Source organism: Bidens hawaiensis, unplaced genomic scaffold (genome assembly GCF_021521415.1).
Source record: "Bidens hawaiensis isolate Kalapana, Puna unplaced genomic scaffold, B.hawaiensis_p1.1 tig00006734_1, whole genome shotgun sequence".
NCBI lineage: Eukaryota > Viridiplantae > Streptophyta > Magnoliopsida > Asterales > Asteraceae > Bidens > Bidens hawaiensis.
Window position 1 is genome coordinate 440279 of NW_027491459.1, and position 72089 is coordinate 512367.

Here is a 72089-nt window from a genome sequence, read left to right on the forward strand (position 1 = left end):
GGGGCTTCTATCTTCTTTCACAAAGGACAATAGTACTCAAGCAACAACGGTTCTTTTAGGATGTTCAACGAATAGAAAGATGACGTATTTGTCGTGAATTCACCACTTTATTTTTCACCGTAAAAATACTTGGAGCGAAAACTTTTTGTGGAATATTTCTTCAACTCAAATACGTTCAATTTGGACGTTCAAAATCCGTTGATAATATTTAAGATCTAACAGTCATTACAATTCAAAATCTCTCCTGTTTGTGAATGATGTGAGGTTTGATTTGTATGGTGTCACAACCACCTACTTGAGGACTCATCACCCCTAATAAGGTTTCCCACTAAATATGTAATTATTATTGTAGCATCTCACTTATCATACCAATTAAACTTGTTGGCTTTACAGTCTCCTTAGCGTAGGTGTTTTATCAAAAGTTAAAAGGCAAGCTTTTGATGGAATCTGTATCATGTATAAGAATGTGTGATAATTTAACTAAAAATTATCATTCCTTAAAGTTATTTCCCTTTCATTTAATAAAAACTTCATGTCCCATTCCTCACCTTTATCTCCATATTGTTTTCTATTACTTCTATAATTTTACTAACATGGTTATGTGTAATCATTTAGTTGGTTTCTGATGATGAACAGTGAATCCTCAAATGTAGAGATCTAAAATTACTAAGAAAGCTTCAAAATGTTGTTCACGAGAAGTGACGCCGCTTGTGATTTGGCGATTTGCAACTTGCAAGTGACTGAAGAAGCCTCGAACAATCGGGATTTCAAAATAGAAAATTAAAAGCGTCATTTTTCTCTTGAGAACGGAACTGAATATCTTGATTTTCACCTAATTGGTTAGATTATTATAATTATTCACAAATGGCGATTATGGCCTAGTTTGTCTTTTACAAAATTCAAAGAACTTGTTGGGGATTTATTATCTGTTAAAACAGAAGCCCAAGAATAATATATGAATTATTATTTTTTTAGAGAAAGTTGCTAAATGAGTCCCTGTGGTCTTTCTACGGAGTCACAATTAGTCCCTGTTAAGAATTATGAACTTTGTACGTCCCCATGGTTTACAAACTTGAACTATGTGAGTCCCTCCGTCTAACATCTGTTAATTTATCCATCCAAATAAGGGTAGTTATGTAACCTTGCCCTAAAATATTTACCCTAAAACAATTTTACCCTGGACAATCAATATTACATCTTACTTCATAGCCGTTCAATAGTACAGACCATCCAAAAAATTCCGGTGGCCCTTAACAGAATCCGGCGACCTTCAAATTCCGGCGGCCCTTAACAGCCCCGACGACCTTCAATAAAGGCGGCGTTGATGGATTTTGCAGCCCCCGTCATTGATGTGACGGATTTTCCGGGTGTCGTTCAAAGGTGTGACGGAAATTATAGTCGGTGAGTGTGGAGGCTGCGCCTTACCGATGAGGATTTTGATATAGAAAGTTACAGTAAGTTCTTATTAGTTTTTTTTTTTTAGTTTTAAAAGATTGATTAATGTTTTTTTTTTTGAAAATCAAAGTTAGGTTTTATTCAATGTCCATGGTCGATATCACAGTTAGGTTTTTTTCAATTCAAAACCATTATAAAAGATTGATTCTTTCTTTTTTTTTAATTACAGATGATAATAACTTATTTACATTTAATATTTTCCATGGTGGTGAGTTTTCTCAATTTCCCGGTAGAGCATATGGGGGAGGACGGTCGGTTTTCATTGACAATGTCGAGGTTGGAAAAATTGGTAAGGATGATTTGGTGGATATGGCAAGAAATCTAGGATATCCTCCTAACGATGTACTTTACTTTCATTTTAGAGAACCAAATAAGTGTATGGATTGGGGTATGCATCCACTGTGTGACAATCTTGATTTTAAGAAAATATTTGATATTGTAAGAGATGGGATTAAGGTGATTGAGATATATGTTGAACATGGGCATTCACGTTTGATAAACAATTTATCGTCCTCTTCCCATTTTCACTTTGCAAATGAAGTAGATGAAGTTGATGTTGATATAGAATACACATCGAATAGGTTAAATGAGGAAGATTGTGATGAAACCGATTCACATGAATCAGATTCATATGAAATAGAGGATGATCCAGATTACGATGTTGAAGAAAATGGTTCTGATTATTTGGAAGATGTAGAAGTTGACATGAGTGTCTTCAAGTATAATGTTGATGCCGATGTGGTTGAAGTTTATAACACCACAGATAATGCCCTGGATGATTATGAAGGTGATGAACAGGAGGAGAGTATTGACGTTGACATTGTTTACAGTGATGAAGATAATTCCACTGTGTTGAATACGATTAAGCAGAGGATAAGAAGGAAAGCAATTTGTCCTGGGCCTGGGAGTGATGCATGCCCATTCTATGTCGGTCAGTTAATTGAAAATAAGGATACGTTGAATGAGATGGTTAAAACTTATGCAGTGGCATCAAGAAGAGATATTTACATTAAGAAAAATGACAATATAAGATATAGAGTTGTATGTTTGGGTAAAAATCCTACTTTGATTAGTGGTGAGGGATCAAACTTGCTAACTAGGGAAAACCCTAGGGCTCAAAGTGTCAAAAAAAGGAACACTAAACCCACTTGCCCTTGGGCAATTCAGATCTCAAGACCATCCATTTTAGATCAATGGTGTGTAAAGACAATCTCCCCCAAACATCAATGTCTCCAAACTAGGGTTGTTAGTCTACACATTATGGGCACCATAGCGCGGGAGATCGAGCCAGAAATTGAAACCAATCCTACAATCCCCGTGAAACCTCTTCAAGACCAAATCCAAAAGAAGCACCAAATCCACGTTTCCGAATTGAAAGTTAGAAGAGCAAAGAAGTTTGCTAATGATAAAGAGGATGGTGATTTTATACAACAATACGGTATGCTAAGAGCGTACCTTGAACAACTAGTAAAAGCCAACCCCGGTACCCATGTCAAGGTAGATGTTGAACCATGTCTTGACCCTAACAGTCGTACTAGGCAATTTAGGAGGGTTTATATATGTTATGGTGCTACAAAGAAAGGTTTTCAAATGTTGGGAAGAGAATTTTTGGGGCTAGATGGATGTTTTATGAAAGGCCCATTTCCAGGTCAAATCTTGACTTCAGTAAGTCTAGATGCTAGCATGTGTATTTATCCAGTTGCTTTTGCACTGGTGGAAGCTGAAACTCTACACTCGTGGACATGGTTCTTAGAGTGCCTTAAAGATACCTTTGATTTGCCCACCGATGCTAACTTCACTTTTATTAGTGACCGTCAAAAGGTAATTCGATGTTGTTAATGCTATTTTTATGCTCTTTTTATGCTGTAAATGATGTTTTTTATGCTGCAAATGGTGTTTTTTTGTGCTTATTTGTTGCTGTTAATGCTGTATTTGTTGCTGTTAATGCTGTAAATGTTGTATTTGTTGCTGTTAATGCTGTTAATGCTATATTTGTTGTTGTTAATGCTGTATTTGTTGCTGTTAACGCCGTAAATGCTGTTTTTAATGTTGTTAATGCTATATTTGTTGCTGTTTTTAATGCTGTAGGGCCTAATTCCAGCATTACAAAACGTGTTCCCTAGGGATGAGCATCGATTTTGCGTTAGACACATCCTTGAGAACATGAGAAAGCAATGGCGTGGAGATTTGTTCAAAAATATATTCTTAAAAGCGGCCGGTGCCACTTCCATTCCTTACTATTTGAAAGCCATGGAGGAAATAAAAGAAGCAGATGCTACATTATATGATTGGCTTAATCAGATTTCAGCTAAATCATGGTCAAAAGCACATTATTCAGGTTGGGCAAAGTGTGATATGCAGTTGAACAATATGTGTGAGAGCTTTAACAAGCAATTAGTTGGAGCAAGGGACAAACCTGTGATCACATGCTTGGAGTATATCAGAGAATACATGACAAGGCGGATTATCAATGTGAGAAAGATGGTTTCAAAGGCTGCTGGCCCGTTAACGCCAAATGCTACAAAAACATTTGAAGAAATCAAGACCGAGGCTTCACAATTGACTGTTCTTATGGTGGATGCTTATAATTACCAGGTACAATACTATACATGCCATTCGTTATTCTTAATTTTTTATTCTAAAGTTGCTTTTTTTATTGATAGGTGAACAGTATAAGGTCTCAATGCGTGGTGAACGTGAAATACAAAACATGCACTTGTAGGAAGTGGGATTTGACAGGGATGCCGTGTAAACATGCAGCGGCGGCTATAAATGACATGGCTATCAATACTATGAATGTTGGCATACCCGAGCAATGGGTGTCTGAGGCTTACTGGTTAAATACTTGAAAAAAGGTTTATGACAACCGAATAATGCCAATCCCAAGTCAAGATTATTGGATGCCTTCACGGTGTCCAACAACACTGATTCCATCAAAACATCATAAACAGGTAACAATCCAAATGTTTTTAAGTCTTTTGCATATATTGGAAAAGTATTAATTCTACATGTTATTACGTTTTTTGCATAGATTGGTAGGCCAAAGAAGAAGAGAAACAAGTCACGGGATGAGAGGACAAATAGAGTTGCTGAGGAGAAGAGAACAAAAAGAGTTAATGAGGTTGAGAAAGTGTTTTCTAATTTTGGGATGGTTATGTGATATTGACTTATTTTGGATTTGGTTATATGTTATGGTATTGACTTTGTTTTGGACTTGGTTATGTGTAATGGTATTGACTTTGTTTTAGACTTGGTTATGTGTAATGGTATTGACCATGTTTTGATGGTATTGGCTTTGTATGAATGCTATAAAACAATGTGTTATTGTTAGTTTGTAACAATACAAACTATAAATCTAGTTCACTTCATACAAACTCTTATTCAAATGAGACTGTAAATCTGGTCTACTTTATAAACAATTACCATTAACATAGAGTGAACATAAACAACTAACATTAAAATTCAACCATTAAATGTTTACGGAGTACAAATAAAAACGACACAAGAATCAAAACGTACAAACGTAAACAAGGAAAAACATCCAACTAATTCCTAAAACAATCTTCAACTTGGTGACTTCCTTGGCTTTGGTTCTTGCATACTCGTCTTTCTTGTTTATACTCTTCACCAATGCAGGGATCATTTCACACCCGGGACAAGTAGGCGTATCCGCCCACCTTAGCCATCCACAAGAACCCTTCTGTAATGAGCAACCACAATCAACCATCCAATATAATCAACTAATTTCATTCAAAATTAAGTTAAAAATCAGTTGAATACATTCACAGCACTTACACAACACAAAAAGCGTCGGCTAGGGTTAGCATCCGTCCGGGATATACGATAGCACGTACCCGCACCACATGAACAAAACAAATCTGATGCACCGACACCTTGTGTAACATCACGGGAATTTTGGGCAAAAAATGACAACTCTCCAACGTTAAGAGACTAATCCTGCCAAATTCAAACTCCAAAGTTAAAAATGAAAAATCTGTTTTCTTGTCCTATCGCGCTACGCGATGGGGACAAGGGACAAGCCATCGCGTATCGCGATGGGGCTTGGTCAAACATTCTAGAAAGGTCAACAGCGATACGCGATCGCTGGTTGAACCTACGTCATCGCGTATCGCGATGACGTGTCCCGACACCTCTGGCACAAGACTGCCACGCGTCCACACGTGGCACACCTCTCGCCACGTGTCCCGACACGTGGCAACACGTGGCACATCGTCCGCCACGTGTTAACATGTGGCACACCGTCTGCCACGTAGCAACACGTGGTAAACCTACGTGGTGACGATGCAAAGCTACATCGCGCTACGCGATGGGTGACTAGGAGCCTATCGCGTATCGCGATAGGATCCAAGATTTTGCCTATAATAGCAGGTCTGGGGTCTTCATAAACCACATCCAAAATCAGTTCTCAATCATCTCTCTACTCTCTCACTACACCTCGAAATTCGTGCCAACGATCCACCTCGAAAACCGTGCCCCGATTCCTCGATAAACGTGCCATAACTCGATATTCGTACCACTCCCCGACGACGTTCCGAGCAAGAAGGTGGTGTCGTTATTACAACCCAACGATCACCTCGAAGTGCGTGCCGAGAAGAAAGTTGGTGTCTCGAGAAGCGTGTCGAAGTGAAGTGGCAATCAAAGCGAGTTTTGAAAAGACTAAGCGGCGTAGAAGTGCTGCTCGAGTATCTAGGAAATATTAAGCCGAGGAAAGGTAAGGCTTACTACCCGACTAAAATAATAATAAAATATTCTAAAAGACTTAATGCCCAAAGTCGGAATTATACTCGATGTTTATAATAAGAAATTATATAACAAAGAAAAGAAAAGAAAAAGGAAATTTAAAAATGTAAGTATATATATGTGTGTGTATGATTATATATATACATAGTTCTTTTTTATAATTATTATTTAAGTATAATGTGTATTCTTAAATAATAAAGAAATGAATACGTTTCTTAAAGAAGAAGAAACGTCGGGTTTTTATAATAAACTAAAGGTTTATAAATATTTCTTTTAAAACTAAAGGTTTTAAAGTAAAAGAAATGAACTAAAGGTTCATCGAGATAATAAGACTAAAGGTCTTAAGCCGGGTTGTATATCTGACTAATAAAATTTATACTCGTACTATAGGTGCGAGATATCAAGAAAGATTACGCAAGGACGGTGTTGGAAACCGATCCCGATCAAAGGTGAATAAGCCCTACTTTTACAAACTTGTTTTCAAATAAACAAACGTGTTATGTGTAAAACTTTACATGAGACTAAGTGTCTTTAAAAACATTATTAATATGAGTAAAAGCCTAGCCCTCAGGCTGTAGTATACGTTTGTCTGGATCCTTACATATGTGGAAAAATGCGGTGGGCACATCGCACCACGCCTGGTCACGACCTCCAGCCACGATGGGCCGAACCAAAGTATGTTCGAGTGAGAATGACCTTGTGTATATTTATGGTACCTAAGTACGTCGGGACGCTGCGATGTCTTGCTGGGGTGACCTAGGTAGAGGCTCGGGTTTATAATGATGTTGTTTTAACTTTGTTATTCCTAAGCCAAGATGGGCCGAGGCACGCCTAACCCTCGAGGGGTAACAAAGTAAAAAGGAAATGTTTTCGCGTCAGCATATTCACCAGCATTCGTTGCTGACGTGTTTTTATAACATTTTGCAGGTAACCAAGATTAGAGCTAAAGGACGAAGGCTCAAGAATCCGATGGCTTGGATAATTTTTGTTAAACGTTAATATAACTAAAATGGTGGTTTTGTAAACTTAAAACAAGTAAACGCAAATGGAACTTGTTTCCATCTTATGTAATGTAAATATTTTATAACTTTGATCCTTATATTTTATAAGTCTTCCGCTAATAATCGTAACTCTGATTTATTTACAAATATAGTACCAACTATCGAGTCACGCGCCTAGGCCTAGTTTGGGGGTGTGACAGGTTGGTATTAGAGCCATCGATCTTAGCGAATTGTGTATCATTAAACAATACCCAAGCTTCGATCCAAGCATAGGAAAATATTTACTTGGTTATTTGAATAGGGATAAGATTGGTTGGTAACCTTCTCTTTCCCTCTCTACATTCTAAACCACCCAAAGATGTCATATGAAAAATTAATGGAGCATTATGATCGTGAAGCAAGAAGAGCAAGAAAATACTACAAGTTCCCAAAAGACGTCATGGATGAAGATTACTTTGAGTCCTTATTTAGCCAAGACCAATATGTTGAACGTCCCAAACCGGTGTACTTACCCGGGACTGAACAATGCCCAATCAAACTACCCGATAGTCCGCCACCACAAAGAATCGAACCCTCAAGACACTCGAGCTATCATCCACCCTCAATGCCTATGTATCAACCAGCATACCCCTTGGAAATTCCCACCTACCAACCACCACAAGTACCACAATACTACCCAACCGGATATTTTCCAAATGCACACCCATCCTATACCTTCCTTTCAAACCGACCCATAAAGGAAGAACCAAAATCCCCATCCTCCGATTGGATGCAGTGCCACTCCGACCAGCGAAGGTGGCATACTGGAAGCTCTACCGCTCATGAAGTCAACTCATAACCCAACAATGGCGAAGGATCATCCTGTAAACCAAGAATGAGGGTGACGATGCCTTACGAGAGTTTCAAGATGCCTGCGATAATCAACGAACCCGCTCAGTATATGGAAGAGGAGGAAGATCCTATGGAGGAAGAAGAGGAGGATTCCGAAGAGGAGGATCCTATGAAAGAAACCGAACCGGAAGAAGAGCATCCCGACAACCCTAATGATATATCAACATCCATTGATGGATCACTCACTTCCAACAATCCAAGTTACGGTTCTGTCGATCCGTATGTGCAGTACCTTGAGCAGTTAAGGAACCAAGCTTCATCAAGATTCCCGCCATTTCAAGGAAGGATCCCTTCAATTCTAGAACAAGCTGATGAGATTCGCGAGCAAAATCAAGCCGCCGAGACATACCTCTACCTTGCAGCTGATCAGACTTACATCCCGTATCCTGAACCGAGAAACCACTTCGAGATGGTGACGTTGGGTTACCGTGACCCACCGCCACAATACGGATACCCGACGTCATTCCACAATCGTACGAGGAACACCTTGATCGCGCATTGCACGAGACGGATGACTGGAAAAAGAAGATGGATGAGGAAGGGAAAAAGAAGAAGAAGATAGGAGAGAAGCTTCTTCACAAATGCAACAAACTGACAAGGATTGTCAAGAAATTTCTGAAGGACTGAAATGATGGTGGTAATGGTGTGTTTCAAGAGAAGAAGCGTGTGTGTGCTCAAATATATGTGTGTAATGTAGTTTGTTTGTAATGTGTTGTATGGATAAGAAAATATATATACATCGGATATGAATGTATATATATAAGTGTGTGTTGTAATAATCCTTGTATATATCGTGTATCGTATATACAAATTATGAAATAAATGTGTGTTTAATAAAGAAATTCTATAAATTTCAGATATAAAAGAATAGAAAAAAAAAGATAAATGTCTCAACAAAGTAATAACGTTGAGGTTTCCAGAAAAGAATCCGAGAAACAAAAAGAAAAAGGAAAAGGACCTAAAAAAGAACAAGAAAATCCAATTCCCGAAAAATTTATGGAACGAATCCAAAAGATGATAAAAGATGCTGTTAGGGAAGAATCAATGGCTAGGTCCCAATCTCGACAAACGAAACATTCTCACTCTCACTCGGTTAATCCGTCCCGAAAATCTGTTTCCAAAGCCCGTTCTAGACCCTCGCACGTAGATGAGAGTGTACACGAATCAAACACCGATGGAGGCGTTCGTCAAGAATTTAAGAAGCTTAAGATTGGTGGATGTACGTTCAAAGACTTCAAGTATTGTGGGCCGAAAAAATTCCACGGGCGATAAGGGAGCCATCGCGACTGTAAGGTGGCTTGAAGAAATGGAGACGATTGTAATCACAAGCAAGTGTTCGAAAGAAGAGAAGATTCAGTACTCGGCTATGATGTTGAAAGGCGAGGCCTTAGAATGGTGGAACACGTTATTGTTAAGTAGGGGAAGGGAGGTTATGTATAGGTTGTCATGGAGCGAGTTTAAGGAACTGTTAATGTCGAAATTTTGTCCGATGCATGAAACGGACCAAATCCAAACCAAGTTCCTAGCTCACAAGGTTGTCGGAACGAACCTTCGTGAGTATAATACCAAATTCCATGAATACTGTCGCTTGGTGCCCCAGCTGGTTACCCCGGAATCCAGCAAAGTTACGCGATACATACGGGGACTGCCACGAGAGATTCGTGATATGGTGAGGTCGCATTTACCTCAAACTGCCGACTCCGCGATGGAGTTGGCTGGGTACCTGATGGGCGGAATGATCCGCAACAAAGAGGAAGATAAGAAGGTCGTGTCAACGCAAGATACGAGGAATGATGGAAATACCCGTTTCAAGGGTAAGAGAGTCGACCAACGAAGGTCGAGCTTCAACTCCGGCATCCCACAATGTAAAACTTGCAAGAAATACCATAGGGGTCGATGCCATCTAACTCCCCGTCCTTGTGAGTCATGTCACAAATTTGGCCACGCCACAAATTTGGCCACGCCACGACCGATTGCTGGAAGAAGAAGATGACTTGCTACAATTGCAAGGAGATGGGACACCTTAGCTTCGAGTGCCCCAAGAATAAGCCCGCGACTGGTGGTGCGGGTGGTAGCAGTCAGAAGAATGAGCCCAAGAAGGGCAATGCAAGAGTGTTCGTCCTTGATACGAAGAAAGCGGCCGACACACCGGAAACCATTACCGGTACGTTTCTTGTTAACAATATCTATGCTAGAGCCTTGTTTGAATCAGGAGCCAATTTAAGTTTTATAGATTATAAGTTTTGTAGTCTATTAAACGAACCCTTAATCAAACTTAATGAAACTCTAAACGTCGAGATCGCTAGTGGTGAAATTGTTAAAATCTCCGAAGCTTTAGAAAACGGAAAAATCTTATTAGCCGGTTACGTTTTACCTGTTCAATTGCTACCTATGACTCTTGCTGGTTTTGATGTTGTGTTGGGTATGGATTGGTTATCCGACAACCATGCCCGTATCCTTTGCAATAGCAAGACTGTTGAACTTCGAGCCCCTGACAAACGTACGATACGAATCGAAGGGGATAAGGACGCGGGCCAAGTTAGCCTAATCTCCATAATAAGGGCTAACAAATGTTTAAATCAAGGATGCTTATCATTCATGGCCTACGTCACCGAAGAATCTAAACCCAAAGAAATCAAATATGTTCCTGTAGTTTCTGATTTTGCCGATGTCTTTCCCGAAAAACTCCCCGGCATCCCCCTCGATCGCGAGGTAGAATTTAGAATCGATCTCATTCCCGGAACTGCTCCGATCGCCAAAGCTCCATATCGCCTCGCACCAACCGAGATGAAAGAACTGAAGAAACAACTTGATGAGCTCCGTGAGAAAGGATTTATACGACCAAGTTCATCGCATGGGAGCGCCGATACTATACGCCAAAAAGAAGGATGGATCCATGCGGACGTGTATTGACTACCGAGCCCTCAACAATGTTACGATCAAAAACCGATACCCACTCCCCCGAATCGACAATTTGTTTGATCAACTCCAAAGTGCTAGCTTCTTTTCCAAGATCGATCTCTGCTCCGGCTATCACCAACTTAAGGTTCAATCCGAAGATATTCCAAAGACCGTGTTTCGAACAAGGTACGGCCATTATGAGTTCACCGTTATGCCATTTGGACTTACTAATGCACCGGCTGCGTTCATGGACATGATGAATCGTATATGTAAGCCTTACTTAGATAAGTTTGTGATCGTGTTCATCGACGACATATTAATTTATTCTAAGTCTAGGGCCGATCATGAGAATCACCTTCGAACGTTACTTGAAACTCTTAGGGCCGAGAAACTGTACGCCAAGTTCTCGAAATGCGAGCTCTGGTTGCACGAGGTGCAATTTCTTGGTCACATCATCAACGTTAATGGTATTCAAGTAGACCCCGCTAAGATTGAAGCTATCTCGAAGTAGAAGATCCCAAAGTCGCCAACCGAGATTCGAAGTTTCTTGGGATTGGCCGGCTATTATCGAAGGTTCATCGAGAACTTTTCTCGAATCGTTGTTCCCCTAACCTCCTTGACTCGAAAGAACGTCAAATATGAATGGGGAACAAAGCAATAAGAGGCGTTCGATATACTCAAACAAAAGCTTACCCAAGCTCCCATACTGGCCTTGACAGAAGGTATTGAAGACTTCGTTGTCTTTTGCGATGCGTCCCATTCCGGCTTGGGATGTGTATTGATGCAACGAAGGAAAGTAATCGCTTACGCCTCTCGTCAATTGAAAGTGCACGAGAAGAATTACACGACTCACGATCTAGAGTTAGGCGCCATAATCTTCGCACTTAAGATATGGAGGCACTATCTCTATGGAGTAAGATTTACCGTGTACACTGATCATAAGAGCTTAAAGCATATCTTTGATCAAAAGGAGCTCAACATGCGCCAACGACGCTGGATGGAGACTCTTAACGACTATGACTGTGAAATAGTTTATCATGAAGGTAAAGCCAACGTTGTGGCTGATGCCTTAAGTCGTAAAGAGCACGAAAAGCCAAAAAGAGTCCGAGCGTTAAGGCTAGAACTTCAAATCGATCTTGTTGACCAAATCAAATCCGCCCAAACTCAAGCAATCAACGAGAATCAAATCTCTGATGAAAAACGTAATGGCACCATTGACTCGCTAGTCAAAGGTGACGATGATATCCTTAGACTTGGCAACAGGATTTGGGTACCAACTGTGGGAGGATTGCGTGAGAAGATCTTAAACGAAGCCCATAGGTCTAAGTACATGATGCATCCCGGGAGTGACAAAATGTACCATAACCTCAAGGAGAACTATTGGTGGAATGGAATGAAAAGAGACGTCGCTTCGCATGTTGCGAAATGCTTAACATGTTTGAAATTCAAGGCTGAACACCAAAAGCCTTCGGGATTGCTTCAGCAACCCGAACTTCCCGTATGGAAGTGGGAGTTGATTACCATGGATTTCATTACCAAACTCCCTAAAACGACTCGACAACATAATGCAATCTGGGTAATTGTGGATCGATTAACAAAGTCCGCACACTTTATACCCATCAATGAGTCTTACTCAATGGACAAATTAGCTCGTATCTATGTTAACAATATTGTGGCCCTACATGGGGTATCACTGTCTATTATTTCTGATCGAGACAACCGTTTCACGTCTCACTTCTGGAAAAGCTTCCAACAAGCGCTAGGTACGAAGTTAAACCTTAGCACTGCCTATCATCCACAAACTGATGGGCAAAGCGAAAGGACAATTCAAACGTAGGAAGATATGCCCGAGCTTGCGTCATAGACTTAGGTGGAAGTTGGGATGACCACTTACCCCTAATGGAATTTTCGTATAACAATAGTTATCATGCAAGTATTCAAGCCGCACCGTTTGAGGCGTTGTATGGTCGAAAATGTAGAACGCCCATGTGTTGGTTGAAACTGGAGATAATCAATTATCTGGACCCGAGATAGTCCAAGAAACTACCGAAAAATTCCTGCATATCCGCAAACGACTTAAGACGGCACGTGATCGCCAAAAGAGTTACGCCGATGTTCGTCGTAAGCCGTTAGAATTCAATTTCGGTGATAAAGTTTTTTTGAAAGTCTCGCCATGGAAAGGCGTAGTCCGCTTCGGCAAGAAAGGAAAGTTAAGTCCTCGATTCGTTGGACCCTTTGAGGTACTTGAACGAATTGGTACCGTCGCATACCGATTGCGACTGCCCTAGAAAATGCAAAGGATACACGATGTATTCTATATCTCGGATCTGCGTAAATGTTTAGCCGATGAATCTCTCTCGATGCCGTTAAAAGATGTTGAAATTAATGAGAACTTAAAATTTGTTGAGCGCCCAATTCAAATTTTGCCTATAAATAGCCTATCGTGTATTAACGATGCAAAGCTACATCGCGCTACGCGATGGGTGACTAGGAGCCTATCGTGTATTGTGATAGGATCCAAGATTTTGCCTATAAATACCAGGTCCAGGGTCTTCATAAACCACATCCAAAATCAGTTCTCAATCATCTCTCTACTCTCTCACTACACCTCGAAATCCGTGCCAACGATCCACCTCGAAAACTGTACCCCGATTCCTTGATAAACGTGCTATACCTCGATATTCGTAACACTCCCCGAAGACGTTACGAGCAAGAAGGTGGTGTCGTTATTACAACCCAATGATCACCTCGAAGTGCGTGCCGAGAAGAAAGTTGGTGTCTCGAGAAGCGTGCCAAAGTGAAGTGGCGATCAAAGCGAGTTTTGAAAAGATTAAGCGGCGTAGAAGTGCTGCTCGAGTATCTAGGAAATATTAAGCCGAGGAAAGGTAAGGCTTACTACCCGACTAAAATAATAATAAAATATTCTAAAAGACTTAATGCCCAAAGTCGGAATTATACTCGATGTTTATAATAAGAAATTATATAACAAAGAAAAGAAAAGAAAAAGGAAATTTAAAAATGTAAGTATATATATGTGTGTGTATGATTATATATATACATAGTTCTTTGTTATAATTATTATTTAAGTATAATGTGTATTCTTAAATAATAAAGAAATGAATACGTTTCTTAAAGAAGAAGAAACGTCGGGTTTTTATAATAAACTAAAGGTTTATAAGTATTTCTTTTAAAACTAAAGGTTCATCGAGATAATAAGACTAAAGGTCTTAAGCCGGGTTGTATATCTGACTAATAAAATTTATACTCGTACTATTGGTGCGAGATAGCAAGAAAGATTACGCAAGGACGGTGTTGGAAACCGATCCCGATCAAAGGTGAATACGCCCTACTTTTACAAACTTGTTTTCAAATAAACAAACGTGTTATGTGTAAAACTTTACATGAGACTAAGTGTCTTTAAAAACATTATTAATAGGAGTAAAAGCCTAGCCCTCAGGCTGTAGTATACGTTTGTCTGGATCCTTACATATGTGGAAAAATGCGGTGGGCACATCGCACCACGCCTGGTCACGACCTCCAGCCACGATGGGCCGAACCAAAGTATGTTCGAGTGAGAATGATCTTGTGTATATTTATGGTACCTAAGTACGTCGGGACGCTGCGGTGTCTTGCTGGGGTGACCTAGGTAGAGGCTCGGGTTTATAATGATGTTGTTTTAACTTTGTTATTCCTAAGCCAAGATGGGCCGAGGCACGCCTAACCCTCGAGGGGTAACAAAGTAAAAAGGAAATGTTTTCGCGTCAGCATATTCACCAGCATTCGTTGCTGACGTGTTTTTATAACATTTTGCAGGTAACCAAGATTAGAGCTAAAGGACGAAGGCTCAAGAATCCGATGGCTTGGATAATTTTTGTTAAACGTTAATATAACTAAAATGGTGGTTTTGTAAACTTAAAACAAGTAAACGCAAATGGAACTTGTTTCCATCTTATGTAATGTAAATATTTTATAACTTTGATCCTTATATTTTATAAGTCTTCCGCTAATAATCGTAACTCTGATTTATTTACAAATATGGTACCAACTATCGAGTTACACACCTAGGCCTAGTTTGGGGGTGTGACACCTTGTGACCTCGATTTCGCTGACGAAGATGAAGAGAATTGTGACATTTTCGCAAAAAAATTGACCGTGGTACCTTGTGATATACTCCTGATGAATCAATAAAAAGCAATCAAAATATCAAACTAAGAAAAAAAATTGAAAATCGAAATTAATTGAAATTAAGAAAAAAATTGATGAACTGATTATGCGAAAAAAAAATTGAAATTTATAGAGACCTGATCGTGGCTGTAAGGGATGAACTGATTATGTAAGTAAACATACACAAAAATTGAAAAAAATTGTGAAAAAAAAAAGAAAAATTGAAATTAATTCTCGAACCAGAAGTAAACATACATAAGCGATGAACTGATTATGTAAAAAGTTGAGGGGTTACCTGAAATCGATAGAGACCTGATCGTGGCTGTAAGAGTTTGAGGGTAAGAGAAGAAGAATTAGGGTACTGCTTGATTGTGGCTGTAGAGATTTGCTTAATTGTGGCTGCAGAGATTTAAATTGCTGGAGTGAATCGTGGAAGAAAAGGGGCAAGAAGAATTAGGGTTCCATAATTGAACCAGCAGATTGATCGTGAACAAGAAAATGGGCATAATTTATTTGTTTTAATCAATCAAGGGTAGGAAAGTAATTTCATGCTTACTTGGATGGATAAATTAACGGATGTTAGACGGAGGGACTCACATAGTTCAAGTTTGTAAGCCATGGGGACGTACAAAGTTCATAATTCTTAACAGGGACTAATTGTGACTCCGTAGAAAGACCACAGGGACTCATTTAGCAATTTTCTCTATTTTTTAAGCGGAGGCTCTAAGTCTTTATGGCCCATAGAATGTGAAAAACTGGGCCGGACCCGATTAATACATTGCATACAATTATACAAGTATACAACTGCTTATTTAGTTCTTGTGAATTGTGATATTTAGTTCTTGTGATCTACTACTCTAATAAAATAATACTATTTTGTGTCAGTTGTCACTCTCTTAGCCATCCTCACATTTTTAAACCCATATATTTTGTTATTGGATCCCATGTGGGTCAACCAAACCCAAAATAGTCTTACCTCTTATGTATATATATAAAGCAAGTGTGTTATTGTTTATTTATTTACTAGGTTATGTACCCGTGTAGAATACGGGTTAAAATAAATGAATTTATATAAATAATAACACAATCTGAAATATAAAAAAATATGTTCAACATATAAAAAAATATGTTCAATATGGTTGAATAAACTACACAATACACAATATGGAAATAAAAAGTTGAAAATTCGTAAATCTCTAAATATTTTTTTGTATACAATATTTATAATTTAATTTATAACTTTATCCTTCATATTAAAATTAGTAATTTCACTTTGCTTTTAGTTTCAAGTCTAAATATGAAACACATAGTTGATCATGTGTTAAAAGTTAAAACGGGCTTCTCAAAAACAAATAAACCATCTAAATTGATTAACCTTAGCTTTTATTAATATTTATTGCAAAATAAACCTAAAGTGAAATTTTCTTTCTTTAAAATTTAAATTAATTATTTTATCTAAATTAACATGAAAATCCATTACATATAAAAGCTAAATATTATTAACTAATACCAAATATTTATATAAAACTAAATAATATATTTATGCTGGTATTAAATTTCTTAAACCAGGGAATATTTATTAAAAAATAAATTAATAGATTAAGAAGAAAAAAGAATTAAATATAAAACTATTAATAAGGAAAAGAAATATATATTTAATATAAGAGAGAGGTGGTAAAATTCTGTAAGGATCACTCATGTGTAATAACAAATAGCATTAGACTCGTGTATATAATAAAAATCATTATTATATACCTTGCTAATTAAATAATATCCCTCAAATTTTAAGTATTAACATTTTAATTGTTATGCATCGATAAAATCTCATATCAAATCAACTCATTGATTATATCATCTACTTAACAGATCATCGTATAGATTATTTCATTTAAATTTCGACTTATCCTTAAGTCATGATTAACGCTAGCACAACTCATGTCGAATTTAATTTTTTCCCCCTTAATAACTAATAAGAAATTTACACAACTTATTATTTATACTCATTTAATCTCAATTTACATAAACAATATAGATTATATATTCTCTACACCCGCTTTATGACCGCAAGTACAGTTAAGGAGATAGCTCCTACAATCTCTAGGGTATAAATCCTAACTCAAAACACTAATACAATCAATTTAATCTCGTTCACTAACTTCTTTCAGAGAAATTTCAATTCATTTACCCTTACTCACCCTCATAACAACGATAATAGCAAGCGCAAGCTTAATAATCGAGTTTAGGTCATTAAGTAAACCAAATTATCAATCTCAACGAAATCATAGTGTCCCAAACAAGAAACCTTACACCGGAATACGCTCGTTACGTCTTATTTTTTATTTTCTTCATCCGACTCAATCTTTGTGTCATTCTTACACTCACTATAACCGTTATGGTTATCCCGTTAACACTTTCTGTACGCTGCCTACGACACAAGACATCCCACAACGTTCTATGCCGTCGACTTAGCTTTATACACCTGCTACACGTGCCTTCTACAATTATGGAGACCCTAATCACCTACACAACACATTGCTCTTTACCCACTCACGCCGAGATTAAATTATACTGGCACCATACCATACTACCCATGCTCATTTAACTTAAACCTACCAACTCTATGCCTTTCAGGCTTTTCTTCATGTAACAAGGTCGTTCTCGCTTATTCGATTCTAGACCCGCAAGACTTAATTTCATCAAGCTTGCCTGAGTCAAACCTCGTTTTCACAAACCTATTTGAGGTGCCACAAATCATTCGATATCAATCATTTAAGTTTTCATAAGCTCAATTAACAAAGGTGTTTTGAATCAAACTAATCGTAGTTAAGTTTTCACAAAGAAGATTTTTATCGTCTTCATCATTTTTCGTCTAAACGCATTTTGTATTCAATTATACCTTAAACGATTATTTGTCTAAATTAGTTATTTTGGAACAAACCCAACTTGGAAAATCCATCATTTTAAGTATCTTTTTCGCATACAGTCAAATTTTCTTATCTTTCCAAAGGTCAATATCGTTAGTTGCCGTACTTATCTATACGTTTGGTTTTACTTAATCAAAATTATAGGATTTGGTTCATTAACATTTCGTCAACTAATCAAAATATTTTAGTTCAATCAACTTTAATTATTCAAATTTTTATTACACTATTTAATCAAGTTATTCATAAATAGTTTATTAAAGAATGTGTTTTTGTCACTTTTATAACAAATCGCATATTATAACAAATCTTTATTCAATTTTTGGATAAATTTTTTTTTCCATTCAGGTAATTTATTAATTTTAAGCAAATATGTGCATACAATAAAAAATCTATCTTTTCAAATGACTACCGCCAAGAACACCGTACTCCTAATTTATCTCTTGTTCTCATTTATTCTAGCTCGTTTCACTCTCAACCCTAAGGAATCATTTCCTTTTCAAACTTTCAAAATTTATATCAAAAGACATTTTAGAAACTTTAATATTTTATTAAATCAACTCAAGGATTCAATTCGTTTTTATCAATATTTTACACAATGACTATAGCCTATTTATAACCAAAATATATTAAAATTCTTGTTTTCACTAAATATCATGTCTTTCAAATGTTTTGTAGCCCACATGATGGGACGAGTTATGTGAACCATCCGACGATCTAAGTAATTATGGAGGCCTACATAATTACCAAAGTCCTCGCATGGAAATCATAATGCGTGCAATTGTGTGTCGTAATCTAGAATCGAAAGTAGTTGAGATAACGGTACAAATGTAGAGATGATAAGGACATGGTGGATACGCCGCCGGTACATTCTATATATAAGTGTCCTTATCGGATTTCATTTGGAGTGTTGTTTTAACTATTCAAAATTCTGTGTTGCGATAATTTTTAAAAGTTATATATGCAAAATTTTCTCTTTCTTAGAATTTAATAGTGTTATTATAGTAGTCTTTAATTTAGGGACGAAATTCCCTAAAGTAGGGGAGACTGTAATAACTCGGTTTTTTCAATCTAAATACCCGACCCGTTTTCTATTTTTTAATAAATCAATCAATAAAATATATACACTTTGGATTAAATACAATTCACACCCCAAACTCAAGTTTTAACCCTCTATGTTTCCATCTTAAAACCCCAGGGACCAAACTGCAACCTTTATCAAAGATTATAATATCATACTATAATCCAATCCCAAGAACCAAACCGTGACCCGTATTTGTTTATATTTGACCCGATTAATTGCCTTGGACCATAATCTTCGCGTTTTGTTTGGAATTGATTTATAATCTTTGTACACCTTACCATAACGACTCCACCGACTCATTTAATTAAGAAACCACAATCACTTTACGATCCTAATGCTTAATTAACGAAACCGTCTTTACTCATATGCTAATACACCATTTAGATTCGTTCATAACTCAATTAAACTTGTCAATACCATTCACTTAACCTGTCTATCTCAATCCCTAAACGAATTGGATTAATATCGTCTCAATCCTGGTGCTCTTGATCGCGTTTGGCCGCTACATTATGTTCGTCGTTCATCACTAATCAAACGCCGTTACAGGTAATTTCATATGTGGTTATGGTCGTGTTCCAATGTAGATCAAAAGCCCTAATCTAAATTGATATAATCATTTAACGGTTTAATCAATTGTAATTCTTAGGGTTCTTTAACAATTTGGGAAAAATCGAATTATGTATATAAATGTTCGTTTGCATTTGATTAACACCAAACAAGCTAGCTCAGTTGGTCGTTTGCGTGTGTGTTCTGTTTCTTCGTGTCGTCCAGGTCTCGGGTTCGAGACCCTGGACGTGCCTTTTTGATATTTTTGTTTCCTTTTCATTGTTTTTATTAAGTTAAATCTTTCATAAATCATTATAGTTAACATCTCATATAATATAAAACATTATTCAATCTAACCGGCGCCATTAAGTTCTCGTTTCAAGCTTTTCGTATATATATATATATGTATGTATGTATGTATGTATGTATGAATTATTCATATATATTAGTAATAACAAACATTAACTTATTTAAACCCGACATCACCTTCGGTGATTCTTGTCGTTGGATGTCTTTTATAAACTTATAGTTATTATATATATATATATATATATATATATATATATATCATATAAATACTAAACGTATTATATAGATTTTCATTAAAATACTTATTTTAAATCTTAATGCATATTATCTTTACTTATTTATATTTAACTAATTATTTATTCGTTCGGATGATTATAAGTATGTTTCAAGTTGTATTTATCGAATTATTTTACTTTTTTAATTGTATATTTATTTAGTTATTATTATTTTAAGCATATCGTATGTCTTAATTATTTAAAGTTATTTAAGTAAATGAATTTTATATTTTATCAAGAATAACCAATAGTATTTTATAAATGATAATGATTAATCATCTTTTAAATGTATGATAAACAATAATATTAATTATTATAATAATACTTATTGAAGAAATCCATCTATCAATTAATAAACATTCTAATCACAATACTTAACTCGAATCACATCGAAATCTTAATTCATTAAATCGTATTATATCTCTTATAATTAATTTATATTATATTTAACTAGGAATCCTAGAAGGTATATCCCGAAAGACTTACCTCTCTCTCTCGCATCATCGTCATCATCATTTATATTTCGTTCATCCGATCAGGTGAGTACCCCTTTTACTTATTTTTAACCTTTTGGGGGACATATGCGTATCGTATCATATTTATCTATTATCTAGTATTCAAAATCGCAACTGTTTAATCATTGTGTGTATATCAGTTTTATGCCTAACTTGCTATTTGCTTACTTGCTTACTTGAATCGCATTCGGAGAGGTCCAATATAATCTCATTATAGTATGATCATACGACCGTCGTAGTGGTCGGAGCCCGATCGCATTGGCAGTGGTTTCACCGACACCTCATTTTTGGTAACCAATGCTGTAACATCCCGAAATATCTAAGAATAAATAACTAATACATTATTTATTTAAGATGGAAAAGTTTACTTAAGTTAGTAGAGAAATAAAATAATAAAGATGGAAGGATAAGTAGGCGAATTAGATGGAATTAATTATGGACCAAAAAAGAAAGATGAGCCTAAGGTCCATGGGCTTAAGGGAGTATAAATACCCCTTAAAACCCTAATACTTTCCATTTCCATACATCTCCACACCATAGCCTACACCATCAAAACACACACTTAACCCAATTCCCGTTTTTGAGAAAAAAACCCACAAAGACACAAAGATTCCCGGAGATCTAGCCGTCGGATCGGTCTCAAATTTTAACCAAGTATTACTGACATATATATGAAGTTTTCTACCGAAAATATCTTCAATCAGAGGTCGGGAAGTCCGATTTTTATCAGTGAAACCACAGCAGCTCAAAAGTGAAGATTCCGGCGACTGTAGCGGCGGTTTCCGGCGAAGGTGAGCTGATGGGTTTGTAGATCGAGACGAGTCGGTTCCGTGTCCACTTGAATCACTCAAATAGGAGTTCGTTTGATATGGTTTTGAGCATCTCGAGTGATTTCATACAAAAACCTCAAAGGTACGTTTTTGTTAAAAAGACTTACTTTTCATGAATGGATTTACATGAAAATTGGTAGGATTGATAAAGTAATGAACTTGATAATAAACGAGTTAGTTGGTTCGTTTCGGGTAAAACGAGTAGTGTTCGGTTTGTGAAAAGGACGGGTAAACGAAGTCGGTTTTGCATGAAACTTAGTAGGATAGTAAATCGAGTATAGCTATACCATAAAGTTGCCAACTTGAAGATTAAAATGGACTTAACGAACTCATGGTTATGAACGGCTCGTTTAAATAAACCCTAGATCTAGTTTTGAACGTTTTAGCCATAAAGGATCAAGCTTTATGCTAGAAACGGGATAAATCTTGATAATGGGTTGATAACAGATGTAAAAGGTTAAGGAGAATGGGAAATACGCGATTAGAAACGTAATTTTGGACCGTTAACCGTTATGTGAGCTTATAATGGATTTTAAGATAGTAAAATAGGAGCTGAAAGCAGCAAACAGGGTTCTCGGTGACCTGAACATCCACCTTGAGTTCTCGGTCAACGCGAGAACCCGGTCAACGAGAGTTCTAGGTGACCTAAGTTCTCAGTCACCAAGAGTTTTCGGCCACCTTAAGAGTTTTCGGTTAAATCAGTGTTTTCGGTCACAAGATCTCGGCTGAGTTCTCTGCCTTAGAGTTCTCGGCCAGTTGGTGTTATGTTGTGGGCCTGGCCCAACTAGGCCCACAAGCCAAAATGAACAGTGGCCTGAGTTAACTAGTTGGACCATCTATATAAGTTAAACAAATGAGCCCAACTTAGAAAGTGTGTTGGTTAATTAGAATACCAACTTAAACAATTATACGGTTAATTAATATGTATATATTTAACAGTTAGCCGGGCAAAGGTAAAGAAGGGATTAACCATTAACGGCGAGCGTAACAGGATCCAGGTGAGTTTCTAGCCCCACTTCCTTGTTATGTTTTCGGGGCTGTGTGCATACTCGATGTGATAGTTAATACACTTACCTTAAGTGGTAAGTGTATGCCCTGTATGAATTATGTATGATGATTGCTTGACGGTGCATGAACGATCTTCGGATATTGCATGGACCGTCAGGTGGTAGTTAATGATATGATTGATATATATGATGTATGAATGTTGTATGTATGAATATATATGATGTATAAATGATGTATGAATGATTAAGTATGATGTAAGTATGATATGTTGCTGGTACATGAACGCTCTTCGGAGATTGCACATATTGTCAAGGAAAGTACGTAAAGGATAGGTATGTTATAGTAGTACGAAACAAAGGGAGACCGGACCCTAATAATATCCGAGGATGGAGGGTGACCGGACCCTAATAATATCCGTGGATGGAGGGTGACCGGACCCTAATAATATCCGAGGATGGAGGGTGACCGGAACCTAATAATATCCGAGGATGGAGGGTGACCGAACCCTAATAATATCTGAGGTATGTAGGGTGAAATGCTCTTTATAATGTAAGGTTAGTTGCGTGTGTATTGTGTATGTTAAAGAAAGAAAGTACGAAAGAATGAAAGTATGTGTATGGAAGAACGATGAATAGGTTAAGTATATAATATGTATCTTCGGATACGTATATAAGTAAGTATGTGAATGTATTATATGTTGCCTGATTAACTAGAACTCACTCAGCGTAGCTGACTTTTAGTATGCACGCAGGCATATATGTTTATTGAGCTGGCATGAGAATGGCACATGGCATAGATTGATCGGCTGGCATCTAAAGATGGAAGAAATGATGTTTTGAATACGATGTTTTATGTTATGGTTTTAAGGAAATGATTAAATGTTTTGTAACGAATGATCGAAGTTAACGTTTCCGCGAATGTTTTAAATAACTCTGAAATTAGAACTATGTTTATGAGTAAATCCAACGTCCAAATGTGAGGCACCGGTAACGGGGCTTTACAAATGCCCATTCGCATGGCAATGGTTTAGCCCTTTCTTTATGTTTGCTTGTTTGTGTATGTGTTATGGTTTAACTGTTTATCTCACAGGAACAGTTTGCATCTTTCTTTATATATTATATATATACTATCACTGTTGTGTCTGAAACTGGCGTTTTACTCACTCAACATGTGTTGTTGACAAAAATATATTTTATACGCATTTGCAGGTTATTAGCTTGGTTGTTTAGCAAGATGGAGATCATGTAGAGATGCCTTTTAGAATACAAATAATTAATCATTGTCGTAGTTTCTTTATATTTGATATACTTAACTGTAATTGTTCTATTTGAAATTATTTAATAGATATTGACACTTTTAATATTGCATATAGTAACCTTTGAAAAGCTGTGAGCAATCGGTTCGCCCCGACATTTCCGCCGTAGGTTGGGGCGTGACATAGAACACGGGTTAGAATAACTACATTTATTTAAATAGTAACACAATGTGAAATACAAAAAATATGTTCAAAAGATATAAATATATAATATATGGTAAAATAAATTACACATTACACAAATGGAAATAAAAAGTTGTTGAAAATTCATAAATTTTTAAATTCTTTTTTTTTTGTATATATTATTTGTAACTTTATCCTTCATATTAAAATTAGTAGTTTCACTTTGTTGTTTGTTTCAACTATATATAATGAAACACATAACCGATCACGTGTTAAAACATGTTGTCTCAAAAACAAACAAATTATCTAAAGCAATTGGCTTTAATTTTATTAATCTTCATTGCAAAACAAACATAAAGTGAAAATTTCTTTCTTGAGATTTAAAATTAATTATTTTATCTAAATCAATGTGAAAATTCTTTACTTATAAAAACTTAATATTAATATTAATACAATATATTTATATAAACTAAATAATATATTTGTGTTGGTATTAATTTTTTTAAACCGGGAAATTGTTATTAAAAAATAATAATAGATTAAAAATAAAAGATAAAACATAAAACTATTAATAAGAAAAAAAATATATTTAACATGAGAGAAATGGAAAAATTTTGTAAGGATTACTCATGTGTAATGGCATATGGCATTAACACCCGTGTAGAACACTGTTATAATAAATAAATTTGTTTAGATAATAACACAATGTGAAAAAAAAAGATATGTTCAAATGATATAAAGATATAATGTATGGTAGAATAAATTACCTATTGCACAATATGGAAATAAAAAGTTGTTGAAAATTCATAAATTTTTAAATATTTTTTTGTATACAATCTTTGTAATTTTAACCTACATATCAAAATTAGTAGTTTCGTGTTGTTTTGTTATTTCAACTTTAGATAATGAAACACATAACTTACTATGCGATAAAACATGTTGTCTCAAATACAAATCAAACCATCTATAGTGATTTAGTTTTTATTAATCTTCATTGCAAAACAAACATAAAATTAAAAAAATTTTATTTGAAATTAATTATTTTATATAAAGTAACGTGAAAAATCGTTACTCATAAAAGCTTAATACTAATAACTAACACAACATATTTATAAAAAGCTAAATAATATATTCATGTTTGCATTAAATTTTTAAATTAAGTAATATTTATTAAAAAGAGAAAATAATTGATTGAAAATGACAAAAAAATTCAATAATTGAGAGAATATTGTAAGAAGCTACCTTGTGTGATGCCAAGTGGCATTGAAAATCCTTTTATTTATTATACGGTATAGATTTTTTTTTCTTTTTATATTTTAACGTCATGTTTATCCTTAAGTAATAAAATGAAATAATTTAGCTATAGAAAAAGAGCATGCCAAATGGGATTGAAGTGGTTGGAACATTGCTTTATTATTATTTTTTTAGTATCTTCAGGTATATACAATAAAAGTCAATTAATATACTTTATTCCTTAAAAATTTTCATTATATACATTGACATGTTCTCATAAATTTGTTTATCGACATACTAACCATTTAAATTTATTCTTTTGGTTTATTTTGGAAAGTTAGAATCATGAAATTCTTTTCTTAGCCATCATATATATATATATATAGCTAGCTTTTATTTTCTGTAATACGAGGTTATTTTATATTATTTGTTTCTAATTTTAATATATTTTTTTGGATTTTAATTTTATTTATTGTAAGGAAGTTATTAATATACTTAGAATTTGATGATTAAAGAGTTTCACAAATAAATGAGATGTTATAACCCGATTTAGAGGCTATATGGATTTGGTAAGACCCATGACTCGCTTTTTTTATTTTTACTATAAAACTGTTTTTTAATTATAAATAATATCTTATAAAAACCGGATACTAATATTTAGTATATCCCTATTTTATAGTATTTTCATATAAAATATTTGATAAGATTAATTTTTAATATAATGAGATGTTATAACCCGTTTAAAAGGCTATCTGAGTTTGGTGAGACCCATACTCGTGAATTCGGTTTAAATGATTAGAAATCTTTATTTACAAATAAAGCAATCTGGTGGCTTGAGAGGATCTAAAGAGGTTTCGTTTATATATATTTAAGATTAAGATTTTAATAAATAATTTTGTTTTATTATTTATGGTTGGCTTGTACTTGAAAGACCTCGTGTTTTCACACGGACATCTATACGTCGCTTTGTCAAGATTTACAAGCAGACATTGACAAAAAAAATTGATTATTAGGTATATTGATAAACACAACCGCAAACGTAGTGTACAAGGAAATTTTTTCTTATAAGTAAATATTTGCGTAATGTTACTTTAGTAATTCCTATAATTTTAATATAAATTGTAATTTTATTAACAATATATAATAATTGTGTTGTCGATTATATTTTGATTAATGTTAATTTTAAAATTTTCATCAATTCCCCGTATAATACACGGGGCTCAAACTAGTTCTCAATATAATTATTGCTTTAAAAAGAATGTACCCTTGTATTGTGACCCGTTAAATTATTTTTTTAAACAACAAAAAATTTTCCAACTTAAAATCCCTCAACCCTTTGCATTTGCAATGATTTGTATCTACCACCTCATTTTTTTTTCTGAGCAATAAAGAATAAGCGAGTAACCGCAACAAGAATCTCTCTTTTATTTAAACCTGAAACTTATTTAAAAAAAAAGCAATTACCAATAATGTCTGCTTGATGAACTTATGTTTAACACCTAGGGTTGGCAGGCGTTGGGTTGATGGGTTAAAGTGATGAACCTAAACAAGAGCATATATTTATTAATGCCAACGGCATCAACCCTAATCGGACACACTTATAAATTGTGCGCACTTGACCCATGTAGCATGTTCATCTAAACAAGTCAACCGGTTTGACGAGTTGTATATGAGTTGACTTATTGTAATCAAGTTGTAAATGGGTTAAAGGGGGCGTACAACGGGTTAATTTCTGGCTTATAAAATATATTTTTCAACTTTAGTTTTTTAATTAACCTTCCATGTTCAAAGTTATATGACATGCATCATGCAACTTAGAGGTGCATAAAAACCCCAAACCTGGAACCGGACCTGAACAAAATAAATGGAACCGGTTTTGCAATACTCAGGTTTTTAATACTCGAACTCGTACCTGACCAAAAATATAACATCCTAAATATTCTAATAATAAATAAAGAAAGTTGCTTTAAATTGTCGTGCGTTTAATAATATTAACTAACATCTAATATGGAAAAGATCATGGACTTGGATTTAATTAAGATGGGTTAAGGATAATGGGCCTTAGGTCCATGGGCCTTGGGGAATATAAATATCCTCCTAAACCACCATAAAACCCTAAACCTCATTTCATTCCATCTTAATCTCTACACACTCCAAACACACACACCATACGCGGCCGAGCGAGAGAGAGGTGAAATCCGAGCAAGAAAACGTGGTTCAAGATTTATACAAGATCCAAAGTTCATAAGCTAGCTAACCGAGACCAAAACGAAAACATAAAGGTATGATTTCGATCTTAAAGTTCATGTTTTAATAGACGGTTAGCCATGAAACTTGAAACTATAATAGATCGGGTCTAAACGAAACGTAAAGTAACGAACTTGATGCTTGGACGAATCCAATGAACCCATAAACATATACGGTTCGTATAGGATAAACCGTAAATCTTTTATTAAGCGTTTTTGAACTTAAAGGTCCAAACTTTACGTGTTTTCGGGTCAAACCTTATCCAAAAACGACCATAGGAATGATCGCGGGTTAGTCAAATACCATACCCATGGATTTCTCGGTAAAACGATGATGATTTTGGGGATTTAGGATGAACAGTGGCGGCTGCTGCACAACTTCGCCTGCAAGCGAACTTCGCCTGCAAGCAAGTTCGTCTAACTAATTAACTTCGCCTGAGTTAAGTTCGCTCAATGCTAACTTCGCCTGAGTTAAGTACGCTCAATGCTAACTTCGCCTGAGTTAAGTTCGCTGAATGCTTAACTTCGCCTAATGTTAAGTTCGTTTAATGTTAAGTTCGCTTATTGTTAAGTTCGCTTAATGATAAGTTCGATGGAGTTAGCAAATTAGAAAATAAATTAAAAACCTAATGAAAAATGTGCTAAGACAGTTAATGTAAATAAAATTTTTCCAAGCTGACCTGGCAGCTCAACCCAGCCAGGGGCTCTGCCCCTTGGACCTTGCTAGGGGCTGCCGCCCCTAGACCCCGCTGCCAGGGGCGCTGCCCCCGGACCCCCGTTCGTTGTGGGTTATATAAAGATAGAAATACAACATGAGTAGTAGTAGTTAATTGATACATGTAAATATTATACAGTTAGCCGTACACAGCTCAAGAAGGGAATAACGATTAATGGAGAGCGTAACAGGATTCAGGTGAGTTTCTAGCCCCACTTCCTTGTTATGTTTTCGGGGCTGTGTGCATACTCGATGTGATAGTTAATACACTTATCTTAAGTGATAAGTGTATGCCTTGTATGATTTATGTATGATGATTGCTTGACGGTGCGTGAACGATCTTCGGATATTGCATGAACCGCCAGGTGGTAGTTAAGATATGATTGATAAGTATGATGATAGATATGATGTATGTATGAATATATGATGTATGCATAATGTATGTATGTTATGATGATGGTACGTGAACGCTCTTCGGAGATTGCACGTATTGTCAATGAAAGTATGTATGAACAGGTATGGTACAGTTACACGAAACAAAGGGACCAGACCCTAATAATATCTGTGATGTTAGGGACCAGACCCTTATAATATATGTGATGTTAGGGACCAGACCCTTATAATATCTGTGATGTTAGGGACCAGACCCTTATAATATCTGTGATGTTAGGGACCAGACCCTTATAATATCTGTGATGTTAGGGACCAGACCCTTACAATATCTGTGATGTTAGGAACCAGACCCTTATAATATCTGTGAGGTTATAGGGCGAAAGACTCTTTAAAACGTATGATTATGTATGTAAAGAAAGTATGAAGGTAAGAATGAAAGTATATGCACTTATGTGTGTATAAAAGAAAGTTAAGAGGTTAAGTATGAAATGTAAGAAGGTATTGTATGATTATGTGATTAACTAGAACTCACTCAGCGTAGCTGACTTTTAGTATGCACGCGGGTGAGTAGAATGAGGCAAGTAGCTTGAGGAGGACACATGGCAGAGTTGGACGAAGCTGGCATCTGAAGATTTTGCTATGATGTTTTATTTTAAAAGACTATGTTTTGTTTTTAAATGACTATGAATGCCCGATAAGACAAGAATTATGGTTATGGAATGTAATGGTTTGAATGTTTTTAATGTTCCGCGAATGTTTTAATTAACTCTGATATTTAGAACTGCGTTTATGAGTAAATCCAACACGAAAGTAGGGCTACCGGTAACGGGACCTTACAAAAAATCTGTAGGGTACGGATAGAGTATGTATCTCAGTACCAAAACCCGTACCTAGAACCGGATCCAATTTATGCCCGGTAATACCCGAAAACCAAAACCGATTTTTGGAAAACCCGATTTCTGCACCTCTAATGCGCAACCAAATCAGAAAAAAAAAAAAAAAAAAAAAAAAAAACCATTAAAACTTTTAGGCCCAAAATGCCTGACCCATCATGACATGATCCAAGATGGGTTGACCCATTTAAAAATCAAAACCATACCACATATCTTCACAACCATAGGATGTAAATATAGTGAGGAACATTTAGCTACCGTACACCGTCACACAGTGGAACCCCATCTCGCATTTGTAATTTGAAATAACTCTCCCTCTCTCTCTCTTAAAAGAGACGTTATATTCATTTTTGGCATTTTCTTAAATTCAATTCTTAAACCAATTTCATTAAAATAACAAAAAACAAATTAAATGAATAATTAATTTGCCGATTTTAAGCTACTTGATTTTGATATCCACACCCATTTAAAGCTTCTAGTCTAACTTTAAAACCCATTTGAGCCTTCTTTTTCCCTTACAATTTCTTTCGAAAACCTCTGCAAGTTCAAATCTTTTTTACAGAATTCGAAGCTTCGAGGTCTTCCAGAGCTTAATTACCAAATCCCATTTGCCGATTTCGTCTTTAGGTACAGTTTTCAGCTTAGGGTTTTGTCAATTTGTGTAATTTGACGACTGTTAATGTGATAAAGCTTTGATTTTTTTTTGTTGCGGTTTTGGTTATGTTTATACGAATTGGATCTGGGTTTGTGTTTGTTTGGTGATTTTGTGAATCTTTTGTTGTGGGTTTTGATTATTGTAAGCTGAATTGATTTGTTGAAGTTAAAGTTTGTTTCTAGGGTTTCAATTTTGTGTTTGATCTTGATTATAAGTTGTAAATTTATGAAGTCAAATGTGATTCATCATTGTTCATTCATGTGATTGCTAGTTATATTTGCTGTTAATTTGACTGTATTTGATAAGTATAAAGTCAAAGGTGAAGTCTTTGAAGGTGTATGACTTCAAATTTGAATCAAAAAGTTGTAAATTTATGCATTTTTTTACTCTTGTTGGTTAGTTTAATTCGATAGTTCGTAGAATATTCGACCTTAAATTACATAAATTTTATTAATATTTTAGATTTTATGAAAAAATGTCCAACATTTATGTGATGAAAGACATGAAAGTAAACACATTATTGAAATTCACAGATGGACTTTGATTCTGGTTCAAAGCTTTTGATATATAGTCAACCTTAAATCCTACATTAAAATATGGGTGGTCAAAAACACGGGTCAAAGGGTGGCGGTTATGTTGGCGGTTTTCTCCATCTATTCGATTGGAATGCAAAGTCTCGCAAGAAGTTATTCTCAAGCAAGTCTGAATCACCAGGTATATGTAACGGGCCGGTTGATGGTCAAACCGAGCAAGTTTGACCTGAAATACATTTTTCACTTCATTTTTATAGTTTTTAATAAATACATGTTTTGTAATTCCTTGTAGAACAACCGAAGAAAACGAAGAGAACCGATGGCAATATGCCCATGACCCGTTTCAATATGGTACATACTCTTTATCTTTTGTATCTCAATTTTGACTTTATTAATGAAATGTTTGACCTTAGAAGTCAAAGTCAATTCTTGTATACAGATGGAAGAAGATGACATGATTCGCGATTATAGTTGTGCAACTTCAGTAACAGATGAAGATGGTTATGGAACGAAAGCTCCTGGGGTCGTTGCACGCCTTATGGGATTAGATTCATTACCGACCACTAATTTCTCTGACACGTATTCGAACCCGTCTTTTGACTCACAGTCTCTTAAAGGTTCATCTACAAATAATATTAGGGAAGACCCGGAACTTGAAATGATTGATAGTCAAATGGAGACCGTTTTTCGAGCTACAGAAGTCAAGCCTCAGAAGATGTTGACCGGTAGAGCGATTGAGAGGTTTCAAACAGAAACTTTACCGCCAAAATCAGCTAAATCGATCCCTAACACACGCAACAAGCTGTTATCTCCTATTAAAACCTCAGGATTCGTGTCGTCAAATAATCCCGCTAGGATAATGGAAGCTGCGTCAAAGATACCGATTGTCAGGTCAACATCACCGTCACCGTCATCATCATCCATGGTCCCGTTCAGGGTCAAAGTTTCTAGAGAGAAAGTAGAGAATTCAACCCGAAAACCCAATATTCCGGAGCCTGCTCGGAAGCCGTCGGAGTCAAATGTCAAGAATCTCAAAAGCCAAAACCTGGAACCGAAAAAGTCAATATCGTTAGCACTTCAAGCTAAGGCTAACGTGCAAAAGCGTGATGGGTTGACTCACCGAGCCCAGCCCGTTAGAACTCAGTCAAATACAGAAAGAAACCCGCAAAAGAATGTTTTAAAGCAGAACAATCAGAAACAGAATAGCTTAGTTGACCGGGGAAAGTCAACCCCGAAACCTTCAAACGTTGGTCCACAGGTGAGAAAGCCCGCTTTACAGAAATCGAGCCATAAAAAGGAACCTTACTCCACCGCCCGAAAAAAACGAGCTATAGAAGACAGTGATCGTAATAATAACAACAATAATAATGGTGTTCGGGAACGAGGTTATAGAAGTAACAGAAGTGATGTTGTTTCGTTTACTTTCACAGCTCCGATTGCACGCCCGGTGATCTCTAACAACGCGGTTTTGAATGATCAAAGTAAAAACGCACCTGGTTTGACCAATAATGCTTCAAACTCATCATCGTTGACTAGTAATGCTATTACAGGCGATGCGTTAAGTACCCTTTTGGAGCAAAAACTGCGGGAATTAACGGGTAGTCCCGCCTCAGTTTCTCAAGATTCGAGTTACGGGTTTTCTGCATTAATCCGGTATGTTAGCACGGCCTTAGTCTTGTTATGTCATGTTATGTATGTTCGGTTTGTGTAGTTTATTATGATTAATTTGATCTTTTGTGTTGTTTCAGGACCCGGATCTAATGAATACAGATGATTCAAGTTACGGGTTGTCCGTTAACGAGCCTCGAGAACACGACTATGCGTATCGGAAATATCTTTTCGGTAGAGAACCGAGCCCAGACTCGGTGCTCGAACCGTCACCGTCTTTCATCACCGAAAGCTGTAATTCTTCCGACACTGCTGCTAGTTGGAAACAGGATTCGGCCTCAGTTCAAGCTCTTGAGCTAACCGCTGCAAAATTGTTTACAAACCCGACCCCGATGGATGTCGATACAGAGTTATTAGACTCGGCTTGTTCCATTACAACAGTTACCAAATGGGAACCCGATTCGTGAAGGACGTGCTTGCGGATATTGAAACGATGTTTGTTGATTTCGCGATTGGTAAGAGTCGAAAGATTGTGAACCCGCGTGTGTTTGATCAGTTAGAGTTGGGTAGGGTCAATGAGGAAGTGGTTAAGTTAAGGCGTGAGCTCATGTTCAATTGTGTAAGTGAGTGTGTGGAGACGAGGTGCAGGGTGTGGGCTAACGGGCTAGCCACGGTTAAAAGACCGGACAGGTTGGCTCGGGAAGTGTATGAAGAGATTGTGGAGTGGGAAGACATAAAGGATAGTATGCTTGATGAGCTGGTTGATAAAGATATGAGCGGTTCGGGTTATAAAAAGTGGCTTGCTTTTGATGTTGAAGGGTTTGAAATCGGGTTCGGGTTATAAAAAGTGGCTTGATTTTGATGTTGAAGGGTTTGAAATCGGGGTCGAGATCGAGGCCCGGTTGATTGATTCTTTGATTAATGAAGTAGTTGATGATATCTTGGTTCTCTAGCTGTTTTATCATAGTTTGAAGGTGTAATGAACTGAACTTGTAGAATATTTTTTGAATGATAATTTTTTCTATAATGGATGAATCTAAATGGTTTTTTTTTTTTTTATTTTTTTTTTTGTTTCATATTTCCCAAAGGCTATTATTCTAACTTTTTTTTGTGTGTGTCTTTAAATTAATAAACAACAATCGTCCCCAGTAAGTTTCACACATTGAGAAGTTAATGGTAGGGTCTCGAGGGGGTAGGATATAGACAAACCTACCTCATATATACCGTCTTTAATTCATTTTTAGATTTCTCACATTATTCTCTATTAGTTCTCTCTCAACTTTAAACCACAGTTTACATTGTCTTGATATCTAGTTCAAAGGTTGTATGTAACAGTGATGTTTCATCAGCAAGTTCAGATGATGCGTCTTTCGTCTAGGACTACAAAAACGCGTATTTTTTACTTGTTCTCAACATTTGCTCAAACTATGTTACTTGATTTTCAAGATACCACAAGTTTAAGCAAGCCTCGAAATCTAAGAAATTTTCTAATTAGAGATCGTGAAGCTGACGTGATCATCTTGTACATGCTTACGTTTTCGAGAATCCGATATTTGGTGATGAGGTGTTTAGGATAAAGTTTCGGATATGAACAGTCACTTTCCATATTTTCGATTATCTTGGAATGCTAGAGTGAACGAGTCTTACGAAATTACTAAAGTGCGCATTTGCATTATGTCAACTAGCATATGCGACAATTTTTTAAGCGAATGATGGGTACTTGTATACGTCCGAAAGAAGTTAATGTGAAAGTCTACCAAACCTTTGTGAATTATGATGGTATTGTTCAGTTGTATAGAGGATTTATGGTTTTGGCATGCATTCTTTGGTGTCATCAGTTCCAACATGGATACGCACAACGATGTACAATACAAGCATGAGTATACCTTATTTCAACGAACAACAGATGAGGATTGGAAACTCTGGCACAACTGGTAAGAACAAACAATAAGAGCAAAAAAAACAGAAGAGTAGATGGTATTCTCAAATCATTTGTGTCACTTATTTACAAATCCGAGTTTCAGTAGCTCCTATTATAAACAATTATCAAGTAACAGCTAACAAAAGTAGTTATGGTAGTTATAGAACATTCACTTAAGTCCCTATATTATTCCTGAGGCCCTACGGATTAGTCCACAACAGTTTACAGTAAAGAAGGGCAATGACTGCATTGGCACGAGGTGTCTCAGCACGGCCTGTTACATTATTCATCAGTGTATTCAGGAGGCGTGTGAAGTTGACCACTCTCGGTCAACCTATAAGACTTTATTCACAGCTGTTACATTATTCATCAGTGTATTCAAGAGGCGTGTGGAGTTGACCTCTCTCGGTCAACCTATAAGACTTTATTCACAGCTGTTACATTATTCATCAGTGTATTCAAGAGGCGTGTGGAGTTGACCACTCTTGGTCAACCTATAAGACTTTATTCACAGCTGTTGTATATCTGCAATGAACCAAAAATATGATTTAATTTATTATCTTCAGGAAAATAAACGAACTTTTCTTTTGGGTCAAAGTAGTATCAAACATAATATGGTTTGACTTCCTAATTCAATAGGAATTTTTGCAGTGTATTGGAGTTCAATCTAATATTTTAAGTAATCAACCAATCATGAAAATTTAAAAATTATATACAACTTTGGAACACAATTGTTAGGACAAATACGCATTTTCCTGCTAATAATGTAACAATTTAGCATATAAATTATGCAAATTAATAATTAAACAGGTGCCTAAGAGTCATGTAATAACTGTCAAAACAGCACTTACATGTTTCTCACTGAAACATTGAAGCGCCTTCACAAATCACGACAACCTCATGAGATTCATCACCACTAGTCCACTACAACTGCTGCCAGTCACCGCCACATCACCACCATCATCTCCCGCTCCACCCAAACAACCAATTTCATCCAAAAAAAATCTTGATCAAAATTTCAAAACTGGTCCATCAAAGGGTACCTAATTTGAAGCAGAAAGATAAAGAAACATAAAAGAATCAGAACTTAATGTTATTTTTACTTTTAAAATTCATGTTTGACCAAAAATAACAAAGGATGCTTTTTGCAAAAATGTAATCTTGCAACTTTGTTAAACATAAACATTTCAAAATAAAACAAAGTATGATATATTATAATCAACCTAAGATACCTTGATAATTTGATATGTAGCTTGGCATCTCCATGATGTACAAATATCAAAGCCAAAGGTACAAGGAAAACAACAATATTGAATTTTTCGTGAATGTCATTATAATATTGAGATCGGTTTTAACACAATCCCCCTTTCTTTATACTTGAGAAAGATATCCCGAGCCTCAATGAACCTACCGGACCGAACTAACGCATCAATAAACAAATTACAAGTAAATGAATCCGGGCTACATCCATTAACCTCCATTGACTGAAACAAATCTTTAGCTTCTGTAAATCTCCCCAAATCACACAACATCCTAATAAAAGCACTATACGTGAAATTATCAGGAGTCAAACCTAAAGTCAACATCGTCACAAGTACCCTTTGTGCCTTCTCGACTTCCTTTACCCTACAAAAGTTCTCAATCAAAGCATTGAATGTAAACACATCCGGTTTCACCCCGTTGACTTTCATTGACTTTATCAACGCCTTTGCTTTTGAAACATCATCGACGATGCATAACGCACGGATCAAAATATTGTAAGTTATACTGTTTGGACGAACACCCCAACCGATCATCTCCTGCAGACAATCAAACGCGTCGTCGATTTGGTGGGTCCTACAAAGACCGTAGATTATAGAACCAAAAGTATATGTGTCGGGTTTTAAAGCATGGTTTAAAAGCATCTTAACAAGCTCTTGGGATTCGCGCATATCGCCAGTCTTGCAGTGATACGATAATAACGTGTTGAAAGTAACAAGATTGGGAGAAATGTGACTTTGAATCATATCTAGAAACGTTTTCATAGCCTTATCAATCATACCCGTCTTGCAAAAAGTATCGATTATCATGTTATACGAGACCACGTTCGTTAAAAGTCCGTTTTCAATAATATGATTTACATATCGATTACCCTCCTCTAATTTCCCCTTCTTGTATAAAGACTCCACCAAAAGAACATAAGTATTGAATCCAAGATATACATGACTCTCAATCAAACCATCAACAATATCACACGCTTCTATGACATTAGATCCCTTAAGTAAACATGTGATAGCGACGTTTAACGTCATTGTATCGGGAATATAGCCTCGATTCATGATTTTCTTTAAGAAAATAACAATTTCTTTACACATACTATTGCTTGAAAGACAAAGCAAGACCGACTCACACATTGCTGCACGCAAGATGCAATATTTTTCCACAAAATCTGATAATAATCTAAAAGCCTCGGGCGGATTAACATTATGAAAGACACCATTAACCAATGACCTAAACGTCGCGTCATTCGGCTTCACATTACTCTCCTTCATTCTCTCAAAAACATTAAACACATCCTTAATTCTTTTCGCATTACAATATCCATCAACAAGTATCGTATACGTGAACACGTTCGGCTTATATCCCAATTCTTGCATTTGTTTCACTAATCTTAAACCTTCATCCACAACTCCAGCTTTACAAACTCCATGAATCAAGAAATTATACGTAAACCGATCCGGTTTACATCTATCCGCCTTCATTTGTTGAAACTTCAAATACGCCAAATCAAGCGCATTCGATTTAACCAATGCATCAATAACAGCATTATACAATCTAGTACTAGGATTAATCCCTAACAACGAAATCTGATCGAAAACTTGAGCACAATATTTAGCTAAACCTAATCTCCCCCAACTACTAATCAAAACACAAAGTGAATCCTCAGTAACACAACACCCAGAAGCATTAACAACATTAACAAACTCCTTAGTCAACAAAACCGGACCTTTTCGATAAAGGGTGTTCGCTAAAACCCCTCGAATCGATAGATTCTTTGCGAATAACGGGTTAATATTTGAAACCCACATATAAAATAGCAAAACTTGAAATGGGTTTTCTTGATTTTGCAATACGCTGACTATAACTCTAGGGTTTAAGGTAAATTTGTGGGATTTTAGCTCGTGGGTTAGGAGTAAGTACCAGTCTTTTCTTGAAAGGATTTGGGTAATGTAATGGTGGTCTATGGGTTTGTTAATTGAGGGCTTTGATTGAGGATTGAGTGAAGAAAATTTACCTGGCTTGGTGAAATTAGAAGAATTGGGTGTAATAATTGTTGATTGAATTTGGGGTTTTGGTGTAATTTGAATTTGATTAGGGATGTGTTCAGCCCTGGAAGCAAGAGCAGAAAGACGTCTCATACTTGAAACAAATTGGGGAAGAAGAGAGTACTTGATACTCATGGTTTGAAAGTTGAAAGTGTAATCAACTAGACTTGTCGAGTGTTCATTGACTAATTTGAATTCATTAATGAGCTCGGGATGATACCAGGACTGGTCGGCTGAAATCCTGGTTACAAAATTTTGAAATATTTGGTATTGGTATCGGTACCGAAATGTTCGGTTCGGTACCAGAATGTCGTGCAAAATTCGGAAAATACTGGTAACGTACTAAACCGTATCAGTACCGAAAACTCAAATCTTGGTATTGATTTGATACCGACAATACTATATCAGTACCGAAAACATTCATCTCTAAATGGTAGTTTATTGTAGTGGTGGACTCGGGAAATTTTCTAGTTCAGGTTGTGATCATTTGGATTGAACCGGTTGTTTGGGTTTTTGGAGTTTTTTAAGATTTGTTCAGACGGTCTAATGGAGGGTGAGCCTACGTGACTGACGACAGATGGTGCGGTATATGTGTGAGTGTGGGCCTACATGGCTCACTCCATTTTGTCGAGCACATGTTCTAACTTCTAAGGTTCATTGTGTATAAAGGATTTATCCTTTGTTTCTTTCTTGGTCCAATGGTTCCAAATGTATACTAGTTAACATTTGAAAATTGCCAATGTTTGTGTAGACAGATTATTTATATGAATTTATGTACAAGCAAAATGAATTATATTTGTACTTCAAACCATCTAAATATTTTATTTTTCGCATAAAAAGTTTTTCATAAGACTTGTTATGGGTTTGCGTCTAGACGCCATTTTGGCCACATCACCATGTTTACCTACGCTAATCATGTTGGCCAAACCAAAGGGCGCCAAGAGGCCCATTAGGGCTCAAAATGGTGGGGTCCATCACATTTCAACCAATCACATCATTTTAAATTTTTGAATTTTTTTTTAAAAGTTAAACTACAATGCGACTGTTAAAAGATGTGTTAGTTAAAGCCCACTGTCTACGTGACAATGACGTGACGTTGATGTTGTGTTTAAGTTAGCTTTCCGAGTTAACCATAATAAATATGTCTGTGTGGGTAACACTTTAGGGAGATAACCAAGCTACGTTGAATCCATCCTCACACATCAGAGCTTTACCAACAAACTGTCCTTTCAGTTGCGGAATGCAACACGCCTTTGTCCTTCACACCCCTCTCCGGGGCGGTGTAGCTTTGGACAAACTCCCTCCAAGCCCCAAAATAATATCACGTTTGCTGAATAGGCACCCTTTACGCCTAGGGCGCATAGCACTACAAATGCCGTAAGCAATTTCGGGTTTTTTTCCATGATCTCAAATTTATGGTAGTTTTCATTTGAAAACACCAATATACGAATAAAAGGATTATTTATACTGAATTTTTGGCAAGCAAAATTTGTTCCATTTTTCTATTCAAAGTCTTCTTTTAAACTTAGTTTCTTTTTACAATATTCTACTTCTTCTAAATGTTATTCAAACCAAACAATCCCTGGATACGAAAGAACCAAGAGAATACTACCAATTCATCCTTCAATTTCAACTTTTATTATATTTTTTAAAGAAAAAAAAAACAAGAAAAGAAAAACCAAACTTCATAATTCATAATTCATAATTCATATTGCATTGGCATGCATTAAAACTTGTACATTACACATTAGTCCAACACCGAAAGAAAAGTCGTATCCTTAACTTATGGGTCGCTAGCAACTCCCAACATACTTTTATTTACTTTCAACACTTCTTACTCAATCTGATATCAACAAATTTAAGAAACAATAAATCAAATTAAATTAAATATATTTACATATAGTTAAATATATATAATTTTTATGCTTAGAAACTCACATGGTTGTTTCCTCCTGATATACAAGCAGGTCGTCTCGGGGGCAAGTGTTGACGAGGTGTTCTCTGTATTCAACCCAACAATGTTTTTAGCTAAACAATCATGAAAATGGTTTATAGCGTGTTTCTACATCTTGGTTTTAACTATGATATATAACACGGTTATGTAACTGCCTAACTGGTTATCTAACTAAAACTTTTAAGATACCTCTAGTTTGGGCCGCAAGGTCTCAATGTCAGTTGTCGATTTCTCATTTATTCCTGCACCTTGCTGTTGATCAAATTAGAGAAAAGATTATTAGTTTGAACTAAGGCCCATTGTCATGCATTTATCATTTTATCGGCCACATTGGCCCGAATTTACCTTGCATAAGGCCCAATCTGCTGAATCAAAGAAAGCACGTTCGTGATCCTAAACAAAACATAACATAACATAAAATTTTGATTTAAGTGTTAAGGGAAAATAAGTAATTTAGTTGAAATAATATGAGTGTTAAAACGGTATATTAACTTGCCTTTGAGATTAGAGGCTTTTTCTTTGGTGCTAATCCTCCATATTTATCTCCCATTTCCGTTCCCTACCATTAATACAGAGATTATAAAGAAAAAACGGTTAAAACTAACGCTTTAATTTTATTTAGAGACGAAACAAAAAACTTTTGTCACTGATGTTGTAATAGATTTCTTTATATTTGATGTGCTTATTCTGCGTACGACTCTTTAGGGACATACTATTTGTGTGCACTTTTCTTTCTCTAAACACTCCTTCCTCACCCCCTCCTCTTGAGTTATCAAGTATTTAAATTTTTTATTTTCTCTCTTTTTAATTAACAAATCAAAATAAACTTGTATCAAAATAAATTTGCACCAAAATAAGTCACATCTAATGTGTGGTTTTTATGAACAAGTCATTTTCTTTCGAAGGCCAATCCACATGATTCACTTGACATCCCACCAACATAGGTTGTAGTTCATACATATATGAATTTACTATACTACCCTTCAAACCTAATTTGCCACAATGAAAAAGAAACACCATAGTTATGGACCACCTACACTATGGTAGGACACTTCCCACGTGATTACTTTAGTTCTTGGACCCCTAGAAAATAGTAATGCATTTTCCTTCCTACAAAACATTAGGTTCGGTATGCATATTATATGATATTTTGGTTCAAACAAAATAAAAATCTAGTTGATATTTTGTTTTTCAAAAAATAGATTGTTTTTCATTGTGGATTTGGACTTAAACATGAAGAAAATAAAAGTAATGAATTATTTTCCTGTAATAAGAATGAATGGTAGATGATAATGGACATGATTCTAATTGTAGAAATAACTTGAACTTTGAAAACAAGATATATCTACATATCCTACGATATACCTACGCTTTAAATCATTTTGGTCCTTAAAACGTCACTCAGTATCAAATCATTTGGTTTTATCAAGCAACCACTTATACGTCATATAGGTAACGCGGATGAACGGTGAAGCAATAAGACTGATAAACGGTGACTATTGAAAACTCTTATATATTATTCAACTTGTATATATATTAATTAACTATTATATTTGACATATATAATGTGTCAAATGCAGCAATATATATTTTAATTCAAACTACATAACTTCTGCAACATGTATCATGTGTTATTCAAACTACCAATTATTATTAAGTCATGTAGAATTTTAGAGATGACAATTTACAATTAAATGGTTTTGTATGTTTTCGCTTTCTTAACCATAATTTATTAAAAATGAATTATTTATTTTTCTCTTTTTGCCTTATTTGTTTCACCAAATATAAAAGCACGATGCACGTCAAAATTATTAATTAATTTTTAATAGAGGAAATTAAATTCAAAAATTTAAAGTTGACAACTTGATCACAAGGAAACAAAATTAAGAAAATTTATAATATTAAATACCTCATGTTTATGACCATTTCTGGAGATACGTTCCTCATTTCTCTCATATCCTGCCATTTTCTTCTTCTGAGATCGAGTCACACAAAATAAAACATGTTAATTCTAATCACGAAAATGACTTCATTTCTTTGTAGTTTATATAAATTCATGTCTCACCTCGTTCCCCAAAAAGATACTGTATAATATGAAGACTGATAATGTATAAGAAATATATGCACACTAGAATGTTAAGATATAGTTCATTTATAGTTGTAGGCAAAAGAAAGGCATCTAGGTCATGCTTGTAAAAGAATATACTTGTACATCTTTATCTACACATCTATATATAGATATATATGGATACATATAGAGAGAGAGAGAGAGAGCTATTACCGTCAAGAAGGAGAAATGGATAGAGGGAGGAAAGTATGATAGATGGAGATACAATGATACAAAGAAGGAAGGTATAATAATCAAATAAAGATATGTGAGAGTAATAAAGGGGTTGGGTTGGGTTGGGTTGGGTTGGGTTGGGTTGGGTTGGGTTAGGAGGGAAGAGAGTTTGAGTGAAGAGGTGGTCTATCTTAAGCTAAGATAAGATATGTATGAACAAGGCAATATATATAATAATGTTTGTTCTTTCTGTAAATATTCATCTACTAACTTGATTCAGTGGAACTATGTAAATTCTATGTTAAGAATATGAGATGGGAAATATTAAGCCCGGCAACCGGTAGCTTGTGTAATTACAAGTTAAAACGGGTTATGTGTAAAATGAGTTCAAGTTAACAAACAGATACAATTTTGAAATTATTAATTTGGTTCGGGTTAAAACACACTCAAATTAAAATGAGTCGTTTTAGATAAATGTATTAAAATAGGTTATTTGCTATATTTTCTAATAACTAGTCGGATGGCTACAATGGCATGACAGCATATGTGATTAGGTGGAAAATGGTTACAATTGATAGAACTTACAACACACTTATAGTTAAAGTATGTCTGGGATTGAGTTTAAAAAGTGTTTATGACTTTTTAAAAAGTCATTTTAAAAGCCAGGATTTGAGGCTTTTGAAAAACTGTTTTTTAACCCCTTTAAAAAGCTAAAATAAAAGGTTTTCTTTGTGATTGCCAAACACCATTTAACTTATTGGATTTTTGAAAAAACCAATAAGCCAATAAGGTATTTTCAAACTCAATCCCAAACACGCTCTTAATGTAACGAGAATGCAAATAAGGGTAGAAAGAAGGTAATGAGGCCCACGCCTAAGGCGGTTCTCGTAAAACATATTTCATGTCTCCATATATAGCGTATCCATCTTACAAGATACAAAATCAAAACACAGTTGTATTGACATAGTAGATCATTAAGTCTAAAATGCACGGGCATGTTGTTGGAAAAGTGTTGTGACCCGGTTTGATTTGGCACTAACTGTGAAACTGCGTTGGTTAAAGAACGAAATTAAGAGATGGCTGGTGGGGAGAAAGAGGGAGGGGGTGTTAAATGGGAACTATGAGGAAACGAAGCAGTTTATTTTGGATTTGGAAAGGGTTGGCGAGCAAAATCTGATATCCCGACAGGAGATGGAGAGGTGGGCAAAATGTTTGGCTATATAATAAAGGCGGTTGATTTAGAGAAATAGAAAGATACACGTCAAATGGCGAGAATTAGATGGGCCGTGGACAACGATGTTAATACAACTTGTTTTCATGGTATTCTAACGCAAATTTGACTTCTAATAGGTTGAATGAGCCGATGGTTCATGTGGGGACTTAGGGCTGTCAATTCGTGTCTTGACAGGTTTAACAGGTAAGAAACGACCCGCGTAACACAAATATCAAACTTGAATATGACTCGTTTAACTACTTTATATGTCATGACTATAAGGCAGTTTTAAGTTTTGTGTACCAATAAGGGATAATGAGGGAATCTAGCCTATTAATTTCAATTATTTAAGAAAATAAAAAGATCACATACCGCACTTTTTTGGTTAACAGGTCTTATCGTGTCTTTAACAGGTACCCAATTGAGTTTTTTTGGGTTTTTTTGTCAATCGGTTTATCGAACCAGTATTAGAGAGGCCTAGGATTGATTGTGTTGGGATCGGCTCGTTGGATGATGCGGAGGCGGAAGGGTTAATATTCTCGTTTTCACTTTTAGAAATAAAAAATGCGACATGGGATTGCAATGGTGACCAGTCTTCTAGTCCATATAGATGATTTCAAGTTTATCTAAATATGTCGGAATTGTTTTTAAGATGATTGCATAAGTATCTTTAACGAGTTTTAATCAATCAAGTGGTTCAGTAATGGGGTCCTTGCTTCTTTCATCGCTTTGTTGGTTGCATTGATAAAGTCATTTCGAAAACTTAAGGGGGATTAGCTTCGTTGGTTGCATAGATAAAGTCATTTCAAAGGTTCAGGTAAGTCGATTATATAAGGTGATCGGGAAGTTGTATCCGTCAAGCACTTGGCCTTCTTAGAAAATAGAAGTATACTTTGACGGATCATTAGCTCTAAATGAAGCAGTTGCTTGATTGAAAAGGCGAAAACAATGGGGGTTAATATTCAAAGCTGACGACAAAAAGGCATATAATTCATTGAACTTTAAGTATTAAGATTCGTTACGTATGCAAATGAATTTCCCCTGTAAATGGGGGGGGGGGGTGGATATTGGCGATATGGCGCACATCATATGTGCTGGTGAACGGCTCTCCAGCATGGGAATTTCCGTGTTACTGGGGACTCTAGCAAGGCAACCCATTGTTCTCATTCCTCTTCATGTTGGCGACAAAAACTTTAACAAGGATGATGAAACGAGCCAATAGCGTCATAATTTTTAAGGGCTTGAAATGTGGGATGGGTGGGCCATTAGTTATGCACTTCCTATACATGGACGGTGTGATTTTTGTTAGAAATTGGGTCGTGGAAAACGCAATGAATCTTTGCAAAATCTATAGATGCTTTTATTTGGTGTAGAGGCCCCGGAAAGGTTGGCTATGGCAAGTTTGATTTGTTGTAAAATGGGTCAATTCCCGTTTAAATACCTTGGGATACAAGTTGATGCAAACATGAACTTGGTGGGATCGTGGGATCCGATGGTGGAACTATTTAGAAAGTGTCGGTGTAACACCCTAGGCAAATTCCATGACGAGCATAGGCAGTAGTGATCCTTGGTTCATAAGTAAATACCACGACTCTTAAATCACAAATGTGTTTTGGGATTAATACCAGTGGACGAGAGGAGAGGTCCACAGTTAAGCGTGCTCAGGTGAGGGTAGTAGCCGCATGGGTGCCCTCCTGGGAAGTCTCTATCTGAGCAACCAAAAACAAATTCGTGAGCTATTCGTAGGAAAAGCGAATAATATGGGCGTAGATTTAAGCACTGCTATGAAGCGTGAGGTGACAGGAGGGCAAATTACACTTTTATGGCTTTATCAGTGATATCGGGGGGTGTGGATAGAATACTGGTGCTATTTGTGTTAGCTAGATGCAACGTGGTGTTTGGATAAGTGGTATGCCCGATTTTCTTTTTTAAAGAAAAGTAGAGTTAGCGGAACATTTATTTGGGTCTTGCCAATTTGTGCAATTGATTTCGAACATTATTGCAACTTGGTGTAATATAAACGTATTAAATTAAAATAAAATTGTGTTAAAGTAAAATAAATTATTACAAAATATAAAATAATAAAATGATAAAATAAAATATAAATAAACATCCGTAATACAGTTATACAGGGGACTCAAACTTGTTATTATATAAAGATGTTTATATATTAATTTTGTATATATGAAATTTATGGAGATAGTTTGTTGGTAAAACAGGTAATTGAAAATTAAATATAGTATCGTCACACCTAGAAGGTATTAAGGTGGGATTTCAACATCCAAAACACCCAAACTAAACATGCGCCGCATGATGTCACATGCAATAGTCGTATAGTCTACCGACTCACATCATCAACCGTACACGTGTAATCTAAGGGGATATTTGTAAAACACAAACATCTTTCTTATATTTGTAAGTTAAAACAATTATTTATAAGAAAACTTCTATTTAAATAATTAAAACGCTCCCAACTTTCTAACCATTTACCAAGGAACCCTAACCCAATTAACTTTTTATTATTTGACAATTAATTTAGGTTTTTCTTAAACTCCTAGATTACAAAATTCATGCTTCCCACTACGAAGACTAATTATTCTTCTTGGACTCTAAAAATCCAGTTACACAAACATTTGTCAATTTGCAAGTACGTTCCTTTCATCTCTACAATTCGTCGATTTTGGTGTAAGTGTTGCTTATTGTGGGTCGTCGATGTATGGAAAAACCCCATATTTGGACCCCAAATCAAAGGCGAAGGATAGTTGGTTTTTATGCACAGTAGTGTAAATATATCTCTTTTCGTCCGATATTTTTTATACATAGTGTAAATTTACCTGTTATCAACCGAAAATTTGATCCCGGCCCCTTCCATTTATGGTTTTTTCAATGCGTATTTTCGTCCGGCCCCTCGACATCTTCGTCCAAGCTTCGCCACTGCCCCAAATCCAATTTTTCATTGTTTGGCAAATCATAGATCTCATATGAGTTCTTCTTCATCATTGACCTTCGTTGCAAGCAAAAAACCCAAAATCTTTAAGCTAGGAGTAGATGGAAATGTATATTGCAATCATGAAATGGTTTCAATCTGTCGAGTTGCTGGAAGTCGAAGTACAAGACATGGGCATGAATTTTATGGTTGCATTCTATGGCCTATAAGTTAATAAAACTCTAATGGAACCTTTTAGTTCATTAGAAGAACACTTCTTTCAGACATGTTGTTTTAATTATGTGGTTTTTTTTATATAACTACGACAAATATTGTGAGTTGTGTTCTTGTACTTTCCACATATTGTGTTTTATTATATGACACATTATGTTGTAATATGAATTAAAATACTACATTGAGTGAATTAAATTTGGGTGCTACAACGAGGTGATAGTGAACTCCATATAAGTATTTGGAGCCCTGATCTTTATTTTATTATTTTAACATGAAATTTAACGCGGTGTCTTATTTGAGGTGATCGAATATTTAATGAACCAAATGTTGAGAAAACCGATGAAGCTAATTCACATGCCCATGTAGTTCTGATCAAACAACAGTTTGATCATTCAACATGTTTGATATTCGTTTCATGTGAATCGGTGGCCAAACATAGAACCTAACTTTCCAACATGTTACATGTACCTTGTAGAGAATGGTTGGTTATATGTGTTGAGAATATTACTTCTTTAAAAGCAACTAAAGTATGTGTTTCTCTTATATTTAGTTTTGGAAAATTCAAATAAAAGTCTTGATATCACTCATCCTGATCAAAATTATTATTATTATTATTATTATTATTATTATTATTATTATTATTATTATTATTATTATTATTATTATTATTATTATTATTATAAAAAGTTCCTCAATTTTCTTACTCTTTTTATTTTTAATTTTGTTTTGTTTTGTTTTTAGATTTTTAATGGTTAGCCGGCTTTAGATATAAAATGGCTAGCTAAATGTATACTGATGTTAATTTGTTTTTAGTTCTCTAAATATAACATATATGTCTCGGGTTTGAGGTGGATTATGGATATATAAATTTATCTGTTATGAAAACTAATTTCTTTTATAATTATATATGCTAAATAAAGTTATGTTTTATATAAAGTAATATTTTAACGGTCGATACGAAGCTATTAAGAAGAAATTCATAATGGTATATTCTGTAGAAGTTAAATGTTATTGTTATATTTCAATTATCTAATTTAGTTTATACATAACAAGGATATAAAACAAAAAATATAAGTTCAAATAACTAATTAAATATATATCCTTTTTTGTATTGTGTAAATAATATTTACAGAATATTTTTGTGTGTTTATTTTATTTACCACATTAAAACAGTGTGGATGTTTGATGTTAACATTAAACTTGAATTTTATATAGGTCGACAATAAAATGGTGTAAAAGGGTTGAGTACAAAATCTGCGAATAATTACTATTTACCTTTCTTTATATATAAATCTTTGGATGTTAATGAGATATTAAATTTGATCAAAGAAATTACAAAATGATAAACACTGTTAAGTATTAAATACATGATTTATATCTAGCATTTGATATTTTTCATAAAATTTCCTTAAATATAGTTTCATATAAAGGTGTAAATAAAATGAGTTGTTCGTAAGCTTCTAGAAATCAAGATACTAAGCTTAAACAAGCACCAATGACCAACCTGAGGTTAAAATTAAGTTGGAGGTTGTTTAATAAAGAATATCGAACCCTAGCTTCACAAAACATTTAACAAGTCGAGCTCAAATTTTACATAGGTCTGGAAGTTAATTGAGATCAAACTTTCGTAAACTAAACAAGGCAAGCTCGAGATTTGACTAGCTTGGACATTTACGCCCCTAATTTTGAAAGCTAATAAATATCAGTTTGTCGGTGATGAGAATTTGAATTTTGAATTTTGAATTTGCATGGGGTAGATATTAATAGTATGTCAAAGTGCCAATGATTAACACGTAATTGTCACAAGAAAATTCAAATAAGTGTTCAAACCAATAAAGACAACTACAAAGGCCTAAAGCATTACCAAAATATATAATTCATTTTTGTCGATTTTGATGAAATAAACATTAAACAATCTTGATATAGTGACTTGTTACCAATTCAACTAAGATCAAATCTGCTACCAAACACCCCATTTAGAGTTAATATTTTTACTTTTTACTGGGGGGTTACAAATCCCAACTTTTAATAGTCAAATGTCTAAATTGAAAATATCAAAATAGTTTCAATACTTGATTTCTTCAATGGTTGGTTTAATGGCTAAAGAATGTTTGATGTCACCGATGTGAAGAGTGTGTTCACCCATTGGAACCCTTCTAATCCCAAATTGATCAACCACACTCAAATGTTTACAAACATGAAGGTCCAGTGCAACCCTTTGAAGCCCGCCTGCGGCCACGTGGACCTTTTGAAAGCCCACCAATTGTTTATTTGTGGCCCATTTGCCTTCTGGCGGGCTTGAGAACACCATCAACGTGTGAGTCCCGTCAGTGGTTCCCGTATTCTCCACATTGATGTGTAGGCTTGTGGAGAGGGTGGAGCATTTTGTATGTGATACGCGCAAGCCGTTGGTTAGGGTTGTTGCGTTGTTGTTTTCAAGGTGTATTGAAAGCATAGGAACTGAAAGGGATGTTGCGGCTTGAGCTATGGAATGTTGGAAAGTTGTGTAACTTAGACCGTGTCCAAATGGATAGACAACGGGCCCTTTGTAAAAACGGTATGTTCGACCCGGGTAATTGTGTTTCGGGTCGGCCCGCATTCCCATGTTTGTCATTGGTACTTTAGCCAAGTACTCTTGTGGGTACCATGTCATAGGCAATTTTCCTCCTGCAAAAATAAGTAAAGATAATTATATTAGTTTCTTATTTAGGCCTTTTGTGCTTTATGACTATGAGGCCCAGTAACTTATCTAGGCCCATTGGTTTCTAAAATAGTTTTGGAGCTATTTAGTTTTAGAACCTGGATTGGTTGTTCCAAACAAGACATCCGCAATGGCGGTTCCACCGGCTTGGCCCGGATATCCGGCCCAAATTATGGCCAAAATGTGAGGGTCTTTTTTCGCGAAAGTGATGTCAACCGGGCCACCGGACATAATGACAAGCACACATGGGCCTCTCGAAGACTTTGCAACTCTAGATATTAGCTCTTGTTGATGTCCGGGCAACAATATGTTGACCCGGTCTCTTTCTTCGGCTTCAATAGATTGATCAAGGCCCATAACCAAGACGGTTGCATCGGCTTGTTGGGCAGCCTTTTCAGCCGGTCCGATTAGTTGGTTCCCTCTACAACTCACATCACTACACCCTGTTTGGTGAATCGTCTTTACGTATCTCGCTATACCTTGTAATGATGTTGTATACCCGCAAGCGATTCCTAGTATAATAAAAATATATTAGATTTTGTATTTCCTTATAATAAAAGACAAACTTTTTTATAATACGTACCCGCATAGTTGCCTATCATGGTGACCGTGACATCCGAATTGGGCCCAATAACAGCAACAGTATGGTGTCGCATTGTTGACAATGGCGGGCCTCTCCCACGGTTTTTTAGAAGGACAATGCCTTGACGGGCCGCTTCTAGTGCAAGTTGGTTACTCGATGGTAAGCACACATCGGGTGTTCCTAAGTTTGCATATGGTTGTCCCGGCCCGTCAAACATACCCAAACGCATCTGAACTCCAATGGTGTTTGCCAAGGCTCCATCAACATCCGCCTCTTTTAATTTCCCTTGGGCTATCGCCCCCTCGGTATACACCGCCAAAGACGGGCCACAATCCAAATCAAGCCCTGGAAAAACAATCAATGTTACATAAATAAAACCCCTAAAATAAAACAAAACTTGTTTAACAATTCGACACGGACCTGCTTTAATGCTCTCCGCGGCTGCATCTTCTAATGTGGCCGTGTAATGTTGATCGGTATACATAACCCCAACCGAATCACAATCCGACACGATGTATCTATTTTATAAGTAAAAACATTAAAGATAATTATAGAAACCGAACTAATGAATCATTATATTGCTAGCATGTTATCTAAGTCTTACCCGTTGAGGCGCCAAGACCCACGGATCGTCTTCTTAAGGAGATTCGAGTCGGCACAAGTAGGTTTCCCATTGACTTGATTATATGAACACATTACACTTGCAACTTTACCTTCTAAAACACAAGCCTTGAATGGTACATTATATGTGTCCTCTAAATCTTGTTTACTCACCTACGAAAAAACATAGATGTATTTTTGGTGAGAGCACAAAAAAGAGTGTTATTCTTATAAATAAATATTTATGTAAAACAACAATATTAATAATTTAGGATCACCTTAGCATTAAAGTTATGTCGATTAACACCATTCCAACTATCAAGATCATACGCGGTGTAGTGTTTGCAACACGCTGCTACCTTGAGTCTATTACCCACATTGCCTTGAAGTCCTTTAACATATCTAACAGCGTACCGAGCAGCCAATGTTGGATCTTCTCCTGGCGTTTCTTGACCCCGACCCCACCTTGGATCGCGAAAAATATTCACATTTGGGCTCCAAAATGTTAGGCCCGCCATTCCTCCATTGTACATAGCCCGTGCTTCATTCGACACCACCTGATTTTTAATATTTTCCACATATTCAATATAAGTACAACTTTTTTATTCATGGTGACCACAAATGCACCCAACTCTAACATATGCTTTTGTTAAGTTATTATACAAAGTACAATTAATTAAATTGTTATTATAAGATTAGTCATTTTAAATATTTAATATATCCAATTATATAAACAATAAAGGTGTTTTAGGAAGATGGGTTTAACTTATTATAGCAGAAGGGACCCCACTAGCCGGCCCAAATGTAGTTGTCCACTAGTGTCAAATGGACTCATGGAGTATCAAAAGTATGGGCTACAAGATTGCTAAAAAAATAGTACACTAACCCCCTCAAATTAACCATATATGTAAAACAGCCCCTATATCATTGTTTTAAGTTAAATAAAACAGGCCCTGATTTCATTGCAGTAACATTTGTTTAATCTTGTGACATTGCCTGCATAATTTGGTTATCCCGTGACTTTTGACTTGAGTGTGACCTCACTACCACTTGCACCAAAAATCATGTGAGAAATATTTTTTATTATTAATACATTATATATTATTGATAACCGTGATAACGGTTTCTGGTAAACTTACAGAACCCCGCTAATGTGGTAATACTCTGCTAAAAAATGAAATACAATAACAACATGTTATACAAGATTGTTAAAGATGGAAAACCAGTAAAAGTTGGATTCGAAATAACATTTAATAGTGCTACCAGGGGCGAAGCATACTTAGGGCCCGGGGTGGCCCCGCCCCCCACTGTTTTTTTTCGCGGTGGTGTGAATTTACCCGTTTTCGTCCAAAATTTTTTATACGCAGTGTAAATTTAGCCGTTTTCGATTGAAAGTTTTAGCTCGGCCCCCCCTCATTTGTGAATTTTTTAAATACATTTTGAGTCCGCCCCCGACATCTTCGTCCAAGCTTCGCCACTGAGTGCTACTTAGCTGCTTACCATGCATGTCACCCTTAATTTGAATAATGTATTATATGACTAAAAATAAATAAGTCTACTTTGACAGTGTAACACATATCTTGACAGAATTCGAATATTATTATCCACCAAATAATTAATAGTAATAATAATACGTAACGATATCTTCTATCATTAATTTACAAACATCACATATACCTGTCCAATCTCTTCCCACAAAGTGTCGTTAAAAGTCGAAGCCGTCGTAATAACTTGAGGAAACTGTGTGGCACCAAGAAACATTGGTAGAAACCGGGTTCCGGGGCCCACGTCCGATACGCCATGTAACGCCTCGGACCACCATTCGTACCCTTGAATTCCTAGTCGAGGTACCGCGGCTGCATTGTTGACCAAAAGTTTGACCTTTTCTTGCAAAGTTAATTTCCCTAGTAAATCTTTAACTCGGTCTTTTATCGGTAAGTTTAGGCGACAAAAGGTGAGGTCTTTAGTGACATTGTTACTTGGGTCACAAGCAAATGGTGGTCTTGATTTTCCGGTGAAGAAAACCAAGAATCCAATTAGGATGAAGAAGAGGGAGGATGGTGAAATAACACATTTTGTGTGAGTTTTTTGTACCATTTTTGTGTGAATTTTGGTTTCAAGAAAGATAAGGAGTGAAAGGGTATTTATAGAATTATAGGGTCATATATATACTTGTATATGTATGCATGTGTGTGTATGTATATATATTATAGTATTGATAGTGCCATAGTGGGCTAGTTTTTTGTGTTATGATTGGGAATACATGACTCCTATAACACTTTTATAACCATGTTTGCCACTTGCTATTGCTACCTTGGCTTCAATACACATGTATGTGTATATGTATTTGTACACACTACACATTATGATCTTTTTTACCTTCTAAGTACCAGGACAAATATTATTTCAAAATAGAAGATTTGTTGTCTCTTTTTATGAGAATAATTTGTAATTTGTTAACTGATAACTTGACGTGGGATTTGATAAATACATTAGAAGACAAGCCAGGTGACCCTCTGAACGATATATTCCTTTTGCTAGTAGTTGTAGTTGTATCATGTATGTAACATTACCATTATAAATCCTTTAATTTCAAATTATATTAAGAGTTACTACAATAGTTATATGCATCCTTCTCCAAGGATGTGCACTTGATATCTTTTGGTGAAGACATGCATTGCCCAACAAGTTTTTTGGTTAAAAAAGTTGGGTTTGCATACGCGTGCAAGGATGGAGTCAATTATGTTCTTGATGGGTTTCTTCAATAAAATGCAATTTTATATTAATAATAATTTTTATATATAAACACATGTATAAATATATTACAGTTTATAACTAATAAAAAAATGTTACGATATTGTGCTTTTATATCATTTCTTTTATCATATTTACGAGTATTTAATTATGTTTCTTGTTAAGGTTGATGGCTCAGTGACAGAGACAAAGTCGCTTAACATCCAATGACCTGCATTCGAGTCACACAAATTACAAAGAAATTGGCTTCTTAAAAAGGTTAATTATGATTCTTTCAATACATCCGAAAGAAGTAACTACAGTTTATTATATGCACTTAAGTTATATTAATATAGATAAGATTTATTACATTAAATAATTTAATTATGAAATAACCAATGAGATAGTGGTTCATTGGTAAAGACAAAGTCATACCACTTGTATAAAAACATTATTATTAATTTGGGAAAAGGCAAGAGGGTTACTGATTTAAGAAAAATGAAAAAAGTATATGTTGGTAAAGACAGAGGTATGATGTTAGTAGGCATTTGGTTAAAATGTCAATTACGCTGTAGGTTCTTAATAACAAATTAAAGGTAAAATGTTGAAAACTTTATAGGGAATACACTCACGGACGTAAGAATCTAATGGTTTTCATAAACAGCCAAACCATGAGAGAAGTAAATAAAACATTTTGTTTTACTAATAAATTTAATTAACAAGAGAATTAGAATAAATAAAGCAGACTGAGTTATTTCTTTTATAAAAAAATGAGTACCACATTTTAGTGATTGACTTATAAAATGTTACTCTTTGTATAGTACATGTAAAATATTCAGAAGAATTTAGTTTCTTATTTATAAGAATTTAATTTCTTAGTTATAACTTATTAAAATTTGAATTAGAGGTTAATATTTTGAATCAACTAACCACTATTTTGGTCTAATAACAAATGCATGTGACATTTAAATAATGGTTGTGGATTTTAATCGAAAAGAGATAAAATAGGTGGAATATATTCAATGTTCAAAAAATATTTTGAATAATTAAGCTAGGCTCGTGCTCACTATATAAATATAAAAATAAAGAAAATGAAAATTACTTTGCCACTCGTGATCTATGCTCCTGATCACTATGTAAAAAGTAAGGCTTGTAATTTGGGTTGATAATTGTGTCAGAACTGATCCAAACAAATTTGTAATGGTCTATTTTTATTATTATTAATTTTTGTTGTATTAAGGCCGAGTGTAGTGGGCGAGGAAATAAGCGATTTTATGGTGGAACACCGCCTCCTGGGCGAAATGGGGCGGGGGCGGGAATAGTTTATCGCCTGCGAAGATGGAGAAAAAATGATATAATAATGATAATGCCCGGGTAACGGCTATATATTAAAAAAAAATTAATTTAAAAACTTAATATATATATATATATATATATATATATATCAAACTTTATCTAACCATTTTCACCCTATCATACACAAACACAAACATAAAAACACTAATCATTTTTATTATTTTCATATTTCTTCAAACTCAATGAGTTCCCCGGATTCCACGAACTTTGCCGAGATTTTGGATCAATTAATAAACGAGAGTCGAAGAATTCATCAGATTTACCGACAAGTGGCGGAAGAGCACTTAGAGGTCACGAACGCGGTTCGGGCCGTCGCCAATAACATGGTGTCGGGCTCTGCTCCATCTACGGCACCACGTAGACGGTCATATATCATTTAGGATCGTACGCAAGCGAACGCTCGTTTGATGAAGGACTACTTCGACGACACACCTACATTTAACGACGCTATGTTTCGACTTCGTTTTCGGATGTCCAAGCGTTTATTTTTGCGCATCGTTGGAGATATGGAGCGGGAGTATGAGTATTTTCAACGAGAGATGCGTTGGAGAATTTTTGCATCGGTAATATTTAAATTGTTTGTATTAACTATTGTTTTTAATATAAATATTGTTTAATAATTTATTTGTATAGGGATAATACAATTATACTCTCGTCGTTATCTGAGGATTCCTACTTCAAACGACTTGACTTGCATATATGATGTACACGAAAGCAAACATTCTTTTCCAGGCATGATCGGGAGTATAGATTGCATGCATTGGGAGTGGGCCAACTGTCCAACCGCATGGCGAGGTCAATACACTCGTGGTGACCATGGAGTGCCAACGGTTAGTCTTCAAGCCATTTTTTCACACGACCTCTGGATTTGGTCAGCCTACTTCGGCTCAGTCGAGTCCAACAACGACATAAACGTTCTCAACGCGTCACCCGGGTTAGAGTATTACATCAGTCGTAGCATACCGGTCTTACCGTTTTATGCCAACGATACCTTCTATCGTCACGGATACTATTTAGGAGATGGGATACATCCAGAGTACTCGATCATCGTCAAGACGTTTCAAGACCCTATCGAAGAAAAAAAGATTATTTTAAGAAGAAGCAAGAGTCCGCGAGAAAGGATATCGAGAGGTGTTTCGGGTATCTAAAAAAACGTTGGCATTATGTGAAAAACCCTTGTCGTGTATGGACGTTGGCAAAAATGAGCGATGCCATGTATACATGTATCATATTGCATAATATGATTTTAGAAGACGAGGGAAAAGCAATATGTCAACACTATATACCAGGAAGCGTTCCAGAACGGTTCCCTGAACCAACCCAAGACCAACGAACGTATAACATTCACCAGCTCACATCAAGTGATATACATAACCAACTGAAAGCGGATTTGGTTCAACACGTGTGGGATAATCGTCCCGTTGAGGAGGACGAAGACGAGTACGAGGACGAAGACGAAGAGGAGGAGGACAATGACGACGACGGGGACGAAGACGAAGATGAAGACGAATAGATTAGTTTTTTATGTATATTTTTATTTTGGTGTGTTTTTTTATTATAATTTATTTTTATTATTCGTGTATTTTTTTTTAGTTTATGTATTTTTTTGTATTTATTTTTTAATTTTAATACATTTTTATTTAATTATTTAAATAATTTGGTTTTTATTTAATTAGTTTAGTTATAAAAAGAAAATAATAAAAAAACACACTGTGGGCCCAACTTGTAGCCCCTACACCATTACTCCCAAAAATAAATTTCCACTCCATGCTGACTGGGCGCCACGTGTCACAATTCGCCCATAATTATAACCCCTCCACTACACATAGCCTTAGCGTCCAACCCTCTTTGACATATATGAGAATATATATTTATATCATGCGTAAACTTTTTAATTTTCTTTTGTTATGGGCATTACACAACACTAAATTAATAATATGAGAAGTGGAGAACAACAATAATAAATCTGAATCGCTAATATCCACTTTATCAATACTTCATATATTTTATTTTGTGATTTTTACATCATATGTTTGGGCTATATATGTATAACATGATAACATCAAGCTACATTTCCACACATATATAAGTTACTAGCTTTTAAACCCGTGTATTACACGGGATTTGTCAAATAATAAAAATATCCATTACCTAAAAGAAATGAACAGTCTTATATACCGTCTTATAGGTATAAAGAAGATAAAATATATAGAATAAATAATAAGAAGTCTAAAATCTCAATTTAACAAATATGATTTTTTTATATACAACATTTGTAAAAATTGTTTTGACCAATTACCCGTGGATAACTATGATAAATGAAATGAGAGATTAAAGAATTAAAAGAGAAATTATAACTCATTTCTCAAAAAAAATTTATCTCATGGTCCATGGATATGTAGGATAAATAAGATGAGAAATTAGAGAATTGGAATGAATTTATAACCCATTTGTCAAAATTATTTTGACCCATGACCAATGGATAGTTGAGATGAATGAGATGATAAATTAGAGAATTAGAAAGAAAATTATAACTCATTTGTCAATATGGTTTTGCTCTATAACCCATGAATATGTAAGATGAATGAGAAAAGATATCAGGCCTAGGGAACGGGTTGAGAATGCTCTTAAAACATGTGCACCTAATCTTTTTAAGACTCTACTTTTTGTTTATTGTCTAACTAAAGACAACCAAATTCCAACTGAAGTTAATTCGTTTGGTTTTCTTGTAAAGGATTTCTTACACAATACACATATGCAATAGCGATGAGAATCTCTATAGCTCTACTCCACCTCACTCTCCCAAGCTACCTCTCCATCAGTTTTCGCAACTTTATCCAAGCATTTAGAATGTGTGTTGTGGGCTAACTAAAAAGTGCATAATGCTCGTCACGTAATTGCCACATGGACGTTGTGGCTTAACTAGTATTTAAATAAAATAAAAATTAATGTTTGTGTGTGTGATTGGTGGAGAGATGAACGTGGTGTGGTGGTTTGATGTTAAAGGGTTGGCGCCCAATAATGAACATGGTGTTGTTGTTTAACGGGCGTTAATAAGGCTGAGGTGACTTTAATGCCCACAACACAATATCTTAATGATGATCCCTACTAGTGTTCTTGTTATTTCTAACGCATATACGCATTTGTCATCTACCTTTGTTTATTTGGAACCATAAAAGCAGAGCATGGTCGTATTAGAAATTTATTTTGAAACAGAAAACATGTCTTTTCATTTTTCTCCTTTTGCTTTAGAGAGAAATATATGTTTCCTTCATAGTGATGTTGTACATTTTATAAACGCGTGTATTATATTATAATATATATTGTAAAAATAATAAAGATTTTTAAAATCAGTTTAACATATTGGATCAAGTTCAACCGATGGAACATATAGATGGCATGCACAACGCCGCAAAATCTTCAAACCAAATCATCGTACTACCATACGCATAGGCAATTATATTTATGTTGAACCAAATAAAAGATCCGATCTAAATAAGCATGAAAATTGATGGATGTGTACCGTGACGAAATTAGCACAACCTATTATTATGAAAAAGTGGATACACTTGCATATATGGACATGGTCCTAGCCTTCAAAACGAGTTGACTCGGTTATTTGTTTGTGCGTTATGTCAAAAGTTTTACATGTAAAAATAACTAACAGAAAACAATAATCCAAAAGATGAGTTAATATTACAATTGCATACACCAGCAGACAATAACTAATTGATTTGATATATATAAAGTCCCACCATTCCTTTCTTAATAGTATATATAGCCAGACAATCTTATTTGCCAAATTGTTGTCAAGATTAAGCAATATATGACTAGAAGACGAGGATGTGATGTATAACATCATGGGGATTGGGATATTAATTTTCATTTTAAAATATTTTTGTTTTTAGTTTTTATTTTTATATATAAACTATTGAAATTCCCCTGCAAGTCAAAGATAGCCATGCCTAGGCTTGAAAGAGTCCAAGAATGCACCTCGCATCCACGCATCCTAAGAAAAGCCTGTAAGTGATTTATAGATGTAGAGTAGTAAAAAGATCCAAGTATTCATATAAGGCTAGCCGTGGGTCGTCCAGGGCTTCCTCAGAAGCCATCAGCAGAACATTCTCATCACCTGCATAACTTAGGTCAGAGGATGATTAAGAATTAACTCCAGAGATTATTTGCGGGTTGCGTAGAACTCCCTCAGAAGTCATCCGCAGGATGTCCCCCTCATGTGTGAGATGACAGAAGAGTGACGTCATCAAAAACAGTTGTAAATAACTTCCTTCTATAAGATTTACGCGAATATTTTTCTTGAAATGCACGTGATATAACAGCCAATTAGGGGAGGGCAGCTAGCAAGGTTGCAACATTATAACCGTGCACATGGTCAGTTTTCTCGCCCTATCGTATGCAGACACATGTCTAGGTTGTTACAAATAACATCTTCTAGAATAGGACCGTTGTACCTATAATATTCCCTTGTCCACCGGCTATAAATACCCTCTCCATCATCATGAGGTATTTATTCACACTTCACATATTAAAACCATCACTTGAAATACTTTCTCTCTCTAAGAAATGTACTTATTCTCACGCCGGAGGGTGGTTACGGGAAGACCCCCCCCCCCCTCTTGTCATTCCCGTAACGAGCTCATGGTGTTATGTTTTGCAGGTTTCCGTCACCGGACTTGTTGAGCTTTGCTTGTATCGTTGTGTTATTTGTTATTTTACCCATATCCTGTATAACCATCGGTCTAGCCTATCAAAGTTTAGACATGTGCTTCTTCATGATTGTAAGACATGAATAACACCTACAAGAATGTCTATGGATTCTAAAAATATACCGACAGAACGAACAAAATACAGAATAGCATTAAGTTATTTCAGTAGAGATTAGATGTAAAGAGATTGTTAATTGATCAATAGTTATAATGTGAACAAGTACTTACTATTATTGATGTATGTTTTTGGTCCAATATGTTAGCTCTAATGCATTTAGTCAATTACATATATAAAAAACTATAAAACAAATCCAACTTATTGAGATTTATTTGGTCTGAAACGTTAATTCTACGTCTTCAAAAAATTCTTATCATCAGTGACGGATGCATTACCAGTTGGGGGGGGGGGGGTAAAGACCCCCATTGAACTAAAGGTCACTAGGATAAAAAATCAACATTTTAATAACTAATAATAATGTTTAGCCCCCATGTGATTTTTTATTAGCCCCCATGTAGAACCTTGAAGCCCCCATTTTAGTACCTAAGTAGAACAAATTCAAAAAATTTTAGAAACCTGCAAATTTCAGTCGACAATGAAGTTTAGAAGATAGGTTGAAAGAGAGAGATTGGGATATTAAAGACAAACTTAGACAAACTTATTATTCGCCCCTTATAGTTTAGCAAAGTTACAAAACATACCTATTAACATACCTATTACCTATTAGTTTCCTTCGAATTTTTAACAACTTAGAGAGTTGGAGTTAAGCATTTTATATTAATTGTTAATCAAATCTAATTAAGTTGAATAGGTTAATAATTACTTGCCTTTCATTTTCTTAGATTGTTAAATTAGTATTGTATCAACTATTTTTGTTTTGAGTAAAATTTGAATTTTTATTATACTCGCTATTAACATTTGTTTAATTTGTTCGAAAGAATTTCAACAAAATCATAATATTATTAAGCAAATAAATATTAAAGTTTTATAATATCGTTAAGCAAACAAGTTCGGATTATACTGACTCGACGGCTCATTGTAATCCGACCCGTTTTAAACCGGCTTCTTTTGACCATGCCTATTTTTACCCCCACTCATAAAAAATCCTGGATCCGCCACTGTTTATCATCCACTGTTATGAATCTTATGGGCCCAACCCAGCAACCCGTACACGCAGCCCAAATCAGATGGCCCAAACAAGTTAAACGCTTCAAGTTATAAGCAAAGTCACAAATAGGGCTGTCAATTTTACCCGAAACCCGAAACGCAACACGAGGAGACACGTATCGAACCCGAACTAACCCGACCCGAAAAACCCGAACCCGAGAAAAGATCAACCCAAACCAGAAACGAAGTAATTTGGGTTGGTTCTCGGGTTTGATTTATAAGTTTTGGGTAAACCCGAATAAACTTTTAGTTTTGAAATTAAATATATATTTATGTATAATAGGCTTAGTATTAGCGACTAACGTTATCAGAATTTGGTCATAATCGATTGTTGTCATCATAACTATTATTGATCGATTGTTTATTGATAGTTTATGTTTTCCGATTGTTACTAATAGCAACTGTAACTGAACAACCAAATCATGCCCGATTGAAGACGATTGTGGTTCGAGTTAGTTTTACTCTTCTTTTGGATTGTTTTATCAAGTTATGTTAGTTTATTAATTGATTATTTGCTTACGAGCAAAGAATAATATGTTGTTTTAATTTTAGCATTGTAGGTTTTAATTTTTTTTTGTTTTCTAGGATACTCGAAACCCGATTAACCTAACCCGGACCCGAAAACCCGTGAGAGATTCGGGTTGGGTTTCGGATCAAGATTTAAAACTTTGAAACCCGACAAACGAACCCGAAGAACACCAATAGTCACAAAGGAGTCGTGGTTATCAATGAACGTATGGTGATTTGGTTCTAGTCTCCCATCTCCTTTCTCTCTATATTCTGATCTTCTTTCTATTGGATCTTGCTTCTTGTAATTTTCTATTTGCAATTGAATGATTAATTGATTTGAGTGTTATCAATTGAAAATTATTTGGTTACTTCCACTTTGTATTGAGAAGTAATTACTTCATCCACTATGTCCTCAAAGATGCGTAAATCAATCATAATTCTCTCATACAAGTTAATTTGGGTCTACCTCGACCCTTTCTCCCCTCTAAACTGAGAGTTTCCACTTATCTAACAAGAACCGTGGCTTGTCTCCTCTTCACACGTCTAAACCATCTCAAATTCTCAATCACCCCTCCCTTATTTTGGCTAATATATGAGCCACTCCTAACATTTCACGAAAACACTGTTTCTTATTCGATACAATCTTGTGTGCCCACATATCCACCTTTAATCAATCTTTTAATCGTTTCCACTTATCCAATCTTGTTAAAACAAGAAGTCAATCATTTAGTCATATTTTTCCTATCATTCGGTGAAGATAAGGTCGGTTATAGGCTTATAGCACATGAATTATTTGACTCCTTACGCCAATCAATATTACTTCATCAAACTTTACAACCAATGACAAAGAGAAAAGTTATATGATCTACACATAATTAAATGCAGGTCATGTGTCATGCAACCAATCTTTAATTTATAGGTCACGTCTTACATTAAGTGCGAACGTATATATATAACTTATTTCATTAAATTAAGGTTTGAAAATTTTGACACGATGGGAAATGAAATATGAAGGCTTTGTGGTGATATCTAACCTATACAATAGATTGTTTATGTTTGGATTGACCTATCTGATATATAGTTAGTCGAATGATCTATTTAACTCATTCAATTAAACAGATCAAATCACTAACAAACATTCAACTACTGACCGTCTATGACATGCTTAATCAATTTGTTAAAACCCAACAACCCGATTAACATGTTTATAACTTTATCACTGCATGTCAGCCATTGACACTATTATAAAAATGAGTTGCTCGAGTGGTATTCGGTTTATATGATTTTAAGTGCTTGCGATCAAAGATGACGTGTTTTAGACAAATAAATATCCAATTCATGTCGCCGGTACATTAAAAATTATCTTTATGTCATTTACACTTTCCTCTTGTTAACACAAATCCATCAAACTTACATGACATAAACCCATATGCGAATCTACAATGGAAGTAGGATACTCCTCAACTTTCTTGATGAAATGCAAAATTAGTGTAAATTTTGTTTTTCTTCTTTGTTTTATGTACTTGGATACCCCCTGTTAGGTCACGGATAATCTGTATTGAGGATATGTTATCCTTAAGACGCGTCTGGATCAGTTATCCTTGATAAGAGTTCAAGAATTAAGTCAGGATCAAGGATCATCAGTATTTGTTGTTACTAATAATTGTTTCTCATGTGTAGGTTTATGATTAACAGGTATAACGGCTATAAGACTTAGTCCACCTATGTCACACCCCGACTTAGGGCATAGGCGTGTGACCACAAGTTGGTAACTGTTTTGTAAATATATCAGAGTTTATGGATTAATTTTAGCGGAAGACTTTAGGTTGAATATAATATTAATTTACATTGAAAATTTACTCGGGAATTAAATACCCGAGTATTTGTTTACAAAAGATATGTTTTCATATAACAAGGATTTTATATCAAAAAACGGAGCCATCTTGTACGCTCTTCTATCTTCATATAGACTCCAATCCTTGCTAATGCTACTTAAGCTTAATTACCTGCAATGGGTTGGAAAAATACGTCAGCTATATGCTGGTGAACACGTATGACTCAATAAAACATTTTGAATGACAATTACAATACAAATGTAGTTTTCTTGACAATCTCAGCGGAAGCATTTCTACTTCTGGTATATGTACCACTGCCCTACACACACAACGGTATTCCCTGAGCCAAACGGCCCTAAACTGAGAACTGGTCATGACCGTTTAAGCTCGCGGCTTCATTGCCTTTTATTGATTGCTTGAGCTTTAACAGTTATGTTTGGATCCAGACACATGCGTATTCGGCCTGAGTTGATATTATTCTCTACTTTGTATTATAATGTTTTAGAGATTTCATGATCTCATGTAAGCATAGATTGACTCGTTAAGACAAACATCCGTTCGTCTCATTGAGTATAATATGTTTTGACTGATCGAAAAGGTTAACGTATTCACCTGTACCGTCGGTGTTGGAAACCTTGACTGATTGATTGATTGTGAATGATACTTAACCTATACATAAATAGGTTCGTATGAATGTTTTGAATGATGTTAAGCTATGATTGTAAGCTTAACCTTAAAATCGTTTATCTTTGATTGTGAATGAAAACACTTGTTTTATGTGACGTTTGATATAGCATGCTTTGGCCTAATAGGTTCTATCACGTTGGTAAGTTTCTCCAGGTAAGTAAACGGGTCCCTCGGTTGATTGGGATTTATGCGAATTACTTTTCCTTAGGCAAGAAACTTACTACTAATGATATCCCCCTTCCAGTTACTACATGCCCGTCAACATATATCTTTCGTTTAACATTACTTCATCATGAAATAACGTTTATGAAAACATGATTGGAAATGAATGTTTGTAAAATACGATCAAGGTTAAAGGCCATAGCCTCGATTGATAGTCTAAGCTATAATTCAAATAACTTAAACATAATTCCTACCTTAGATTGGATGCTTAAAATGATAACACGATAAGGCAGGACTTGATCTACTCGCTTATGTGATTGCTAGCTTAATTCCAACTTCGTTTCTTGCACGTATTACGAGAAAACAGCACATCGGCTTGCTACGGCGACGGGGCACGTTTTCCAAGGCTATGTGTGTGTAAATAAAGGTGTGTTATGGGATGAAATGGTTTCATGCCCGTCCCCCCCCCCCCCTTTTATAGCAAATCCTGGACCCCGTCGCGTACCGCGCCTGGTCCTTTGGGACTGGTCACGTACCACGACGCCGCAAAAATACACCGCCTTATGCAGTGGTGACACGTGGCCTGTCATAATGCGCCACGTGTCGACACGGTGTTCAACACGTGTCCACTGACTCAGCAACCCCATCGCACTACGCGATGGGTTTGATTGTTATCCCGTCGCGGAGATTTCCAGAATTCTCATTTTTAGTCCCTGAACTTTCTAAGTTAATACATTTAGACTTAATTTAAAGAGGTTGAAAGACGCGGTGTTACATCCTCCCCACCTTTTGAATAATCTCGTCCTCGAGATTTATTGGAATAGATTGGGATACTTTTTCTTCATTTCTGACTCGAGTTCCCACGTATACTCGGGTCCTCGTCTTGAATCCCATTTGACTTTCACAAGCTTGAGTCGTTTGTGTTTGAGAACCTTGATCATGATATCTTCTATTTGAATAGGTTGTTCCACAAACTTAAGCTTTTCGTTGATCTTAACATCTTTTAATGGCATAGCAAGGGTTTCGTCGGCTAAACACTTGCGCAGATTAGATACGTGAAACACGTCATGAATGCCTTTCATTTCATCGGGTAACTCTAGCCGATAAGCAACTGGTCCAATTTTTTCGAGTATTCTGAATGGTCCAACAAATCGTGGACTCAGTTTTCCTTTCTTTCCAAATCTTATTACACCTTTCCAAGGCGACACCTTCAATAAAACTCTATCGTCTTCTTTAAACTCTAATGGCTTGCGAAGAACGTCTGCATAACTCTTTTGCCTATCTCTTGCTGCCTTTAATCGTTCTCGGATTTGTATGACTTGATCTGTGGTTCTTTGAACAATTTCAGGTCCTGACAATTGACTATCACCTGTTTCTGACCAACATACAGGTATTCTACACTTACGCCCATACAATGCTTCAAATGGTGCTGCTTGGATACTCGTATGATAACTATTATTATACGAGAATTCCATCAGTGCAAGATGAGTGTCCCAACTTCCTCCTAAGTCGATAACACAGGCACGAAGCATATCTTCCAAGGTTTGAATTGTACGTTCACTTTGGCCATCAGTTTGGGGATGATAAGCAGTACTTAGGTTTAATCGAGTCCCCATAGCCTTTTGAAAACTTGACCAAAAATTTGAAGTGAAACGACTATCTCTATCAGAAATGATGGATAGCGGCACACCATGTAAAGATACTATGTTTTCGACATATAAATGTGCTAACTTATCCATACTAAACGTTTCTTGAATTGGAATGAAATGGGCAGACTTGGTAAGTCTGTCGACAATAACCCAGATCGCATCATTTTGACGAGAAGTTTTAGGCAGGACTTATCCTACCTTAGATTGGATGCTTAAAATGATAACACGATAAGGCAGGACTTTATCTACTCGCTTATGTGATTGCTAGCTTAATTCCAACTTCGTTTCTTGCACGTATTACGAGAAAACAGCACGTCGGCTTGCTACGGCGACGGGGCACGTTTTCCAAGGCTATGTGTGTGTAAAGAAAGGTGTGTTTTGGGATGAAATGGGTTCATGCCCGTCACCCCCCTTTTATAGCAAATCCTGAACCCCGTCGCGTACCGCGCCCGGTCCTTTGGGACTAATCGCGTGCCGCGACGCCGCAAAAATACACCGCCTTATGCGGTGGTGACACGTGGCCTGTCATAATGCGCCACGTGTTGACACGGTGTTCAACACGTGTCCACTGACTCAACAACCCGATCGCGCTACGCGATGGGTTTGATTGTTATCCCGTCGCGTACCGCGACGGGAGGAGATTTCCAGAATTTTAATTTTTAGTCCCTGAACTTTCTAAGTTAGTACATTTAGACTTAATTTAAAGAGGTTGAAATATGCGGTGTTACAACCTATTTATCCGCAAGTCCGTAAGCTTACGCACGTGGTCAACAAGCTGCAACGGATCATGGAGAAGTGGTGAATTAATAGGACTAGTTAGCTCTTATTTGGGGGGTGTTTGGGATTCCTTATTTTCATCAAGTTATAACTTATAAACTTTTTGAAAAGTTAATAAGGTGTTTGGCAAACCATAAGACCTTATGGATTTTAACTTATGGGCAATGCAAAATAAAGGGGTTTTGATTTTTGAAAAGTTAGGAATCTCTAACTTATTAACTTAATGTGTTTGATTTACCTATTACACCCTTTTAACCCTCAAAACCCATTACACTTCATTTAGAAAAGAGTGTCCTTTTTAATCATTTTGATTTTCTCCAACACATAAGCTAATCCAAACATTTTTTTAAAAGCTACTTTTAAAAAATTCATAAGTTAATAAGGACTTTTAACAAGAAGTCCTTTTTCAATTAAATAAGGAATCCCAAACACACCCTTGGGGTATGTTTGGTATGACGTAATGGAATGGATGAGATAATGGAATGGACATGGGAATGGAATGGACAAAGGAATGAAATAGACCATTACTATTTCATTGTCATGTTTGGTTACCATGTAGGAACGTAATGATCATCCATTTACCACCACCACTAGTAACAATAATAAATAATATTAATAACATGAACTTTCGTATTAACTACTTTTTATTTTCCAAATAAAAATACTCTGAAAAATGTTGAATCACGTATGCATGTTATGAAGCGTTGGCTTGTAAAATAACTTTAATAATATTGATAATAACTTTAATATAAATATAAATAATGATAATATAATAAATATAATAACAATAATATAACAACCTGTTAATGTAATAATGATTATAATATAATAATAATTCTAGTATGTTAATAATCATAATACTATTATTATTATTGTTATTAATGTTGTTTTTGATTTTATTTCTTGAAGGAATGAGAAAAAAACACCTACTCCTTAATGAATGAAAATTCTATATTTGGAAGGAATTTCATTCATTATGGAATGGTTCATTCCATTGCCACATGACAACCAAGCATAATTTTTTCCATTCCTTTGAAATGACTCATTTCATTTCACCTCTCATTCCCTTCTAACAAACACTACCTTGGTATATAATCGAGCTTATAATAGGAGACACTTCACGTTCATTAGGCAATACTCAGAGATTATTATAGCAATACTCACACACCTAGCAGTTCTTGTATTTACTGATCATAATCTCCAACCTTTGTAACACCCTTTTTGATTAATAAACTGGTGATAGACGACTTGTCATCACCCGGGGTTTTTATGCCGGTGATTCGACCAAGATCAAGGGCTTTTCCTCGCAACAAATCTCTGTGTTATTATTCATCTTTGTTACACAATCGTTATTGTCATACAAGCATTATACCTCACTTAACAAATTTGGTTACATTATCCTTAAACCGATTTTTGACCAAAACAACCCCCCCCCCCCCGAGCAAATATTATAAAATCCGTAGGTCCAATTTTTTATAATATCTTTAATATTTCTTCTAGTTCTGCCTTTTTATAATGGGATATTGGTTTTTAATACTTCCAACTTTCCCTCATTGGTAGATAACACTCCCAACTTTCGATTTGTCGCCTACCACTCCCAACTTTCACCATATTTTCTTATACCACTCCTCGTCTAAAGGAACACTAACCTCGTTAATGTTTTGGACTAAAAATGTCATTCAAATTAGTTGAAGGGGTAAAACAGAAATTTTATTTATATAAACACTAACCAAACCCCTAACTTGACCCAATTAGCTTCCCCCTAAGCTCCTTAATCTCACTCATCGACGTCGACGCCTCCAAACAAATCCTCACCCGGTATCAACCACCGTCGCAATCGGTCTCAATGTCGCCACCCTGTTCCCGACATCCACAACCGGCTCATCTCGTTGACTCTGACCAGATGGTTCCGGCTCTTCGTTCCTAATGGTATTCTCGCAAATAGCATCTGGGTTTTCTAGGGTTTGCTCGTTATTGCCGGTGGTAACCGGAGAACCGGCTGTCGGAGACTCTACGACGGCGGTGGCGACGGCGACTGTGGCGGAGTTATCGACAAGTTGTTTACGTCTTCTTGTGTAGACTTTATTAAACTCACCCCGCTTACTCTTGTCTTTTCTTATCTTATCAGCGTCTAATGTTCCTGAAGCCATACATATACGAACCCAACACTCAAATTCGATAAATCAGAAACCCTAATTCCATGAACAAATTGAAAACCAGGAATGAAATTGAAAACCCAGAAAAAAGATGACTGATTTGTTCCAAGAAATCGAATCGGGTCGTCGAAGCTAGGGCTTGGGACAAGATTGAAGAAACCAAACCCTAGAATTGAGAAAGTAATCGAATAATCATTTAAGAAAATAGGATTAAGAAATTGGATAGTGAAACCAAATCTGGTGAGAATTAAGGGGTTGGTCTGAAGGAAAATGGAGATCAGAAATCAGATGAAACTAGGGTTTTTCAGGTTGCAACATGATCTTGATTAGTGACGAAAGGGGGAAAAATTAAAAATTAAAATTAAAATGATAATAATAAAAAAAAGGAAAAAATAATATAGAACATAAAATTTATGTTTTACCCCCTCAACTAATTTGAATGACATTTTTAGTCCAAAACATTAACGAGGTTAGTGTTTCTTTAGACATGGAGTGATATAAGAAAATAAGGTGAAAGTTGGGAGTGGTAGGCGACAAATTGTAAGTTGAGAGTGTTATCTACCAATGAGGAAAAGTTGAGAGTATTAAAAACCAATATCCCTTTTATAACTGTATAAGCCTTTGTACGGCTTTAGAATTTAGGATCACTAAACTAGTTTTTTATTAATATTAACACGTTAATAATATAATAGACAGAATTGATGATGATACGTGACATTTCGTCGCTTTTGAACATTATCAACCGAAGGCTTTAAGTCTTTTCCAGAACCATTTTTCCTTCCAAATTACGTGTAGAGAAGGTGTGCATGTATGGCGGGGAGTTGCCGACGATGTTTGCCATGAGGCATATATTATTTTTCAGACACATCATATGACTTTATACATAATACATTACAAATAATATCACATTATGTGATTAATTCACACATAATATTACTAGTTAAGTCCGACACACAAGAAGTATAAATCTTGTCCTTTTATGATTGTTGAGGCAAGCCGAACCACTTTGGTTCGGGCTCGAGCTTGAAGTTAAACAAGTAAGATCGACTTGTTTATTCTTAACGAACTAAAATTTGAACTTATTCTCGGCTTGTAAAAATCTCAAGTTGGCTCGATTTAATTTTCAAATTTTAATAAAAAAAAATAGTACATTTACATGTATAATTGATAAATAGATTCAATACGGTCACCGAACAAACTTAGATTAAGCAAAACTTGGCTTCGAAAGATCAATCCTAACATGTTATTTCATATTTTAAATAAGAAACAACATGAGGGCCTTGAGGTAACTGTTAAGGTTGCTATTTTTGTAGGTTCCCAGCCGGATCTACACGAGATATCGCGTTCTACGTAGGTGCGGAATCCCTACGTAAGACGTTACGAGTATTGAAAACGATACGAGCTAACACACGATACGATAATCAAACACACGTTGTATTTCAACCGTAAACACGTGATACTATGATCACTGAATACAAACTTTCTGACTCGAATACACGAAAAACTAACTGAATAACTTCTAACACCTCTTCTCAGCCGTAACCTAGCTGAATATATAGGCGACAACTTCGCCTGGTAAGTTCAGGCGAAGTTGTTCCTAACTTCGCTTGTTCCACAAGTTCGCCTATAACTAGCGAACTTGTGATAACTTCGCTTACATACAAAACTCAAATCTAACTAACACGATTACAGACACTCGACACCGAACTACTGACATCATGCACCAACAGACTCCCCCTTGGCAGTAGCTTCATCTCTTTAGCTTCAAACACGTGTCTTGTAATCTTCAACACTCTTGCATCTTCATCTTCAAGCATGAACTCCTTCGCGTACACAAACTGATACAATTCTTTGATATTTCTTCGCTTCGTCTTTCCAAGCAGGAATATAAAATATTTTCTTCTCATGCAACACCTGCAAATCAGCTTGTGACAAGTTCACTAGATGCATCGGATCGTACACTCTTAGCACCTCTTGTTCATCTTCGTCTTCCATCACAGCCTCAGCTGTTTCACAATCAACATACCACCACTTTAGATCTTTGAGCACATCCTTGGGCATCTGTTTCATCGGCACTTCTTTAAGACACCGGATCGGCTTATACTTCATAATCATCCAAGGTTTTTCATCTGCTCTCAAACCTCTATCCTTGTCTTCAACAAGTTTTCCCTTTTGTGGTTTCAACAGCTCAAATTTCTTCTCTTTTATACTCTCTTTCCACACAATTTTCCCAATAACTCTAGCCATATTATCATCACTTCGGTTAATCAACCCCAATCTGGCTAAGTCTTTCACTTCACATTCTGGCAGTGTATTCAACGATCTTAACAGTCTTTTGAAATACTGAACACCGTCATATCTCTTAATCACGAAGAGCCTCAACTGCTTATCATATATCCAGCAAATAATCCCTTTCTTCGTTTCAGCATAACCTTTAATGTTGTAACTCTTCTTAAACATTGTAGGAACCGCTGGTTTCTTCGTTTTGACGAACCACTGAGCATAGCCTTCTTTCCATCTAGGCTGCTCTTCCCATTCAGATTCATCACTTGCCATCTCTTTACTCATATCTGCTTTCTCAACATCTGGAATGTCATGCTCAATATTTTCCTCAACTATCTCTCCCTCTTCTATCTCTGTATCAATCACAATCTCTTCACCAATCTTCTCTATCTGTTCCACTGGTAATACATCATCATCACCAACCAACTCATCATCCATCTCCTCAACTTCCACTACCACCACATCATCACTACCAGCTGCAGTTGTCGACTCCCCCTGAGTTGTGGAAGTCCCAAGAGCTTGATCAGTTCTTGGCAACTCACCACCTGCACCTTTCGATGCATTGGAATCATCGTCTCTATCATTTCGTCTCTTGGTCCTCAACTCATCGCCTTTACAGCTCGTCTCCCCCTGAGATGCCAAGAACTCCTTGAAAGCATCTATGATTTTTCCATGTTCTACCAGCAGGGACGACTGCATCTGATTCTCTGCAACTAGGCGTTGAATAGCCTGGGTCTGGATAAGATTAATCCTTGACTGCTCTGCCACGACCCGTTCAAGTGCTGCTATTCATTCAGAGTCTGATAAGGTTGCATCGAAATCGAACCTCATATGTGATATATCTTGAGTGTACTGAGGAGAGATTTCCGATGTCACCGGGACCTCAGAAGTAGAAATAGACGTAACCGCAGGTGGTATCGTCACCGATAACCCTGCAGTGGCCACAACAGTCGACTCGATAAATTGTGCCACGACCTCCGTTGGAATAACAGTCGGAGGCGGCAACGAAACGATCTCAGGAGCCGAAAGTTGGAAAGTAGTGGGTGGGAGGCCAAATGTAGAGGAGGTAGCCACCACGGGAACAACCGTAGCGCTTGGCCTTGTAACCTGTAATGATGAGGGAACCATTGTCATACCAGATAGTGCTGGTGGAGTGAAACGTACCACCCTAGAGCTCTCACCGGCTCCCGATCCTGCACCTATCCGTTCCCTTCTTGACCTCCGTACTAACTGTTGTACCTCTTCCTCATAGTCTGACTCGCTGTCATCATCAGTTCTCTTTCTCTTCCCATGAGTCCGTTCATGTGTTACCAAAATCTGTCTCGCTTCGGCCACTTCATCATCAGAATCTGAGCCAGCCACCGTTGTAGCTGCCCTAGTAACATTCACACCCGAAGCACGTTCAACCGGGACCTGTACATTCTCCTCTGGATCAACCCTCTCCATGTCAAAAAATCCCTGACCGCCAAACGCTGCGTCAAGGTCAACGTTCTCCTCCGGTGACACAACAGGAGCAGCAGGTATAGCTTGAGGTGCTCCTGCCTGTTGTGGTGCCGGGTCCCTAAACTCGTCCCCACGAGCAGGCACATACCCTGGGTTGATCAAGTACCCAAAAAGTGGAGTATGGCGAGGACGGAGCTCAGGTTTGCTCCTCGCACTCGAAGATCTGCATTGGGCGAAGATTCTTTTGTTCACACTCTCTACATATCTGATTGGACGGCGCTGAGGTAGCGTAGGAGCAACATGATTCAAGATCATTTGTAGGAATCTTGGATACATGATGAATCTCTCACGCGCCATCGCTCTTCTCTGACGATCAATCTCATAAAAGACCATCTGACTAAAGCTGTATCGCTTGTTGTAAGTCAGAGCAGTCATCGCCGACTGCATGGTCACGCCCATGCCATCAGTACCCGCCTTTCTCCTTGACATGCATACAATCATGACATGCATGAGAAA

General features: G+C 36.0%; 5 protein-coding genes across 8 annotated transcripts; 2 read left to right on the plus strand and 3 right to left on the minus strand.

Annotated features, from left to right (window-relative positions):
* The first annotated feature begins 3548 nt into the window (after positions 1-3548).
* Positions 3549-4582, plus strand: LOC143633429 (uncharacterized). Of its 2 annotated transcripts, XR_013153668.1 has the most exons (3): positions 3549-4050; positions 4119-4406; positions 4487-4582. XR_013153668.1 is itself a non-coding variant. In XM_077101746.1 (2 exons), exons 1-2 carry the CDS (start codon positions 3619-3621, stop codon positions 4302-4304), a joined length of 618 nt encoding a protein of 205 aa, XP_076957861.1. In that variant the 5' UTR covers positions 3549-3618; the 3' UTR covers positions 4305-4582. The 2 variants fall into 2 exon arrangements, 1 of the variants encoding a protein (XP_076957861.1); XM_077101746.1 differs by having other exon boundaries at positions 4119-4582.
* A 25518-nt stretch (positions 4583-30100) lies between these two features.
* LOC143633472 (uncharacterized) lies at positions 30101-32842 on the plus strand. The gene is made up of 5 exons (XM_077101778.1): positions 30101-30206; positions 30768-30948; positions 31060-31118; positions 31207-32424; positions 32516-32842. The coding sequence occupies exons 2-5, from the start codon at positions 30831-30833 to the stop codon at positions 32840-32842; spliced, it is 1722 nt and encodes a 573-aa protein (XP_076957893.1). The 5' UTR covers positions 30101-30206; positions 30768-30830.
* Positions 32843-35323: 2481 nt separating this feature from the next.
* On the minus strand, positions 35324-37799 carry LOC143633452 (putative pentatricopeptide repeat-containing protein At3g16890, mitochondrial). The gene is made up of 2 exons (XM_077101761.1): positions 35529-37799; positions 35324-35339 (listed from the first exon to the last, which is right to left on the minus strand). The coding sequence occupies exon 1, from the start codon at positions 37734-37736 to the stop codon at positions 35628-35630; it is 2109 nt and encodes a 702-aa protein (XP_076957876.1). The 5' UTR covers positions 37737-37799; the 3' UTR covers positions 35324-35339; positions 35529-35627.
* Positions 37800-39316: 1517 nt separating this feature from the next.
* Positions 39317-42032, minus strand: LOC143633430 (uncharacterized). Of its 3 annotated transcripts, none has more exons than XM_077101747.1 (7): positions 41837-42032; positions 41465-41530; positions 40052-40114; positions 39901-39948; positions 39745-39807; positions 39540-39602; positions 39317-39444 (listed from the first exon to the last, which is right to left on the minus strand). In XM_077101747.1, exons 2-7 carry the CDS (start codon positions 41519-41521, stop codon positions 39436-39438), a joined length of 303 nt encoding a protein of 100 aa, XP_076957862.1. In that variant the 5' UTR covers positions 41522-41530; positions 41837-42032; the 3' UTR covers positions 39317-39435. The 3 variants fall into 3 exon arrangements, with proteins under 3 accessions (XP_076957862.1, XP_076957864.1, XP_076957863.1); XM_077101749.1 differs by having other exon boundaries at positions 41465-41524; positions 41837-41952; XM_077101748.1 differs by having other exon boundaries at positions 41465-41527; positions 41837-41952.
* A 5681-nt stretch (positions 42033-47713) lies between these two features.
* Positions 47714-52351, minus strand: LOC143633453 (beta-D-xylosidase 1-like). Its single transcript, XM_077101762.1, has 7 exons — positions 51771-52351; positions 50372-50650; positions 50098-50267; positions 49914-50011; positions 49494-49838; positions 49009-49422; positions 47714-48876 (listed from the first exon to the last, which is right to left on the minus strand). Exons 1-7 carry the CDS (start codon positions 52188-52190, stop codon positions 48275-48277), a joined length of 2328 nt encoding a protein of 775 aa, XP_076957877.1. The 5' UTR covers positions 52191-52351; the 3' UTR covers positions 47714-48274.
* Between the last annotated feature and the right edge of the window lie 19738 nt (positions 52352-72089).

Coding starts and splice junctions, on each gene's coding strand:
- LOC143633472 (XM_077101778.1), top strand. CDS start 30,831: ATGGGTGGTCAAAAACACGGGTCAAAGGGTGGCGGTTATGTTGGCGGT. Junction 30,949..31,059: donor AAGCAAGTCTGAATCACCAG/GTATATGTAACG, acceptor AATTCCTTGTAG/AACAACCGAAGAAAACGAAG. Junction 32,425..32,515: donor TTTCTGCATTAATCCGGTAT/GTTAGCACGGCC, acceptor GTGTTGTTTCAG/GACCCGGATCTAATGAATAC.
- LOC143633429 (XM_077101746.1), top strand. CDS start 3,619: ATGAGAAAGCAATGGCGTGGAGATTTGTTCAAAAATATATTCTTAAAA. Junction 4,051..4,118: donor TGGATGCTTATAATTACCAG/GTACAATACTAT, acceptor TTTTATTGATAG/GTGAACAGTATAAGGTCTCA.
- LOC143633452 (XM_077101761.1), bottom strand. CDS start 37,736: ATGAGTATCAAGTACTCTCTTCTTCCCCAATTTGTTTCAAGTATGAGA.
- LOC143633430 (XM_077101747.1), bottom strand. CDS start 41,521: ATGGCAGGATATGAGAGAAATGAGGAACGTATCTCCAGAAATGGTCAT. Junction 40,115..41,464: donor GAAATGGTCATAAACATGAG/GTATTTAATATT, acceptor TATTAATGGTAG/GGAACGGAAATGGGAGATAA. Junction 39,949..40,051: donor AAAAGCCTCTAATCTCAAAG/GCAAGTTAATAT, acceptor TGTTTTGTTTAG/GATCACGAACGTGCTTTCTT.
- LOC143633453 (XM_077101762.1), bottom strand. CDS start 52,190: ATGGTACAAAAAACTCACACAAAATGTGTTATTTCACCATCCTCCCTC. Junction 50,651..51,770: donor TGTGGGAAGAGATTGGACAG/GTATATGTGATG, acceptor ATTAAAAATCAG/GTGGTGTCGAATGAAGCACG. Junction 48,877..49,008: donor GTTTGGAACAACCAATCCAG/GTTCTAAAACTA, acceptor TTATTTTTGCAG/GAGGAAAATTGCCTATGACA.